The 71,938-nt window shown below is 36.1% G+C and overlaps 5 protein-coding genes across 7 annotated transcripts in view; 1 reads left to right on the forward strand and 4 right to left on the reverse strand.

The window, feature by feature from the left end:
* The window catches only part of LOC120430866 (choline transporter-like 2), a 32,998-nt gene extending 13,452 nt beyond the window's left edge, over positions 1-19,546 (reverse strand). The window contains exons 1-2 of the mRNA XM_039595991.2: positions 19,476-19,546; positions 19,344-19,406 (exon numbers count right to left, since the gene is read on the reverse strand). Coding sequence (XP_039451925.1) covers positions 19,344-19,377 — 34 coding nt within the window. The 5' untranslated portion in view covers positions 19,378-19,406; positions 19,476-19,546. The remainder of the gene's footprint in view (positions 1-19,343; positions 19,407-19,475) is intronic.
* A 17,472-nt stretch (positions 19,547-37,018) lies between these two features.
* Positions 37,019-41,966, reverse strand: LOC120430863 (delta-aminolevulinic acid dehydratase-like). Its single transcript, XM_039595988.2, has 4 exons — positions 41,633-41,966; positions 41,415-41,562; positions 37,830-38,282; positions 37,019-37,296 (listed from the first exon to the last, which is right to left on the reverse strand). The coding sequence occupies exons 1-4, from the start codon at positions 41,740-41,742 to the stop codon at positions 37,021-37,023; spliced, it is 987 nt and encodes a 328-aa protein (XP_039451922.1). The 5' UTR covers positions 41,743-41,966; the 3' UTR covers positions 37,019-37,020.
* A 1,210-nt stretch (positions 41,967-43,176) lies between these two features.
* On the reverse strand, positions 43,177-47,663 carry LOC120430867 (uncharacterized). Of its 3 annotated transcripts, none has more exons than XM_039595994.2 (5): positions 47,419-47,662; positions 46,371-46,569; positions 44,509-44,869; positions 44,378-44,421; positions 43,177-44,097 (listed from the first exon to the last, which is right to left on the reverse strand). In XM_039595994.2, the coding sequence occupies exons 2-5, from the start codon at positions 46,509-46,511 to the stop codon at positions 44,020-44,022; spliced, it is 624 nt and encodes a 207-aa protein (XP_039451928.1). In that variant the 5' UTR covers positions 46,512-46,569; positions 47,419-47,662; the 3' UTR covers positions 43,177-44,019. The 3 variants fall into 3 exon arrangements, with proteins under 3 accessions (XP_039451928.1, XP_039451929.1, XP_039451930.1); XM_039595996.2 differs by lacking the exon at positions 43,177-44,097 and adding an exon at positions 44,106-44,271 and having other exon boundaries at positions 47,419-47,663; XM_039595995.2 differs by lacking the exon at positions 44,378-44,421 and having other exon boundaries at positions 47,419-47,658.
* A 1,066-nt stretch (positions 47,664-48,729) lies between these two features.
* On the forward strand, positions 48,730-53,353 carry LOC120430865 (mediator of RNA polymerase II transcription subunit 18). The gene is made up of 3 exons (XM_039595989.2): positions 48,730-48,892; positions 48,961-49,051; positions 52,866-53,353. The coding sequence occupies exons 1-3, from the start codon at positions 48,762-48,764 to the stop codon at positions 53,286-53,288; spliced, it is 645 nt and encodes a 214-aa protein (XP_039451923.1). The 5' UTR covers positions 48,730-48,761; the 3' UTR covers positions 53,289-53,353.
* Positions 53,354-65,817: 12,464 nt separating this feature from the next.
* Positions 65,818-70,958, reverse strand: LOC120430862 (uncharacterized). Its single transcript, XM_039595987.2, has one exon. It carries the CDS (start codon positions 69,825-69,827, stop codon positions 68,193-68,195), a length of 1,635 nt encoding a protein of 544 aa, XP_039451921.1. The 5' UTR covers positions 69,828-70,958; the 3' UTR covers positions 65,818-68,192.
* Between the last annotated feature and the right edge of the window lie 980 nt (positions 70,959-71,938).

Here is a 71,938-nt window from a genome sequence, read left to right on the forward strand (position 1 = left end):
TTTTTTAAATAAATTGTACTGATTTTGAGTTATAGCTACTTTCAGCTTTCTCCGATTTTTTTAAGTTTTTTAAGTTAAAAAATAATTCTTCAAAAAATAGCACCTCTGAAAAAAATATCTCTGTAGGCGACATAAGCTTTGAAAAATATTTGCAACGGCCTAACTATGACTATGTTACCAAATTACCACTTTTTCGTCCATTTTCGTTACCATTGTGTTATTATTACCGTTGGCTCCAAATAAAACGTTTCAACCTTCTTGAGACTCAACCACATGTGAGAAAGCTCAGCGAAGGAAAAAGTGCAACGCTAGCGAAACTAAAAATTATTTTAAGCTCAACTTCTGGCCAGGTATGGCATTTTACGTGTACTCACGCGGCAAGTCGAAAAAAGTACGTGAGTCACACCACACCTTCATAAATCGTAGACACTTTGGCTATGCCTAGTTTGCATTCCGGGAAATCAACAACATATGCGGCAGATATGTGACATTGACGACTGAGGTGTGACCAAATTGAATTAGTTACTGATTTTATAGAAATGATAATTGGGAGTGGCGAGGTATAATTTATATTGATTAAATTTATGATATTAAAATTATAAACTCATCAAATTAAAGCAAATTCTAAAAAGGCTAACACAAAACAGAAAGCAACTATTAGTTGCGGTTTCCCGCAAAAGTGGCTTTCCCTTTACAACTTTGCGGTTGAGCTCCCCACCCGTTAGAGGGCATCTCCAATTTGAATTTGGTTCCTCATCATGATCGAGTGTCAAAAGCTGATGTCACCTTTGATTGTTTAATTTGCACTCAATTAAGCAACAGCTTTTTTTTTCTCTCTACAACCGGCTTGCTTTGGCTTTTTTGGCACTTCATAACAAAAATTTGGGAGGCCAAAAAAGAGTTGGTTCTGCTTTTGGTTGGTTGGTGAATTTGAATGGTGGAGGAAACTAGCTCTGAGTACGCAAAGTTTTTATTTTTCGGCTTATCAGATCACTATTAATAGCACGTACAAGTTCCATCTTTGTGAAGAATGATGTGTTGGGTTTGGAGAAAATTACTTCCGTTTGATAGTCATGATTAAGAATGTTCAGTAATTTTATTTTGACAAATTAATTCATTTAATATAATAGTTTTTTTTTTGTTAAAATATTTAATATTTAAAAATTTAGGACAAAAACAACCCATTAAAGACAGTGTAATAAAGCATAACAAATAAAAATAGTACACTTAAATTAACACCTCCTACTAATCACCATCTCATTCACAAACTTATCATTAAACACACTTTTTGCTCTTGAAAAAAACACCGCAATCGTTCCGACCGCTTTGTTCCGCCCAATTAGAAGTCAATTAAAGCCACAATTAAGCTGAATTGATCACCGACCGACCACCTTCGGGTTAAATGTATGTATGATGAGGAGAAACAAGGCACACGACCAATCCTTTCCCCGGCGCGTTGGACCGACTACTGGCAGCTTGTCGTTCTGAGACGATCGAGGGGGACGCAGATTTTCAAGTTGTATAACAACAACAACAACAACAAAAGAAAAAAGTAAACGCACCCACACTCGCGGTAGTGAGAAAAATATTATCGCAATGTGATGTAATTTTTCTTATTTTGCATGAAAAGAGAATCAAATTGATAATTTTGTTTTCATTTTATATTAGTTTTAAAAATATCAACAAAATTTTCAAAAAAATGAACAATAAAGAAATTTTAACTTTATACAGTATTAACAAAAGATAACAACAATAAAAAAAAACAGTTTTATCGAATTATCAACATTTAAAATTGAGAACCCCTTTAAAAAATCTTGCTTATAACATTGTCGTTTGTAAGTTTCGCTCTTTGTGTTTATTGACAAGTTGAGTTCCAACAACTCAGTCCACACAACTCGAAGGAGCAGAAATTAAATATATGGAAGTGTGAAGTGTGACACACTCGAAGAAGACGTGCGAAAAAAAAGAGTCGAGTTTAGCAGAGAAGCAAATGAAGAAGAGCAAATAAATACCACAAAAAGCTTTGCGTTATTGCACAGTTCTGCTTGCGCCAGAACTAGGTTGATTTGGTAGGGTAAGTGATGCTAGTTATGGCGTTGAGATAATCTTTCAAGAATGAACCGTTCAGTTGAAAATATTTATAGGAATAATTCCAAGTACGTGAAATACTTTTTTTTCAATTCAATTCGGTTTTATTGGTGAATAATCAAGATACAATTAGTTCTTTTGCAGTTCATAACAGAGTTTTGGAGTTCCTTTCAGCTGTGTGTTGCACCATAATCCATTTTGGAACAATTATTTCTATAACTATGGCACTGACAAGAGCAAGAAAAATTAAAAAAAAAACTTGCTAAAATTGCAAAGGAAAGGGGAAAGAAAGAGAAAAAGCTTATAACTACATCACAGTATTTAATCCTTTGTAGATGTGCTTGATCATCAGCTCCCCAAGGGCTAGAAATTGCTCCGCCTTGTTATGGCAGGTCCGAAACCTCGACATCATCTCCCCCGCGAGAGCAAAGAACTCTGGCAGGGTGAAGAGATCTTCCCCGGTGACTTCTTGCTGGGCCGCATTGCCGCTACCGGAAGCAACCACGCTGGCAAACGATCGCCCCCAGCCAGGGGGGAATGCTGAGTTGTCCGCGGGAACCGTACGCTGCCCAGCAGCCGGCACGGTTACGCTCGTACTTCGCTGAGGAGGGTGGGACGCTGCTGCTTTCTACTTCCTCTTTTCCTGCTCCTCGAGGTAATTTTTTCGTGCACTGCATCCACGGTAGTTGCTGGTATGGTTACCTCCACAGTTGGCGCACTTGATGCGCGCCTTTGTTTGCTCTGCCTTGTCCCCAAGGTCCGCCTTGCACGGCAGTGCACACGCCTCAGAGAGGTGTGTTTCACCGCACTTCACACAGCGGGGCGGGAGGTTGCAGTTCCGCGAGCCGTGGCCGAATTTCTGGCAACGGTGGCATTGTGCTGCGTCCGACGGGTTCTTTGAATAGAACCGCCAGTTTACCCAAAACCCGTCCAACGCCTTAGTTCGTCGCAGGTCTTGAATCTTGACGGTGCCGCGGTCGAAGTACAACAGGTACAGTGTGTGTGTACCTGTGACTGTTGTCTTCCGCGAGAGGACTTTTATGTCACGCGGCGTTATTCCAGCACCCGAGAGGTCCTTCTTGAGGTCGGAGATCGGGCGGTCTTGGTACCCCTGCAAGACGACCTTAACGGCTGTCTTCTGCACGGGGTCGAATGTGTAGAACTTGAAGTTTTTACCCTTCAATTTCTCCACAACCAGGTCGAAGTTCTTGTTGTCAAATGTGTAGACTTGCACTGACGACTTACCGATTTTCAGACAATATCCGAGGCCTTCCAGCAACTCGTCAATATCGTCCACCAACGTGTCCAAAACAAAAATTGGAGGTGGTCTACGTTCCTTTGGAGAATTGTTCGTTTTTGGCGTCGGCACTTTTTTCCGTGCACGGCGATCGTCGTCGTCGTCGTCGGTAGTGCTGCTACCGTCGGTGTTGTTGTTGTTGTTTTCTTCGTCGTCGCTCAGCATCTGGAACTCGTTCCTGATGGGAATGTTGGCGGATGTTGACGTGTTGGTCGTGGCACCGGAAGTACCGGAACGGGTTCGCACTGGTGATCTTGGAACATATCCGGGATGTAGCAACTTTTTGTCGATGCCTTCTGCGCTCACGCTCCCCTGCGCGATGGCGGTCGACACGGCGTTGGTTTGTTTACCTTTTTGCACACGGCCGGTAGACGAACTTCGCGGGTTTTTCGAGGCCGCACTCGAACTGCCACGGCCACGGCCGGCCTTTGGCATGCTGCAGGAGCAAACTCGCGGGTAATCACGGTAATTTACGGCGAAAAAAATCGAAAAAACGATGGATAACTGAGCACTTGACTGCTGCTTGCTCTCGTGCTTACACGGAGGTGAGTTACTTTTTTTTTAAGAAGTGACTTAGGCCGTTTTAAATATTTTTCAAAGTTTATTTCACCTCCTTCCTTCAAAGTAGGCTGAAAAAATCAGGAAGCAAAAACATATTTTTTCACGTAATTTCAAAAAAAAATCATGGAAATAGAAGTTTATTGAACTGAAATCATTAAAAATGCATTTCCCTATACGTTGAAAATCATATTAAGCATGTTTTGGCCCTATAATTTTTTTAGATTTTTTTTTGGTGAAATTTCGATGTACAGTACAACAAAAAGTCTTTTTTCGGGAAAAACAAATTTTCTTCGATTCTTTGATAATTTGATAACTTATGATTACAAAACAACTGGGCTGGTGAACTGCACTTTAGAACACTTTTTTAATTCAAATGCTAATACCATGGCTCGTAATATATATTTTTATATATTTTTTGCCGCCCCCTCGACTTTGTTCAGGTCGAAGGACATAAACTTTAAAAAATATTTGCAACGGCCTTACTGTCAATTTAAATTTGAATGTGATTTTTGTAGTACTCTCAGTCACACTATTTCTAACAATTTTTGTTTTAAGAACTGGCTATGAAAGTGTGGAAAAAAATCACAAACCAAATTATGGGTCTTTTGTTCGTTTTTGCCATTTTGACTTACTTTCTTTTTTCTAAACCCTCTTTTATGTACCGTAAAACGGGGTGACTTTGATAGCCGGGGTGAATTTGATAGGCTTGCGATTTTTCCGCAAATTGAAGAGTACAATTAAAATACGTACGGAATGGTTTGGAATCATACTGATCGTGGTAGAGAAGTGTTCAAAGTATCTCAAAAAGAACTCTTCATAAAATTTTGAAGAGTTTAAAAAGTTAATTAACGATAGTTAAGAAAATGTTGATGAAAGTCATTATTTTAAACTTCTCAAAGTGACACGATTTTCTCAATGAACATGATTTTTAATCGGAACACGAAATGAATTTTCGGATACTTTGGACAATTTTTCCAATAGGAGAAGGTTAATTAAGTTTGTAAATAATAAATGGTATGTGTTTTTGAAACACAATTTAAAAAAACTCCAAATTTATAGGCAATTTCAGTTGAATAAATTTCAATTAAAATGTGAAAACTTGTGATTCATGCTTCGAATTCAGTATAAAAGGCAATATAAATCGATAATTTTATAAACAAAACTAGTTTTAACAAAGTTCAGGCAAAATTCCGACCTTTTAACAATTTTACAAGAAAAAAAATATATGTATTTTGTAAAAAAGTTTATAAATTTAGTTAACTAAATATAAACATTGATTTTTTACTTAAAAACTATATCAGCTACTTTAGTGATGATACATTTAACGTACAAAGATAGTTTGAACATCTTAAATATGATTTTAACAAGAAAAACTATGACTATCAAAGTCACCCCGGAATTTAAACTAAGAATTTTTAACGTAACTATTTTTCTAAACACGATTGAAAAAACATTTTTTCCAAGATAGTGCATGGACTTTGTATGGCCTACCCCAGTACATGTTTAGAAAATAATAATCTTGAGAAAACCCTTACCTGTTGGAAAATATTTCAAAAACAAATTGAAATCCTAGGTACGATTTTTGGGTATTTTTTAAAGCTAATAATTGCAAAACCCAGTTGTTTTGCATATGAGTAATTCTCGCTGAAAGTGGACCACTATTTACACAAGGTGCTCAAAAATCAAAAGCATTGTACTTTTCCAATAGCCCCCACCAAGTTATGAACGAAACCATGTTTGGTTGGTTAAATTTGTCCTCCCCTCGGCGCCACGAAGCTTAAACATTTTTTTTAATTGGTAATTTTTTGACTTAGGCGCACCTACAAAATTGCTCATAACTTTGCAAAAGTTCAACGAACCCTTGATGTTTAGGGGTGTTTTGGAAAGGAAATGAGCAGAGCTTTTGAATGCACTTGTCAGAAAAATACCGTTCCATACATTTTTTAGCCACAAAACACCAATGTATTTTTAAAAGTCATTTTTGAAGGCCGGCGCCCCGCTTTATCTAAAAACTGACAAATCCATTCGAAAGCTGAGACGATTTCACATAAAGGACCAATAAATCTAAGGTGTATGTTCCTCCTATCTTTTTTAATCTAATTTTGATTCTGCGAGCGCAGCGCTCCGTTCGCATTTTGGGCACCCAAAATGTTGCAATTTGCTTTGTTTTGTCAAAAAATATATGTGCTCACTTTTTAAATGATCATTTATTGTCCAAGGATCAAAATGCTCTTTCGATAATTGACCAATATTTATGTTTTTGGGTTCTTCCAGCCAATTTAATGCCGAAAAATTGTTTTTTTACTTTTTTTTTGTAAAATGCTCACTTACAATTGGGTGGACTTTTTTTCAGTAGAACTAATGAATTTAGCATGTAGGAAATTTCACCACGAACATTTTTCTCTAAAAGAAAACGTAATTTCGATACTCCAGTGCCAAGATATTTAAGTTTTAGTGAGAAAAGAAAAGTGCCAATTTTACAAATTTCTCCGACAACTAGCACGGCCTATTATTTACATGCGGCATATGTTTTGAAGGCCAGAGTATGTTTTCTTATAGTTATTTTGGTCGCTGAATTCGGATCTGGAATCAAATTTCAGATTAACATTTAGATTTGGAGCCACGCCCAAAAGTTATTTGCGGTAATATGCTGTAATTTTAATCGCTAGTGATTTCGGTCATATTTCATCTTTCGCTTATCTTTAATTGATGTTTTACTCACGGATTTTTTTATGGAGATTGTTTTTTTTTTTCAACTTCTGATTGTTTTGAGAGGCCTCGTGGCGCGGTGGTTAGCGGCTTCGGCTGCCGATCCCTAAGTGGCTATGGGGAATACACGCAAATAATATTTGAGCGTGGCTAAAATATCACTGTTCACTGTTAATCTGAAATTTGATTCCAGATCCGAACTCAGCGACCAAAATAACTATAAGAAACCATACTCTGCCCTTCAAGTTGTCGGAGAAATTTGTAAAATTGGCACTTTTTTTTTCTCACTAAAACTTATATATCTTGGCACTGGAGTATCTAAATTACGTTTTCTTTTAGAGAAAAATGTTCGTGGTGAAATTTCCTACATGCTAAATTCATTAGTTCTACTGAAAAAAAGTCCACCCAATTGTAAGTGAGCATTTTACAAAAAAAAAGTAAAAAAAACAATTTTTCGGCATTAAATTGGCTGGAAGAACCCAAAAACATAAATATTGGTCAATTATCGAAAGTGCATTTTGATCCTTGGACAATAAATGATCATTTAAAAAGTGAGCACATATATTTTTTTGACAAAACAAAGCAAATTGCAACATTTTGGGTGCCCAAAATGCGAACGGAGCGCTGCGCTCGCAGAATCAAAATTAGATTAAAAAAGATAGGAGGAACATACACCTTAGATTTATTGGTCCTTTATGTGAAATCGTCTCAGCTTTCGAATGGATTTGTCAGTTTTTAGATAAAGCGGGGCGCCGGCCTTCAAAAATGACTTTAAAAAATACATTGGTGTTTTGTGGCTAAAAAATGTATGGAACGGTATTTTTCTGACAAGTGCATTCGAAAGCTCTGCTCATTTCCTTTCCAAAACACCCCTAAACATCAAGGGTTCGTTGAACTTTTGCAAAGTTATGAGCAATTTTGTAGGTGCGCCTAAGTCAAAAAATTACCAATTAAAAAAAATGTTTAAGCTTCGTGGCGCCGAGGTGAGGACAAATTTAACCAACCAAACATGGTTTCGTTCATAACTTGGTGGGGGCTATTGGAAAAGTACACTGCTTTTGATTTTTGAGCACCTTGTGTAAATAGTGGTCCACTTTCAGCGAGAATTACTCATATGAATATGAAAAAAAAAAACATTTAAGAATACTTTTTTCAATCAAATATTTGCAATGGCCTAAGTTAATATAACTTCAATTCATAGAAAAATGAATTTGTAAAGAAATGTGAAATGGTGAAATTAACTGTTGTTTACAAATTGCAACTTAATTTATTTCATTTTCATTCTTTTAAATTTCATTTGCATAAAATTAATATATGATTAAACTTTAGGTTTCTTAAATTATTTTTTTTTTAGAAAAAAATGTTGAACAAACTTGAACATTAAAATGCAAAAATGTAAATCCTGCTCTAAAAGACAAAATAACTTGATGAAAATCGTCAATTTGTGATGATAAGTAATAGAATTATAAAAAATAAGACCAATACGAATTTTTATTTTGAGTTTCTCAAAAAAATGTGAAGTTACTAATGCATTAAAAAGTGTGAATTTTCAATTTTTTATGGTAATCTGTAAAGCTTCTTGACAGCCTTAGCCTTGCTTATATTTTTTGAAAATATTGCAAGAAATTTAAATTGACCAGGGCCGAAGGGCACACAAATTAATAAGGATTAGCAATATTGCAATATTTAGCCTAAATTGAAATCTTTTCAAAATTTACAGTGTTAAGCTCTTTAGTATAAATCTTTATTCAGTTTTAGTCTTTTGAACTGTTAAAAAAAATAGAAGTTTTTTTTTTCAAAAACAAAAAAAAAACAAAAACATTTTTTATTGTTTCGAAATTTAGTGAAAAAGTTTAGAACAATAATGTGAACAATAACTATAACTCTTACATTATTTACTAACAATAACTCTTACATTATTTACTACATGCAAATTGGCTAATCATTGGCACATCGTACAGTCGTCAGTACACAAAACTTAAGGTATACGAAGCAATTTTGTGCCTAAATTTACCAAAATAATCAAAGTTGATTTATTCTTTAACTGTCTCGTTAAATTTGAACATATCCAAATTTATGTTATTAGGCCGAAATCAGCGTCAAGCACCCAATAATTGCAACAATTTGTCAACTCTGCTTCCACCGACTAATTCCCCTAGCAGTCTTTGTCACGCTGTCTTTGTTCAGCACACTTTTGCTCCGTTTCCCCAAACAAAGTATTTTTTACGAGGCAAGGTCACCACAACTCGCCAACTTCTCCTCACAAAAAAAAACGCAATTCAGAGACTAAACAAAGCAACCACAGAATGATTCCGCACGCCACGACTGATAACGATTTGTTGGTAAACAGAACGCAAAGCGGCGTTTCTTGGCGTTTGCTTGCACGGCCTGCCGTGACTTCCATGGCTTCCCAAGAACAAACAGAGGATGACTAACGGGGTGGCTTCTTGTAACCGGTTCAGCGCTGGTTTCGTTACGAAACAGGGTTCAATGGTTGCTTTGATTTGGAGTCATTCCCGGATTCCCCACCAACTTGCATCAACTTTGTCACAAACGGTTACGGTTCACTGATTGAGTACCGATATTGTTCGTTTCGTTATTATTCCGCCGAACAACGGACGCTAATTCTATTACACACGAACCGCACGCGGCAAGTCTCGACGTAGACTGACTGAGCGTTGCGGACTCCACAACCGATGCACCGAACATCATCAACAGCTGACGACTCTTTGTTGGCGTCGCTTGCACCTACAACCCAACCTAAACCTACAAGCAACAGCATGTGGATGTGGTTGGTGGAAGCGCCTTTGTCCAGCATCACCGCCGGGAACACAAGGGAGTGGCCACCGGCCAACCCGTCTTTGTTTGGAAGCTCTCAATGGCGAGCAAATTAAGCTGGATGGAAAATAAATTAGAACAAGTTTGACGGGTTGTGGCGTCATCTATGGATGAGCCCCGCCAACTTCAATCTACGGTGATAAAAAGAGCATTCGAGCTAGAATGGACAGTATTTCTCAGCGTCGTGTGTGATATTTAATTAAGTCGACAAGTTGAGCAACGCCAAGTACGGCGGAAGATGTAACGTTGATTAAGCGACTTGGTGAGTGTACTAAACGGGTCACCGCGACTTAGTAGGCTTTGTCGGTCAACTCTTCTTTTTTTCCTAGAACACGAGAAATAATTATCGCATTGCGAAATTATCATTCGTGCATGGCCTGCTACTGTGTAGCGGAGATCTTATGCAACTTTGCGATCGGCGATCGAGTGCAAATCAAGTGATGTTGGTGTTTTTTCGTCTCTCAGCATGCTGTAAGGAGAGCTGCTTCAGTGAGCAAAACGGAACTGGTGCGCAAATTGGAGCTGTGAACAGATTCTCACGGTGTTCAAATTGCGCCCGGTGTGCGAGTTCTTGACGACACGTGCAATGGGATTGAAAGATCATCATTTTTTTTTTACAGACAACTGAGGCGGAATGGAACTGAAGAGTAATTCTCTAATATATCGCATTTTTTCGAGATTTTGTAAATTAGTATTTTATGATTTGGATAAAACTTTGTTCGTGAAATGTCAAAAAAGCCATTTTGTACATTTTCCATAAAAGTCTTCATATAATTTAGCGGCCTGGTCATTCAAAATGTGTACGTAAATGTATGAAATTCTGTACTAAATCGATCAAAACATTCCTATTCAAGGGTGACTTTGGCAAAGTTGTAGGTTACCATTAAGACTTTTAGGAAAAAGGTACATGGAAAAAAAATCCAATTTTCTTTAATTTTTTTCAAAAGTTTGAATTCTTAAAATACTCGAATAAAATTTATATGTTTCAGGGTGCTTAAAAAGCATTTTTTTAGCAATAGTAAATGATTATGCTCTGGTTCCGGAGATATGATTTTCTGATAAAACAGATTTTTTTTCAAAATGTCGGAGAATTAAAATAAAAAAAAAAACATTTCGAGAAACCGAATCATATTTGCAATCGAAAAGTACTTTACAATTTTGATGATAGGTTTTCCGTTCTCAAGTTATAACCATAACCACTTTTGGGTATGCATTTTTGATTTCTTTTCGTTTGTTTTTGCATTTAAAAAATACTTCTTGAAAGAAAGTACCTCATCTGAGTCTTTAAAAATTGGCCAATCAGTTTCTGAAATACAGCCTCACAAAGAATTCTTATCGATGAAAATGAGTTCTTCTAAGTTTTATTATTTCATCCTTTCATTATTTCACAATATTTAAAAATTTGCAATGTATAGAAAAAGTTTTACTCAAATCAGAAAATACAGTTTTAAAAATCGCTGAACAATATGCAAAATTTCTTGAAGTTAAAAAATTTGTAAATAAATAATTTTTCTCAGTGCCCACATTTTTAAACTCACGATATCTTGGAAACTAAAGGATGGATTTTCAATGTTAACAAATAAATCATTTGTAAAATTTTCTGTTCTTTTCTATAAAATAATTTTGATTTATTAGAACCAAGAGTAACTTTTTGAGAGGGTTAAAAAACTCATATTGCAATTTTAAAAAAAATGGGTGATTTGTTTTTGTTTTGAAATTATTTTTGTAGAAAATAGGTAAAAATTTCACAAAAGTTTAATTTTTAACCATATTATTGATATACGGCAAATAAGGGTATACTGCCCACCATTGAAAAAAACGTCTAATATCCACTTTTGGCAAAAACGAGATATTAGTACTCGGTGGTAGAGGATGTTCCAACGCATTTTCTGGAACTTGAATTTCACTGAAATAGTGTTTAGACTTGGCTGCCGATGCGAAAAACCAAACGGCTTATATGCCCCTCTTATGGGAAATTGCCGTGACGGAGATTTTGTGACAAACACTAAAACGCGTTTTTCTCGGAATACTTGATTTGACATAATAGCCGAATTTTCAATTATAGGCAGTATATTAGATGACACTGAGAATAACTCATTTTCTCAAAATTTTACCTTCAAGAAGCTGAACTGCTGGAAATTTTTACAGCTTTTCGCGAATGCATTTCCTTTTTAAGAATTTGGAAATTGCAAAAAAAAACTGAACAGTTCAATAAAAACTTTAAAATTACTTTTATTTGAAAACTGTGTAACAAATTGCAATGTCTTTTCTGTTTTGTCTGTTTTGATTGCAAATTTTTAATTTTGTTTAATATTGACAATTTCGATTTGTTTTTGCAGAAAGAGTTCAATAAACAATTTTTTTTTTACTTTTTGGGTGTTTAAAAAAAAACCCTGACTCAAGGCGGTTTAAAAATTAAACACCACCTTCCCCCCCCCCTCTCTCTGACACCATTTTCAAAATCGGTCGGAAAAATCTGAAATAAAGACAATATTTTTACAAAAACTTCAAAATTTTGATTTTTTATTGAAATAGCTAAAAACAATTCTAAAAGCATGTTCTTGCGTTGATAATCATATTTAGCATGTCGTGTTTAGTTCGTTAATAAATAAATTTGGATTGTGTGAAATTCAAGTGTACAGTGAGGTAACCCGGGGGTGACTTTGATAGGATTTCGATTTATTTTGGGATTATTTTCCAACTGGTAAGGTTTGTCTCAATATTACCAATTTTAAAACATGTAGTGAGGTAGGCCACACAAGATTCATGCACTTTTTTTGTAATCAATCCTATTCTACTTGCGTTTAAAGTTCTTATTTTGAACTCCAGGGTGAAGTCATAGTTTTTCATGTTTAAATCAGATTTAAAGTGTTGCAATTTTATTTACGTCAAATGTATCATCGCTAAGGTTGCTGCTATAGTTTAAAGATAAGATTTGTATTTTTTTATTTGGCTCAAACTTTGTGGGGGCCTTCCCTATGACCATATAAGCTATTTTGTGTCATTGGTTCCCCCATACAAGTCTCCATACAATTTTGGCAGCTGTCCATACAAAAATGGTACGTACATATTCAAACAGCTGTAACTTTTGAGTGCATTTTCTGATCAATTTGGTGTCTTGGGCAAAGTTGTAGATATTGTTGAGGATTATTGAGAAAAAAATAGGTGTGTGTGTGTGTGCAACGAACCAAACGGGACCACGCGGTCACTTCTTACAAATGAGTTGTTTCCATGTATTTTTTAGATCTACACTCTATACATGCAAATAACTCGCATAGGCATTTGGAAGGTGTTAGCTCTGCCGAGCTTCGGTGACCCATTTCTACGCTGGCTAGCCGAGCGCGAGGTACTTCAGCTTTATCGACAAGCCCCGCCCTGAAGAACGTTTGCACCAATCGGGTTCAAACGTTATTTAGAACTTCCGAACCCTTGCCAAATGGACAAGGACCCAGCGCGTATATAGTTGATAGTAACAGTATTCCTAATTCCAATCATAGCTCACAAACCCGTGATGGCCTAGTGGTTAGCATTTTTGCTTACCAATCCAAAGGACGGGGGATCGAACCCCGACTCGAGTGAGTTTGATTTTTCGTTCATGTTCAGAGTTTCAAGATTTATAATTCCAATACTTTCTCGTTGGGAGCAGATGGGAATCGAACCCAGGACCATTCGCTTACAAAGCGAACACCGTAACCAGTCAGCCACGGCCGCTCCTATTATTGAGAAAAAAATAAGTACACGGAAAAAAAATTGCCGATTAATTAATTATTATTTTTTCACAGAAACTCAATATCCCAAAAATGTCGATGTCGATATCTCAGCAACTAATGGTCCGATTTTCAATGTTAAAACATGAAACATTCGTGAAATTTTCCGATCTTTCCGAAAAAAAAAATATTTTGAATTTTTTTGAATCAACACTAACATTTCAAAAGGGCGTAATATTCAATGTTTGGCCTTTTTAAATGCTAGTCTTTATTTATTTATTTTTTCAAAATATATTTTTCGAAAAGATCGGAAAATTTTACGAATGTTTCATGTTTTAACATTAAGATATCGACATTAGAAAATGGTAAGTTGTTTGGGTGAGGCTTAGAAAACTTCAATTTTCATGTATCTTTTTTTTTAAGCCACTGTATCTCAGCAACCCGAGGTCCAATCTTCAATGTATCTTTGACAATTTTACAGTAAATTTTCTGAACTTAAAAAAAATGATGTCAAATTTGTTATTGCATAAAATTTCGATTTTTTTCAAAAATCACTATTTTTTCAAAAAATCATAACTCGTTGGCAGATTTTTTGACCATGTTTCTCTATGGTTCAAAAGTTACGGATTAAAAAAATCTCGAAAATCAAAACATACGTATTTTGTGAAATTTAGTTTTTGTGAAAAAACTGTTAATAAAAAATCGCGATTTTTTTTCCGTGTACCTATTCTTTTCTCGATAGTCCTCAACAATACCTACAACTTTGCCGAAGACACCAAATTGATAAGAAAATTCGCTCAGAAGTTACAGCTGTTTGAATATTTACGTACCATTTTTGTATGGACAGCTGCCAAAATTGTATGGAGACTTGTATGGGTGAACCAATGACACAAAACAGCTTTTTTGGTCATAGGGAAGGTCCCTACAAAGTTTGAGCCAAATAAAAAAAAATACAAATAAATACGTGAATGTATGAAATTCTGTACTAAATCGACCAGAAAATTCCTTCTTAAGGGTGACTTTGGCAAAGTTGTAGGTTACCATTAAGACTTTTCGGAAAAAAAGGTACAAAGGAAAAGAAATCCAAGTTTTTTAACTGGTTCCGGAGATATGAATTTCTGATAACAAAAAAAAATGTTTTTAGAAAATGTCCAAAAAAAACGGATGATTTAGAAAAAAAAAAAACAATTCGAGAAACCGAATCAAATTTGCAATAGAAAAGTGCTTTACAATTTTGATAATAGGTTTTCCGTTCTCAAGTTATAACTACTTTTGGGTATGTATTTTCGATTTCTTATCGTTTTTTTGCATCTGAAAAATACTCTCTGAAAGAAAGAACCACCTCTGAGACTTTGAAAATTGACCAATCAGTTTCTAATATTAAGCCTCACAAAGAATCTAATTGACATGAACTTTGAAAAATATTTGCAACGGCCTATATAATATGCAAAAATTCAGAAAACTTCTCAGAATCTTGAAGTTTAAAAAATTGTGAATAAAAAAAATTTCTCAGTGTTATATTTTTAGCCCACTTTTTTGAACACACGATATCTCGGAAACTTACGGTTGGATTTTCAATGTTAATGCAATGAAAAATAATAATAATAACATAAAGTTGATTTATTAAAACCAAGAGTAACCTTTTGAAAGGGCTAAAAACACTCAAATTGGAATTTTTAAAAAGATGCTCGTTTTTTTTTGTTTTGAAATTATGTTTGTAGAAAATAGGTAAGAATTTCACAAAAGTTTAATTTTTAAACATATTTTTGATACATCACGGTGTGAAAAATGAGGGCATATTAGATGACACTGAGAATAACTCATTATCTCAAAATTTTACCTTTAAGAGGCTTTAACTTCAGGAAATTTTCACAGCTTTTCACAAATGCTTTTCCTTTTTAAGAGCTTGGAAATTGCAGAAAACTGAACTGTTTAAAAAACATAAACTTACTTTTATTTGAAAACAATGTAACAAATTGTTAAGTTATTAAAAAATGTGTAAAGTCTGTTTTGATTGCAAATTTTAAATTTTGTTTGACAATTTCGATTTTTTTTTTGCTGGAAGGTTTCAATAAACAATATTTTTTTTACTTTTTGGGTGTTTCAAAAAAAAAACCCTGACTCAAGGCAGTTTAAAAATTAAACACCAGCCTCCCCCCCCTCCCTTGTTGCCATTTTCAAAATCGGTCGGAAAAATCTGAGGTAAAGACAATATTTTTACAAAAACTTCAAATTTTTGATTTTTTATTGAAATAGCTGAAAACGATTCTAAAAGCATGTTCTTGCGTTGATAATCATATTAAGCATGTTGTGTTTAGGTCGTTTAAAAATAAATTTGGATTGTGTGAAATTAAAGTGTACAGTGAGGTAACCCGGGGGTGACTTGGATAGGATTTATTTTTTGATTATTTTCCAACTGGTAAGGTTTGTCTCAATATTACCAATTTTAAAACATGTAGTGAGGTAGGCCACACAAGATTCATGCACAATTTTTGTTTTCAATCCTATTCTACTTGCGTTTAGATTTCTTATTTTGAACTCCAGGGTGAAGTCAAAGTTTTTCATGTTTAAATCAGATTTAAAGTGTTGAAATTTTATTTACGTCAAATGTATCACCGCTAAGGTTGCTGCTATAGTTAAAAGATAAGATTTGTATTTTTTTATTTGGCTCAAACTTTGTGGGGGCCTTCCCTATGACCAAATAAGCTATTTTGTGTCATTGGTTCACCCATACAAGTCTCCATACAATTTTGGCAGCTGTCCATACAAAAATGGTACGTACATATTCAAACAGCTGTAACTTTTGAGTGCATTTTCTGATCAATTTGGTGTCTTGGGCAAAGTTGTAGGTATTGTCGAAGACTATTGAGAAAAAAATAGGTACACGGAAAAAAGATTTTTTAATCAACTTATCTTTCACAGAAACTCAATTTCCCAAAATAGGATTTTTTACCATACAGAAACATGGTCAAAAACTCTGCCGCCGAGTTATACATTTTTGAAAAAATAGTGATTTTTGGAAAAAATCGAAAATTTATGCAAAAACAAATTTGACGTAATTTTTTAATGTAAAATTGAATTTCCAATCGAAAAGTACTTTACAGATTTTTTGGTAAAGGGCTTTTTTTTTTCAAGATATAGCCACCGAAAGTTTGATTTTAGGTTAAATATGAGTTTTTCGATTTTTAAAAATAGTGACCATGAGTGACCATTTCTAAAAATATTGTTTTTTTAAAGTTAAGAAAATTTGCTATAAAATTGTCTAAGAGACATTGAAGATTGGACCTCGGGTTGCTGAGATAGAGCCGCTTTAAGGAAAAGAAACACGAAAATTGAAGTTTTCTAAGTCTCACCTAAACTACCCACCATTTTCTAATGTCGATATCTCAGCAACTAATGGTTCCATTTTCAATGTTAAAACATGAAACATTCATGAAATTTTCCGATCTTTTCGAAAAAAATATTCTGCAAAAAATTAAATCAAGACTAGCATTTTAAATGGGCGTAATATTCAATGTTTGGTCTTTTTAAAATGTTAGTCTTGATTTAAAAAATTCCAAAATATTTTTTTCGAAAAGATCGGAAAATTTCACGAATGTTTCATGTTTTAACATTGAAGATTGGACCATTAGTTGCTGAGATATCGACATTAGAAAATGGAGGGTTGTTTCGGTGAGACTTAGAAAACTTCAATTTTCGTGTTTCTTTCCCTTAAAGCGGCTGTATCTCAGCAACCCGAGGTCCAATCTTCAATGTCTCTTAGACAATTTCATAGAAAATTTCTGAACTCTTAAAAAAAATATTTTTAGAAATGGTCACTCATGGTCACTATTTTTAAAAATCAAAAAACTGCAAATATTTCGCTAAAATCAAACTTTCGGTGGCTATATCTTGAAAACAGAGCCCTTTATCAAAAAATCTGTAAAGTACTTTTCGATTGGAAATTCAATTTTACATTAAAAAATTACATCAAATTTGTTTTAGCATGAAATTTAGAATTTTTCCAAAAATCACTATTTTTTCAAAAATTCATAAGGCTTCATCCATAAAGTACGTCACGCTAAAATCAGCCAAAATTTACCCCCCCCTCCCCCCCCTTTGTCACGCTTTTCCTATACTTACAACACGCAATGTCACACTTGCTCAGACACCCCCCTCCCCCCCTAGAGCGTGACATACTTTATGGATGACGCCTAACTCGGCGACAAATTTTTTGACCATGTTTCTCTATAGCTCAAAAGTTGCGGGTTTTTGTCCCCTAAAACATATCAAAAAATCTCGAAAATCAAAAAATACGTATTTTGGGAAATTGAGTTTTTGTGAAAAAAAAAGTTGATTAAAAAATCTGCAAATTTTTTTTTCCGTGTACCTATTTTTTTCTCAATAGTCCTCAACAATACCTACAACTTTGCCGAAGACACCAAATTGATCAGAAAATTCACTCAAAAGTTACAGCTGTTTGAATATGTACGTACCATTTTTGTATGGACAGCTGCCAAAATTGTATGGAGACTTGTATGGGTGAACCAATGACACAAAATAGCTTATTTGGTCATAGAGAAGGCCCCCACAAAGTTTGAGCCAAATAAAAAAAATACAAATAAAATCCATTTCCGGTTTTGGTAGAGAATTGCTCATTTTGCGGAAAAATCTCCAACCTATTAATGTCAAAAACTCCGAAAAAATATCTGAAACGTCCTTACTCTTGAGTAAAAAATGTCAAGTTTAGTACCGTAAACCGGGGTGACTTTGATAGGATTTCAATTTGTTTTTGGAATATTTTCCAACAGGTAAGGTTTTTCTCAAGATTATTATTTTTAAAACATGTACTGGGGTAGGCCACACAAAGTCCATGCACTTTTTAAGAAAAAAAAAAGTTTTTTCAATAATGTTTAGAATAAAAGTTACGTTAAAAATTCTTAGTTTAAATTCCGGGGTGACTTTGATAGTTATAGTTTTTCTTGTTGGAATCATATTTAAGATGTTCAAACTTTATTTGTACGCTAAATGTACCATCACTAAAGTAGCTGATATAGTTTTTAAGAAAAAAAAATCAATGTTTATATTTAGTTAACTAAGTGTATAAGCTTTTTAGCAAAATACATATAAATTTTAGGTAAAATTGCTAAAAAGTCGGAATTTTGCCTGAAATTTGTTAAAACTGGTCTTGTTTATAAAATTATCGATTTATATTACATTTTATACTGAATTCAAAGCACGAATCACAAGTTTTCACATTTTACATGAAATTTGTTCAACTGAAATTGCCTATTAATTTGGAAATTTTTTTTAATTGTGTTTCAAAAACACATATTATTTATTATTTACAAACTGTTTAAACCTTCTCCTAGTGGAAAATTGTCCAACGAATCCGAAAATGCATTCCGTTTTTCGATTAAAAATGATGTTCATTGAAAAAATCATGACACTTTGAGAAGTTTAAAATAATGACTTTCATCAACATTTTCTTAACTATAGTTAACTAACTTTTTAAACTTGTCAAAATTTTATAAAAAGTTCTTCTTGAGGTACTTTGAACACTTCTCTACCACGGTCAGTATGTTTCTAAACCATTACTTACGTATTTTAATTGTACTCTTCTTTTGCGGAAAAAACGCAAACCTATTAAAGTCACCCCGGCTATCAAAGTCACCCCGTTTTACGGTACCATGTTTGACTGGAAATGACCTAATTTCAAAGCCATCTTTCAAAAAACTGACAAATTCTACAAAGAAGTGCACAAACACCATCAGATAACAGAGCATGTGGCTTAATTAGTGGCACTTGAATTGACGTTTATAAATCTCCTCTGCCTGTTGGTATATGACACCGTGAAGTGCAGTGATTCACTCAGTGCCAATAAACAGCCAAGAGAGTAGCTACGATATCTTTTTCAGCGCTGTTTTAAATCACAGAGAAATAGGTATAATTTGAAATGTCACAGTAGTTTTTGTTGGTTACCTCGTGAACTATTGATAAGAAACCACTTTACTTAGCTGAACTCTCAAATCAATACCGTATAGTTGCACTTGAACAAAGAAAATACGTTGGCACATGTGGTTCATCAATCATCACTTTGCTCGTTGGTTTGTTCTCTTTTACCTGGATAACTTAGAAACCATTTTTATTCAGTAAAAACTCACCATAACTTTCCCCATCATCATCATGTCTGGCCATAGTTTACACCTCCAGCTTGATTTGTGCACCTAAAATTAAGAGAAATAATCCTGTATTAGTTCAAAATTCAAACCTAAAGCAACAAATTTCAAAACAACCTCGACAAAGAACTTCCCCAAGACGACAGTCTAGCAACTTCAATTGCCTCTTCACCTGTGTGTCGCCCCGTCGAATGATAACGAGACACTGAGCTAAATGCCAACTTCAATAAGTGGCCCTGCCGGGAGGGAAGTGCAACCTGTACAAGAGTTGTCTGTTATCAGGATGAGGGCGGAAAACTAGCCAATATTGCACAGCGGAATGAGTCATTTTGTGGGTTTTGAATTGTTTTTATTTGGTTGAAATCTTAATTGGAGAAACATTTGAACTTTTTTATAGGATGTGATTGTTTAACACTTAGGTTACCATGCCATGACACTTCAAATATGTCAAAAGTTGCTGAAATAGCTTAAAATTTGAAAAGGTTACCATGAAAAGTGATCACCCAAATTCATGCTTGGTAATTCAGGTGTTAAATTTACTTAGTAGCATTCTTTCAGAAGATATCACTATATTGAAACTAGACTAGAAGCACCCGACAGAATGTGTTTGTAGATAGATAACGACTCTGTCGTACTGTTCGTGCTAGAATAGGGTTGGTTCACAGGATTGCTCTCTGGGGAAATAGTCGCCGCTACTGACTAATGACTAGTGGTCATAAAATTTAAAGTTGACGTGAATAATTAACATAATTTAAGGAATTTACGGATAGACAGTAAAAAAAAGTTCATTTATTAAGAGTATATTAGATTTTTATTAAAGTACACACAACTATGATTCATAACCTTCTATAAGGTAAACGAACGTCAAACATTTCTCACTATCTCAAACGTGAAATCCCCCCCGTTCGTAAGAAGACACTCGACAGCACAAAAATGTTTGTTTACCTTTTCTTTCTGATAAGCAACGCCAACAAGTTTGATGGGGGGACAGCAGGGAAAGACCACTTTTCCGCCTGACGCATTAAGTGTCATTCATAAACTACTCATTTATCATAAAAAAAATATTCTTATTTTGAGCTAAACCCAATTAATCGAAAAAAAAATACGTCATTCCCGGATGACCCCCACCACTCAAACGCTGCTCAATTTCAAGGGTCACCGCCAGAAGACCGCACCAAGAGTACCACGACTTATCTGTGCGGGGCCGTGTTACGGTAATTGGCGGTTGTTTTAGATTAGTTCACGGCGTTAAAAATAAATCAAAGTAGGCACGGCTGTCTGTTCGCGGGCCAGATGGATGTGCCGGTCGTCGAGTAGGAAGGAAGCGTTAAATATGCGTGTTTGCTGAGATCTGACTGTGGCGTCTGTTATTTTAAAATCGTGTTACGAATATGAAATATTATTATTTTGTCGATTTATGACGGGTGGTTGGACACAGACAATGAAGCATTTCAATGGTACTTTTGTATTTTTGTATTTTTGTATTTTTGTATTTTTGTATTTTTGTATTTTTGTATTTTTGTATTTTTGTATTTTTGTATTTTTGTATTTTTGTATTTTTGTATTTTTGTATTTTTGTATTTTTGTATTTTTGTATTTTTGTATTTTTGTATTTTTGTATTTTTGTATTTTTGTATTTTTGTATTTTTGTATTTTTGTATTTTTGTATTTTTGTATTTTTGTATTTTTGTATTTTTGTATTTTTGTATTTTTGATCAATTTTCAGATTAAAACTTTTTTACAGAGTATAATCATCATCACATATTAAATTATTTCATCAATCCTCAGTAATTCTGTGCCACATGCGTCCCATGTCACCGTAAATCAACTTCCTCGCCATTAGCGCAATGTATTGCGAGTTGCGTGTAAAACTGTTGCGCTGTTCATGACGTTGGCGCCCCATCATCGTCATCTGACTACACTAAGAAAAATCAGTTCCCAAAATCGTGAAAAAGTGTTTATGAAATTCAGAACCAAGAACAAAGTGTTCAAAAATCGTACAATGTACTTTGAACACATTGATCGTGGTTTCGAAATTCAAGAACGCTTGTTCACGGTATTGGTAGCAGATTTTCCTCCGTGTACGGAATTCGCTAGTCGCTAATGCTCATGAGAGAGGAAGCCAAAACTACGTGGCGGCAAATGTCAGAGGCGCGGAATGATTCAGTCAGTTTCTGCCAACATTTTGACGACCCGTACGCACTTACAAACATGTGGTTTTGGTTTTCGGAAGCAGCGTGTTTGTTTTATCTTTTAAAATTACGGAGGAAGTCATAGAACGCGACTAACTGGCACGCTAGAAACGGCGAACGTTCTTGAACTTGAAACGTGCCCCACAGGAAGGTTCGTTCTTTGAGGGGTAACCTTCGAAAATCTTGTACCAAACGCTCAATCGATCCAGCTGAGTTTTGACCACCCCGGAGTTCAAGTGCGCCTCGAATCGATTTTCCCACCCGTGCCGAAAATATAATGGGATGGTCGCAGCAAGCCGCGGTTACTTTGTTTCTACGGCGGTGGCGGTTTTTTTGACGGTTCCTCTGGGTCATGGCCAACTTTGGTGACAGTGGCATCATTTGTTGTGTTACAAGTGGCCAATGTAATTTGAGACCTTGAAGTGGGAACATTTGGCGGATTGTACATTTGGTTCTATTTGTTTGATTTAGACCAATCAATTTAGATCATCCGACGTTTTCAGAACATTAGTTCGCGGAATTCGCGAGACATTCGATATCTCTAATGACAAATGGTTGGGAAACTATCGGCGCTGTCTAAACAAACCGAGCTTGTCATTCAACTTACGCAATGTTGTTGCGAGGAAAATGTTTATTACGAAAATATCTCACAAAACGACGACTTATGTGTACAACACAACAAAGTCGGGTTAGACTTTCTTTGCATCCCATCTTCCTCAGAACATGCCGCAACGTAAGATTTTTTCGGTATTTAAAAATATCTACCTCTTCGCGCGTTTGCAGCGATTGGTTTGTGAAGAATGCTCGACTTGGTTGCACATAGGAGGCTTGAGACTACGAGTACACAATTAATACGAGTAATATTAAAAATAGGTTTCTCGATTGCTTGTCGCGAGGAAAAGTGTGATCAAGTTACCGCCGGTTGGCTTGTTGTGATTTGTCATTGATGGCTTTTATTTATACCGCACGCGGCAGCGGCTACTTTGTTGGATTTCGATGTGCCTTTTCAAAATTACGAGATGAACAAATGGGACACTTAGTTAGAGGTGTTGATCAATTTAAGCAGGACGGTTGTTTTTATCAGAAAAAAACGAAGTTGACTTTATAGCTGTCAGCCACCATTGCTAGTACCAACCACTAGTGTCTTCCTTTTTATCTACAAGGACTTCGCCGCCCTGGGCTCCTAAGTGTATGAAAGTATGGCACGGAGCGACGGCGCCGAATACCCATATTTACACAAAGAATTTTAGAGCGCCCGCCGCGGGATTCGAACCGGCGACCTCTGGCTTGTGAGTCCAGTGCGCGATCCGATTGATCCACACGGGCGGGAACAGAATATAGTTTTATTTCTTGAGAGATTTTTGTTTTAAATGTATGGATTCGGATTAATTTAATTTTTTTTCAGCAGATAAATTTATTTACATTATGGAGCAATTCTCCCCGAATTTCGGAAGTGGATTTCATTTGTATTTTTTAATTTGGCTCAAACTATTGGAGGAATTTCCTTTTACCAAATAAATAAGCCATATCGTGTCATTGGTTTACCCATACAAGCCTTCATACAAATTTGGCAGCTGTCCATACAAAAATGGTATGTAATTATTAGAAAATCTGTATCTTTTTGAGACATTTTCTGATCGATGTGGTGTCTTCGGCAAAGTTATAGGTATTGATCAGGACTATTCAGAAAAAAGGTAAACGGATTTTTTTCCGCAATATTCAATTGCCGAAGTCCTCATTTTTTTTTGAAATGTGTTGATGTGTTTAAGGGTGCACAGCAACGAAGGGTGTTGTTGTCTTATTATTCTAAAATTGTCAAACTTACGGACTCAATCCTGCAACAACGGGATTGTAAAATTAGTCAAACTTTGTTGTAAATTACTTTATGGACAGTACTTTAGGGGATGAATAAAAAAATATTTCGATAGTACCCGTAGTTTTGAAGATACTAAAATGTCTGTAACAAAAATCTGGGTGCAAAAGCTCTGGTTGATGTGCAACGTTAAGGAGACAAAAAACTCACAACTTTTGATCCTTATTTTCAATTTTTTGAAAAAAAAATGTGTAGAAAAAAATAGATCTTGCCTTGCAATCGAAAGTATTTTTCAGATTTTTTTTTTAAATATATCTCAAAATCTGCAACAGTGGATTTGCTGCAGAAAATGTCACATTTTATAACATTTTTTGCAGCAAGCCCGTAGATCATTTTTGCCCGCGTGTAAACATTTCAACGATCTGCAGTTCTCACCAACACATATAATGCTGGCCCGTCCACGAGCAACACTCCAAAGAGAAGAATATGTTGGTGCTCTTTCTCTCACATTTCATCAAGCGTCCATGGCGCGGTGGTAGCGTGTCGGATCAATAACCAAGAAGTTGGTGGTTCAATCCTCGTTCTGTTAAGGGCCTCCTATCCTTTTGTGCATTTTTTCTTGTTCTAGTTTTTTTTTCATTTTTTACGAGGTGGCTGTAAACTTTTTGCTCGATTTTCACATTTTCTGCTAAAGAACTATACCATTGTCATTTAAATTGTTGAAAAATGCGTAGAAGCATAGCCTAGGATATAAAAATAATTATTCCTTACTTATTTTTACAAGAAACTTAGGAAATATTAGAGAACATAGCCAAAGTTCACCTCAGAAAAAAATGAAAGTCGCATAAAACAAGTCAAACTTCCAACCTAAACATTTTCTAAAAGTTAAATAGTTCTTCTTTCCAAAGCTTTTTAAAGATCAAAAATTTGGTTCAGAAATTGAATTTTGGTGAATTTATAGATCAAAGCCTCAAAGCTAGAGCGTCCAATTTCCCGTCCCGGGAAAAAAAATCCCGGGAATTCCCGGGATTTCCCGAAAAAAAAATATTTCCCGTTTCCCGGAAAATTTCTAAATTTCTCGGGAATTCCCGAAATTCAAGCGGAAGTATACATTTTCTTACTTTTTTGGTATTTTTTTTAAAGTTACAAAAAAAAAGAAAGAACTAAATTTAATTTTATTACATTAAATTAACTCTTCTTATAGAACTTATCAGTTCGTCTGAAAATTTCATGTCAAGATTTATTTCAGATGATATTATTTTTTGAAGCTTTCACAACTAGGAATAGATCTTTATTTGTTGGGCAACAAAAATTACGATATTATGAAATGAAAATAAACTATTCAAATTTTTGTAAGCTTTTTAAACGAATTTTTGTTTATATCATTTGAAAATAAGGTAACTCTTCCCGCCAAGATCAAAATAGATTTTTTAACAAATTGGATGAAAATTGAATTGATATCATTAAATGTCTGTTGGAGGATTTTTGCTAGAAGAAAAAAAGTTTTCGAGAAATTACAGTCAAAAGTTAAAAAGGTATACAGCACTAGAGCTACCAAGGGTGTGATTACATAAAAATGGTATTTCAAATGAATATCAGATTTTAAAGGTAAATTCAATGCTTTTATTCATGAGATTAAACTAGTAAGATTTGTTCTGAATAAAATATTTGCCATGAAAAACATATTTTCTTCATTATTTTTTTTTCATTTCAATGTTTTTTTATCATATTCTCGCAAAATGGTCACAGAGACGTATTCAAAATCAATTTTATCGTTTTGGAGCATGGATTCATTTTACTCACTTTCCAAACACTTTCCAAACATTTTTAAAATGATTTAAAAATTTATACCTAGCTACTTCTTATCAATACAAAATAATAATCATTATTTTTTTTTATATTTTGAACAAATTGATAGACAGTTTATATGTTTCGCAAATTTATATATTTTCTTGAAGTTGTATATTTTTTAACAAGCAGCCAAGGCATTAATTGAAGTTAACACTTATATTTACCATTATAGTTGCTATTTTATACTATTTTGTTGCAAAATATTAGCCAAAACCAGGATCAGAACAATTTTCGATAAATTTCAAATTTTACGGGAATTCCCGGGATTTCCCGGGAAATTTGTTGAAAATTTCCCGTTTCCCGGGAATTTTGTAACCCCGGGAAATTGGACGCTCTACTCAAAGCCCATCTAGAGGCGGGGTTTCATTGTAAAGGGCTAACTAAAAATTTGGAGCTTTTAGATTTTTTAAAAATTTTGCTCGTGTGTGACCTTTTCTGAAAATATTGTTTTTCAAAGTTTCAGAATATCTTAATCAAAGTTTCAGAATATCGATATCTTAATATGTTGTCTTTGAAACATTGAAGATTGAACCTCTGGTTGCTGAGATATGCTGATAAAATAAAACAAACAGGAAAATTTAAGTTTTGAATGTCTTACCCTTTTCTAATGCCAATATCTCATACAACATTTCTTGACTTTTTTTTTATAAGGTCCTATAAACAAATGTAAACATTGAGTGTATTCCTTTCACACCTTATGTCAAAGTCCATCGGAGTAAGCGGGATACACTCAATGTTTACTTTTGTTTATAGGACCTTATCAAAAAAAAGTCAAGATTTGTTAAATTGTCTGATATTTTTTTTAAATATTTTGAAGATTTTGGAATCAAGACTTTTATATCAAAAGGGTGTTTTAATTTAAAAACGCAGTCACCAAATTTATGTTACAAAATGTAACATTGAAGAAAAGTACAAAAAAACAAGTTCAGTTGAAAACCCTTGAAATTTTATGTATTGAGCCATTATTTTTTAAACCATAAAAGAACCTTCTAAATAAACTGAAAAAACGTCTTTTCCATGATTTTGAATCCTATTGAAAAAAAAACCTGTTTTGAATTTTAATCGGTACCAAAGAAATAAATATCAGTTTATTCTTATGAAAATGCAGATTGGTTTAAATTTTATCGTTTTTCAACCTTTTAGAACTTACAAATAAAAAACTACCAACTAAACAACAAAATAAATTAAACTAAGGTAGATGTATCTTAAGTAAAGCAGGGAATTTTGGAATTTATTGTTGTGTTAAAAATTTCCGTACCGGGGGTAGTAAATGGATTCGTTAAAAAGTCATACCTATTTGACTTACTATAAAAGCATTCAAATGTTTTTACTTACTTACAAACAAATTCTTGTAAACTCACTTGGTAACCAACTAAATATAGCTGTGATAGAGTTTGAGCTGTTGTGGTAAGTTATTTGATAGTTTTATCGTGTTTTTCAAAGTTTTGATGATTAATTCATTCTATATTTTCAGAAAACAATGAAGTTGTTCGAAAAGAGTCGAATCCAGGCTGGATATCTTCCTCCGTAAAATCACGGACGTCGATTCCACCTGGACATCCCAGCTTTGAAGAGAACCGCAAACTCATTTCGTATTGAATGTCAATCATCAAGAGATTCCAATGAATTTGCAAGTTATAATTAAGTTTGTGTTAGACTACTTAAAGATATAATAACGAAAAAAATAAATTTTAAAATACAGATAAAAAACTGAATTAATAAATATTGTTTAAAAAATATGATCATTTTCACAACTCTTGGAGCCTCAAGGGTGCAAACCCCACGGCAAGCAGTGTAACTCACCGCACAGGTTGGGATCGAGTAGCAACTTGTTGAGCCAGTTCCAGCTTTTGCAAGCCCCGTCAGTATTCAACTGTGTTTGTATTGCAGATGTAAGCACGCCGTACGGTACCAAGCAAACTCACTTTCGATTCTCTCATTTGTATTCAAAATTAGCTTCGCTTCGGAAGCATAAAATGTGGAGCCACGATTTCCATTTAAATTCAATCAAGGTTGACTTAATGGTCATCTGATCTGCGATGCAAGTCGATAACCGACCAGGAAAAGTCGATTTATCACTCGTCGTCGCAGGTATATGCAAACTCATACTTTACCTTAACAGGTTGATGAATCACACTTGATTGTACATTCGACGATCGAACGCGACTGGACTTGGAATGGATTTGACCTTCAACGGGTGTGGGACGGACTGCTATTATGGTTGACACATTCAAGTTCGTCTTTTTATTGATCGCCGAGACAAATTGAATCGCTCTATGCTACTCATTTTCATGTGGATGAACCTCATTAGCCATCCATTACCACCTATTGTCACTTTGTTATTGAGAATGTCGTAAGATATGCTAATGACACCTGAAGACATTGAATTTCTTTGACCTTGTAGGGTTCAATCGACTTATTTTCAACTTGTTACACTGCGAAAAGTACAATTTTCCAACTTTCAACTGACAACAGTTACAATAAACCTTACAATACATTCACCATTCACCTAGCCCCACTTTATACCGTAGAATTGAAAACCGTTCCCCTGCAAGATAATAGAGAGACTTAATTAGCATTCGGGCCTCGTGCCGACGTGAAAAGGCGTTCACAAACTCACTGCTGAAACGGTTGGGAATTACCCACACGATGATCGTTTGCCCAAAACAGTTCACCTGAAAGTGAATCACGATTGGCGGAACTTTTGTAGGAAATGATTATTTTTGTTGTAGGTTTCGGGGTCAAGTTGGAACAATTATTTCAAGATTTCATTGATGAAAAAATAAAAAATAAACTGTTAAAAACGAAACTCAGTCCGCAAACTTAAAAGATAAACCCAGAATCAGTTTTGAAATGTTCCACATCCTGTTGAAAGGCAATAATTCAAATAATTACACTAAATTTGTTTGTCATTAGCAGTAGTGCAGTGACTTAATTATTTCGAAATGAGTACTAGAAGCTTCAGCAGAGCAGAGCGATAGGATCGCAAGTTCCTGTTTGCGTTTTAAAACGGAATAACACGTTCAAGATTAATGAACGTGATCAAATGGGAGCGTTTGAAGTGACATTTATTTCTCGCATGTCAGCTGCATCGGAACCATGTCATAACAAATAAATAAAATAGGATTTTGAAATGTATTTTTTCAAAAAGTTTTAATTTACAAAAAAAAAATATAAAGCCGACGGTTTAAGACCTGAGGCTGTATGTTATATTGAGTACAGTGAAAATTGCACAAATTTTATAGAGCAAATTCTCCCTTTCCAACATTTTAAAGCGCTTCTTTGACAGATATATATATCATCTCATGAAAACAATTTGAAAGTGCATATTTCTAATACACACATTAAAAATCATTCAGATCATCATTAACCAATTTGGCCAATTCTATCAAAAGTTATAAGATTTTCAAGAAAAAAATAGGGGTCAAATGACTACCCGAGCGTTTCAGTGTTGAATTCGTTTTGTGAAAAGCTGCAAAAAAATTATGTTTAACATAGATTTATTTTAAACTTTGGTGGTTTTTGGTCTACCTTTTGCGATCACTTTTTTATGGACTGCGATTTTGCATTTGCGACTTTGATTTTTGAATACAAAAATATTACCATTTTTGTACAGGCGATTTAATAGCAGCTGTCAAAAAAAAAAAAAAAAATTAACGAATCGTGCATCATCCTGGCTCTTATTTCTTAATGGTGTGGTTGTTTAGCCTTCGACCTTTTGTCGCACGTCCCATTTTTTGGACTACCCTATTTCGATTAAGATCACCTGAATTGACAAACAAAAAAATACGGATCTAATTAATTTGGCCAAGTACTTTTGATTTGGATCCTGTTTGTTTGACCTGGAATGGCTGAAAAGAAAAAATAAGTTTTTTTCCATAACGGGAAATTACATAAAATTGAGTGCGAACATTGTTGAGATGCACTTCCACCCCCTTTAAAATGTTTTCAAAAATCAGGAGGAAAAATAATATAAAAATTTCATTGATAAAACTTTTAAAAGTACTTGTAAATGTAATTGAAAACATATATTTTTCCAGACTAAATTAAATGGGAAATTTTCAAATGTAATATCAAAAAATATGTTTTTTTTTTTTTAAAAAGACGTAGAACTTTTGAGGAAATATTTTCCAAATGAGTTCTTGGATATTTTCGAAATTTTTAATAGCATCTGCATCAAGTATAGGCAATTTTCTGAGTCTTAATTTGTTTTTTTGTGATAGGGTATTTGTCCCTATTTTGGGCCTACTAAGCAGAGCGCACTTTTAATTTGATGTATTCTCAAAGACTGCTATTGGAAGCCTAGTTTGTTATAGGTACATGAATGAGTTGGATTTTTAATGCTTAAGCTCGTACATTATCAAAATTTTGATAAAAATACCTTATATCGCTGTAAAAGCACGAAAACTAAAACAATCCTAGCATACGTCCTTCTTTGTGCATATTTTCGGCCTACCTTCTGATTGGATGAAATCTCGAAGCGCGTGGCGAACTTTTTTGACGTAAGGTTCAGCCCCAGCTCGTACAGTACAGCCGCACAAATTCGGTCGACAAATATGCTAAATCATTGTGATGTTTTAAGCCACAAATAAACATTAGAATGATTGATTTCACTTGCATTACGTGCATAATTAGCTTGGACATGATTTACAGTAAACCGGGGTGACTTTGAAAGGATTTTAATTTGTTTTAAGAATATTTTCCAACAGATAAGGTTTTTCTCAAGATTATGATTTTTAAAAAATGTACTGGTGTAGGCCACACAAAGTCCATGCACTATTTCGGAAAAAAAGTTTTTTCAATTATGTTTAGAAAAATAGTTGCGTTAAAAAATCTTAGTTATTATTCCGGGGTGACTTTGATAGCCATAGTTTTTCTTGTTAAAATCATATTTAAGATGTTCAAAATTTATTTGTACGCTAAATGTACCATCACTAAAGTAGCTAATATAGTTTTTAAGAAAAAAATCAGTGTGTATATTTTGTTAACTATGTGTATAAGCTTTTTAGCAAAATACATATAAATTTTAGATAAAATTGTTAAAAAGTCGGAGTTTTGCCTGAAATTTGTTAAAACTAGTTTTGTTTATGAAATTATCGATTTATATTGCATTTTATACTGAATTTGAAGCACGAATCACAAATTTTCACATTTTACATGGAATTTGTTCAACTGAAATTGCCTATATATTTGAAGATGTTTTTTAATTGTGTTTCAAAAACACATATTATTTATTATTAACAAACTTTTTTAACCTTCTCCTAGTGGAAAATTGTCCAAAGAATCCGAAAATGCATTCCGTTTTCCGATTCAAAATCATGTTCATTGAGAAAACCATGACATTTTGAGAAGTTTAAAATAATGAATTTCATCAACATTTTCTTAACTATAGTTAACTAACTTTTTAAACTTGTCAAAATTTTATAAAAAGTTCTTCTTGAGGTACTTTGAACACTTCTCTACCACGGGCGATATGTTTCTAAACCATTCCTTACGTATTCTAATTATACTCTTCATTTTGCGAAAAACCTATCAAAGTCACCCCGGCTATCAAAGTCACCCCGTTTTACGGTATATCATTCTTTACGAGTTTTAAACATAATTAAACAATTGTTGCGTAGCCAAACAACAAGCTCGTAATATGCAAGAAAGACTTAAAATTCGAGAAGCGCACACACACTGGCACAGTTTGTAGAGTTGCCAAATGTACCGAAAATATATCCATTTCTCTCCGATATGGACGAAGCAACTTTAATAAGTTATTTTATTGATTTGGTGGCAGTTTAGTGATTGTTTTTGCAATGGGATTGTGCAACCCACCAATAAAAACACATGGACGGCTCTCATTCATGTGCTGAGCAATGAAACGGCTCTCATTCATGTGCTGAGCAATGAAATCCGTGACGCTGAGTGTCAGCAAGCAGTAAGCAAAAGTGGTGAATATTTTGGACCTAATGGGCACCTAGCGATTTGCCAAGAAAAATGTGGAGAGTTATATATTTTTTGCTTTATTTCTAATTTAGGAGGAGAAAGTGAATGATCCTTGCCCACCAAAATGCAGGTAATGACTGCATGTTTCATTCTCAAGTGGCAGATCCCTGCCTGATTTGGTTAAATGCTCAATTTTGTTGAATTAAGTTTGGTAGACCCAAAATACGTACTAGGCCCAAAATAGGGACAAATACCCTACTTCGACCTTAAAAAAAGCAGAAACACGCTCAAAATACGTTTTACGTGAAATGATGAACATATTTTTTTCTTTAATTTTACGTATTTTTTCGATCTTTGTGGAAAGTGGAGACAAAATAAAAAAATTAATGTTCATAAACTTTCATTTAGAACAAAATTTTAAAATAAAATTGCAGAACTCATACATCTGACTTCTACAGGGTTAATTTCAAAAGCAAAACAACCCGACTTCCCCACCTAGTTCCCACCACTCCTCATCCGTCATCACAGCACAGCAAGGTAGTAAAGTTTAATTGAAGATGGTTTGAAGAGGGAATGAAGAAGCCAGCTAGACGGTGGAGGCTATTGAGTCCGCGAGACGGGCAAGGCGGAACTGTGGCAAAACCGCGCCACGCCGAGATTGTTCCGTTCCGTGAAAGAAAATCTTTGTGCCAACTTACCGCTCTTCTTCTTGTATCTCCGGATGCTTGCCCAACTTCACTTCGGCAAAAACAGCTGACTTGTTGTTGTCTGGTTTGGCTTCGTCTGTGGGGACAACCACCTTCCTCTCTCACCGGAGGAGCTGCAGCTTCCGACTCCGATGTTGCTGTCTCTTTCTACGACCTCCTCCGTTACACCACCGCGGCGCGCGTCTTCGTCTAACGGTGGACGGACGGTTCCCCGACCTCTCTTTGTTCCCGATACCTTGTTTGATGACTACGCTGTGTGTTCGACAGACACCGACGTCCAAGAAGTACAAAGAAGTTGTGATCTACCGGACCATGCTTCTTGTTCTTGATCGAACCACGATGCTGAGCATCAGGTGGATGTTCTTCTGGACGCTGATTCAACAGACTACGCTGACTACTTCACAAAGATCGTAGCTTGATGGCTTTTATTAGATCTTTATCACTTCCCTCAAAATTAACGACCTCGAGGCTACCGCACTAGAAGTCGTCTATCAAAGCCAATTTATCTACACTTTCATAGAAGTAACCATACCATAGACACTACGCCAACAACAGCAACAACAACACGGATGCTGTGACCACTAATTGCTTCTTCTTGAGCTACGAGCGCACACTTACAGCAATTACAACTCTCACCGTCAAAACATACACCAAGTACGCGGAGAAACCACGACCTTTCCGAAGGCGAATCCGGCAAAGAAATTACGACCACCGCCGCCGACGCGTCAAAGGAGGCTGTGAGACACTACAAACAAAAATCTAGTAGTCGAGTCGTCGTAGCCAAGCGCTGTGAACCCGACCACGCGACACGAGCCGATGCAAGCGAATGAGCGAAGCACGGTTTGAAGTTTACGACGATGTTGCTCTCGCGGATCGGGAGTTCATAGACGCGCGGTCGGAACGAAGCGATTCGGGTTTTTGGTTTTTGTTTTCGGGGGCGATGGTAGGAGGAGTGGGAGGATGTGCATCACAGTGAGTCATGGAAGAGGAACATGTTTTGCAGGTTTGTTGGTTCGATAATTTGGTTATTTTGGGTATCGGTACTTGAAAAAATGTGAAGAATAGATAGTTTCGGAAGAAGAAAGTACTTTAAAGAACGCTTTTCTGATGCTAAAATTAAATAAGGCATTTAGAATCTACTGTCTTTTTAGCAAACATTTACCATGAAATAGATTTTCTAAGTGCAAAGTTTTAGGTCCCTGATCATAAGATATTCTTTTTCTAAATATTCTCAATTTTGATTAACTTTTTAACATAGAAAACTCATTTATTTGACATTCCAATAGTTCGAGATGGTTTCTGAATTACAGCCACTTAGAAGAAAATCTGATAAAAATTAATATGAAACAATATTTGTATATTTTTTTTCGCTTTGATTATGAAATTTTGATAATATCTTAATCACTTGGTTCATGGTTCATTTCGACCATCACCTTTTGATGAAAACATCATGTATGTAAATAAAGTAGTTTTATTATTACAGAAACAAATAAAAAATTATAAAATTAAAATTTCATGCAACGGAAAAATCAGGATCTTACCTACGATTACAGTTGACTTTCGGAATTGTTTTTTTGTAGTGTTGAACTTGAAAATTTTAATGACAATGACAATCCAAAAATTCAAAAAAATTAAAGCAATTATAGGGAAAAAGATTTGAAAACCAATACATTTTTCAACGCTTTTTTCATGTTACAGTACTCGATTATCCGAAGCCTCGATTATCCGAAATTTCGATTATTCGAAGATCGATTATCCGAAGGTTTGTATGGGACTTCAGAATCACGAACGATTTTTTTTTTGTGTTTATATCTTACTTTTAACATAAAATTCGAGCTCTGTGAATGGTTGATTATTTTTTGAATTAGAAAATGCATTTTTTTGCAATTCCGTCGTGAAACTATTTACTTTTCCTGTCATTCTTGAACGACGAAATAGCCTACTTTTCTGTACCAAAAATAACAGAATCGAATAGCAACACTTTTCAAAATAAATGCTGAAAAGTTCTACTTTTCAGCACTGAAATGGGTGCTGAAAAGTTGAACTTTTCAGCACTTGTTTTGAAAAGTAACACTTTTCAACATTTTTTTGATTTAAACGATTTATTAACAAAATACATGAAAATTCGACTTAAAATTTCACTCAAAGGGTGTTTTTCGAAATTGCAAAAAAAATTGTATGGAACTCGTTGCAAAACTTGATTTTTTCAGCACTCGTCGTATTTATCCAACTCGGTGAACCTCGTTGGATAAATGTACTCTGAAAAAATCCTCTTTTTGCAACTTGTTGCATAAACTACTATTTCAATATTTCATCACCATCATTTTGGCCGCCATCTTGAATTTAAAAATTCTTCATGACTTTATCGTAGTTTAGGGGTCATACATAAGTTCGATAATCAAAAATAAAACAAAAAAAATATTTTGATCCGATAATCCAAAGATTCGATTATCCGAAGTAAAATTTATCCAAATCAGATCAGTAATTGAAAAATAATTATTGAATAGGAAAACCAACACCAACCAACATATTTTAAAAAAGCAAAGAAAATTTCCTAAGGTTTCCTCTCTAAAACCTTGAAAATTGAATAATCAGATTAGGCTGGTACAATTTTTATTTAAAGTTTTTGGCCCGAAAAATCAGGGGGAATTTTTTTTTTCAAAAAAAAATTAAATGGAAATTTAAGTGCATTCAGCTGAAATCAATTTAAAATGTATTCCCCTGCGTTAAGAATCGTTTTTAATTTAAAAATGTTTTGATTTTTTGAAAATTTTCAAAGTTTACTATCGCGAAAAGTTTTTTTTTACGCTTAAATTTTTGATTTCGTCTAATCTGACGTTTTTTGAAAATTAATGATTGCAAAACAACTGAACTACATGCATTTTAAATCACTTTTTCCATTCTAATGTTGAAACTAAATGCATTTTAAATCACTTTTCCCATTCTAATGTTGAAACTAAATGCATTTTAAATCACTTTTTCCATTTTAAAGTTGAAACTATGGCTTGGTTCTTTTTTTCAAGAAACTTTTTAAAATGCATAAAAAACTAAAATTAAGCCCCAAAGGGGCTATAACTTGGAACGCTACAAAAAAATGTTGAGTACTTTTCAATTGCAAATTCATTTCGCAAATTCAAAAAAAAATATTTAAAAAAACAGTTTTTCGACATTTTCAAAAAACACTATTTTTTGGGAATTATTTAATTATAATAAAAAGTAAATAAAAAAATCGATTTTTCCTCTGGAACCTATTTTTTCCGAAAATTCTCAATCATATCCTACAGCTTTGCCGAAGACACCAAATCGATCAGAAAATTAGTCTAGACTCATAGAACTAGGCGTCATCCATAAAGTATGTCACGCAAAAATCGGCCAAAATTGATCCCCCACCCCCTCCCCCCTATGTCACACTTTATCACGCAATGTTGAACCCCCCCTCAAAAAGTACGACACATTTTGCCAGACCCCCTCCCCTGGTTTTCGATGGGATTTTTTATAGTTTTTATTTCTTTACTCTAATATTTTTAGTATTTTTGCCAATTTTCATATGAAAAAAAATTTAAGTTGTCTAATTATAACATTTTTTTTTCAATTATAACATTACGAATTAATACTATGCAATCATAAAAAAAAACTTAGCGTGACGTCACAGTCTCGCAAACCCCCCCTCCCCCTTCAAAAACCTCATAAATCTTAACATTTCCGTAACTACCTAAATTTCAAAAATTCAAAAAAAAACATCTGAATGGACTCAAAAAATGCAACAAAAAGATAGGTGAAGCATCCTAAATGGTTAAATCTTAAGGAAGATATTAGCATTTTTAGTGAAAATAGCACAAACTCAATCCGACCTGGAGTTTATAGAGTACATCTGGGACTACCATTTGGGGCTGAGTTTAGGTAAGGCAGTTAAACATATAAAATATACGCTTTTCTGAAAAAGTAAACTTGGATCCCATTAAAAAATTATAATAAAAAATTTAAAAGCGTTTGTAAAAGCTTAGGGGATTAACAAGAATTTATAAACTAAAAATAAAAAAAAACTAATTAAACAAGATTTATGTTTTGTAAAACATTGTAAAGGGGGCCAATATGAGTTTGTAAACAAAAATGTTTAAACTCTTTTCTTTACAAACTCATGTTGGCTCATTTACATTGTTTTGTTTAATTTGATCTTTTTAAATTGAGATTTTATATTTTGCAAATGCCGCATTCTCACTATCCAAAACAACACACGAACCATTGCCGCGAACGCAAAACTTCCGATTATGCTTTTTCGGTCGTCTTGCATAAACCATGAGCATTCGTGAGAGAGCAAAGCCTTCTCTCTCTCCCTTTCCGTTCAGCATCCTTCTCCCACCACCACCCATCACATCAAGCGGGTGGGCGCCACCACTTGAGAGGAAATTTACAACCAAAACAAAACAGAGCGGCTTCCCAACATTAGTACGCGAGAGAGGTAGAGAGCGTAATCATCCGCGGACAACAAAAAGCTTGCTATGATCTTGCTGCTATGAGCGGAGAGGAGGGCGACTTGGTTTGTTTGTTTTCGTTGCAATGTCAAATACCTTTGCAATGTTCTCTCGGTGTAGAACTCTTGAGTAAGAATTTGTATGATGATGGGGGAGGTGGGTGGTTTGAGGGATGAAGTTGCATTTCTACGCGAACTTGTTTATTTATGTTGCAGTCATAAACAGACAAACGGTCCCCTGGGGGTGCTGGGCTGGGTGATGTTTGGGGGTGGCTGTTTGGGTGGATTTATGCACGGTTGGCCACCCTTCGCTGAGAATGTTGCCACTTGGTTGCCACTATTGTTGTGGAAAGGGGGAGGTCGTCGCGATTTAATGGTGTGTTTTGTAGACGTTCAAAGGGAAATCGAGAATAATTTGATAGAATTTTCAGTCTGCAAGAGTCGAGGGAGTGTGTTGCATAATGCTCATTTGCATCAATTTAAAAAGAGTTTGAAATTTGTTTAAATATTTTTATTTTTCATTATTAAATCTAGACACAAAACAGATTTCGCATTTTTTGTTCTCGGAACAAACCAAAGTTCTTCTAAAGAGTTAATCACACACCCACACCGTTTCGATGTCTGAAATCAAACTCAAATTACACGAGCAAGTACAATAATCGCTCAACAACTTTGAAGCTCATCATCGCGGGCGAATCTACTCCCGCAGCCAGTCGAGCAGCGTGGGCGTAAAGTACGTGATGATGCAATCCGCACCGGCCCGGCGCATTCCCACCAGAACCTCCCACAACACCGTCCGCAGGTCGAACGCACCGATCTTGCCGGCGTTCAGCAGCATGGAGTACTCGCCGGACACCTGGTAGATGAACAGCGGAAGCTCCGGGTAGTCGTCCTTCACCTGCTTGACGATGTCCAGGTAGGCCATGCCGGGCTTCACCATCAGCATGTCGGCGCCTTCTTCGACGTCGCGTTTCTGAAATTGAGAAGAATTTTAAATCCTGATTAAATAATTCTTCTACATTTTGTATGAGTTAAATTTTGTAATGAAGAAAACTGACAAGACTAGTTCAGTTTTTGTTCATGTCAGTGCCTTCTTCAACATCTCTCAGTTTCCTAAAAGAAAAAGTTCCACAGAATCCATTACAAAGAACTTTTCTCCGATATTGCTTCTTGCGCAAGCATTTCCCACAGCGCAAATAATATCTCCCACCCTGAAAGCCCCAAGCATCCTAAAGAATTCAGAACTTTCCGAGGGAGTTGGAGCAAGCAAAACAAAGAACGATTCCGGCTTCAGTTTTTCGAGCTTGTTTTAGAGAGAAGAGCCATTGCCTTTTGACTCCTCGACGCCGCTAGATAGTCAGAACCACGTGGCGGAGCAGCAGTACATAATGAACTGTGTTTTGCCGAAATTTCAAGAACCAAAACAAAACGCCCACCAAAATATTGCTTCTGAGACTGCGCAACAAATGTTTCCAATTCCAGTGGGGCATTTCAAAAAGGTCTTACCGCAGCTCGTCGTGCAATCCCCTTCGATCCCGGTGGCAGCTGGTAGCACTTGCGGTCCCCAAAGGCCGGTGCCGATTTGGCCGCATCCCGGAACGGTCCGTAAAATCCGGACGCAAACTTGACCGAGTACGACAGCACCGAAACCCGATTCTCCAGCTTATTCTCCCGCAAAATCTTCTTGATCGCCCAAATCCGGTTGTCCATCATGTCCGACGGGGCCACAATCTGCGCCCCAGCCCGGGCATAGGCCAGCGAGATTTCCGCGATCCGCTGGATGCTGGGTTCGTTGTCGATGACGCCGTCCTCCGTGAGGACACCGCAGTGACCGTGGCTGGTGTACGGACAGAGGCACACGTCGCAGGCGATCAGCAGATCGGGGAACCATTTGCGGAGCAGCGGCAGCGCTTTGACCACGGGGTTGTCCTGCGAGTCGGCGCCGGTGCCGGTGGGGTCCTGGAATGGGAGAGGAAATTGGTATAATAAATTGATTTATTAGGGTATCACTTTTGAAGCAATCATATTATATTTATATAAGGCTGATTGAAAAAATTATTTAAAGTTTTTTTTCAATGTCGGGTTGAAAAATAAGCAAAAAATGTTTTTTTCTAAAATCTTCAAAATTCCAAAGGAATTTAAGTGCAATCACCTGAAATCAATTTAAAATGCATTCATGCATTGTTTAGAATCATTTTCAGAATGTTTGGAATTATTAAAAAATCTTTTGAATTTTTGAAAGTTTTCGATGATTAGTACCGCAAAAAGTTAAATTTTACAACTTTTTATAACTAATTATTGCAAAACAACTGAACTTGTGTAAAATGCATTTTAAAACATTTTCCATGAAAATGTTTAAAACATGGCTTGTTATTTCAATATTTATATTTGTTTGGACCTCGACCCCTGCCAGAGCCGGGGGACAAAAACTTTGCAAAATATTTGCATCGGCCTTAATGTAAATAAACTAAGGAGCAGGCCAAGGATGAACTTATTATTATTGTTTATGTTTAAAGTAATGGAAATATTAAAGGAATTTATAGAATGAGCAACATAAATATTAGAATGTAACAAAATGGGTAAATTGGTAGAAAAGTGTTCAAAGTACCTCAAGCTTTAACAAATTATGAAAAGTTTGAAAAGTTAGTTAAAAAGAAGTATGAAAGCAGAGATTAATAGGATTTTTTAAATTCTTAAATAGTCATGGTTTTCTCAATGAAAATGTGTTTGATTCGGAAAACGAACTATAAAATCGGATTTTTTAAACAATTTAAATTATTCACCAAATTAGGTTTCAAGTTTATGTGTTATTAAAATATAAATCAACAATATCTTCCGATTTATAGGCATTTCCGGTAGAATAATGTTCTATATAAATTTAGAAAATGTTTGAATCACAACTAGTTTTGGTGGAAAAAAATTTATATTTTCATGAATTTTGATCAAACTTAGTACTTTTTATTCACTTAACATAAAATTTATATGATTGTTATAATATTTTAATTAACTTAATGGAACAAACATTTAGTTATAATTTTCTAGTTATTAATTTGACATCATTAATTCAATTTGCTCATTTTTTGGCTGCAATTTGTCAGAAACACACTTTCAAAGTCATCCTGGTTTTTAAAGTAACAATTTTTAATGATACTTTTTTATATGAAAAATAAATCCTATCAATGTCACCCCAAATCGAATCTCAAATTTAAGCTTGCTTGGTAAAATTGAAATTTGTAACTGATAAAGTTTTTGATAAAGTGCACCGTTTTCGATATCCAAACATTTTAAGGATAAATTATGAATTCTATTTCTCTTTACCCTTAGTAATGGTCAATGCTGAGGGACAGAATCTTTTGATAAAATTTGTAGAAGGCTTATTTTTTCTTTGAAAAATCAGTTTAACGGATTATTCAATAAAAAGGTAAAACAAATTAAATTAAAATAAACATAATTGAAATATCTGAAAAGAGACGATATCATTCAACAACACATAATTTCCAAATATTTCGATTTATTTTTTGGTTTCTCTTTATTTAAAACTTTTATTCATTATAAACAAAAAAGCTTCAATAAATTAAATGATTGCCGAATACTTGTTATGGGAGATAGATAATTTATACATTAAAATAACCTTTAAAATAGTGAAAAGTCAAATTGCACATATTTTCTAACTAAAAAAAAAAGATTCAAAATCAGACACATTTTTCCGTTTATTTTTTAATTTTGAAAGTTGCATGCATTTTTGAAATATATTTCTTTATTTTGTGTTTTTGAACCACCTTAAGTAAAATGTAAACAAAACCACAAACAAATAATTAAAAAAAAAAGTTTTTTGGGCCTTCTAAAACAAAACTCCAGAAATTTAATTTAGAAAAAACAATCAAAATTTTTGTAGCGTAAAAACCACAACATCGTTTCTTTTTTTTTTGAATATGTGGTCTTACATTTACATTTGTTATTCGATTATCACCTAATGTTGGCCTAACAGCATTTTACGATCAGCTACTGTTGAGTAATACTCTAAAATTTCACAAATTTTGTCGTAATTTTTAACTTGTTTTTTTTTGATTAGTTGAAACTTCTCCATGCATTCCCTTTTTCAAACGAAGTAATTTTGCATTATTTGTTTTTTGATACTAGTCTTCAAAATATTTTCGATCTGGTCATACAATATGGGTACGTAAATTTTCGAAAATTTGTTCCACAAGAGGGTATTTTCTGATTCATTTGGTGTCTTGGGCAAAGTTTTAGGTTATGATAAGAACTTAAAAAAATAGTAGGCAGAATGAAAAAAACTCCTAATTTATTTTTACGCTGGAGATATATATTGAAAAAAAAAGGTTTTTTTTTAACATTTCCAAAACAAACTTGTATCAATTTTAAATGCAAAATAAAATTTGAAATTATAAATTACGCTTTTTTTTATAAAGTTTCCTATTTCAAGAAATCAGGAAATATATTTCCGAGATATTGCGAGTTGAAAAAAAAAAACAATTAGCCCACGCTGAGGAATTTCATCCAATTCAATAAAAACAAGATAAGTCGATTTACTGTCCAACATTTTTGGCTCAATTTTCACAGTTTTGATCGTCAAAATAACAATCGCCCTTTTTTGATGGTTTATTTGGTGAAATTGGTTTCAGATGACCAGTGAACATAGCTTTAATAATAGATTTGAAAAATATTTTTGCAATTCGTTTTTATGCAAGTTTTAAGTGAAAAATGGTCCGGCCGGCCCGGATAAAAACAAAATAAACTATGAAAAATGTGCAATTGTTATTTTGACGATCAAAAATGTGAAAATTGAGCCAAAAAGGTTTCGCATGCCTGTCGTAGACAATTATCAATTACTCAGCTTCTAAAAGGCGTTTTCAACTGAAAATGAGTAATAAATAGCTTAGCATGAGCTTGAGCACGCAAGTTACTCCTAAAAGTTTTTAAAATAAGTTGTTTTAATAGTTAAAATCAGCAAAGTTAATAGAAGTAGGACCGAATCCGAAGCTTACCAAACATATGATAACTTCCTCTAAATAGACTTTTGACGTAAACTTTGATTACTATCTAGAAAAATAAGAAATTCAAACAACATACCTTCGGCAACTTTTCCACAACTCCAAACAGCAAAATCGACGCCAGTCCCTTCTCGACCAGCGGCGTCAAGTGCTTCTTCAGTGGGTTGATCCCGTACCGGGCCACTCCGGGCATGCTGGTAATCTCCTGAATCGCATCGTCATCTTCCCTGCAAGTGATAAGTACCATTGCAAATAGTTGAGTGAACTGATTTTATCAAGCCACTACGTGACACTCACACAAGAAAGATCGGATACATCAAATTGTGGGCCGCAATGTCCACGTCCTGGCACTGGAGCTTGCGCAACGTCGGATGGAAGATGCTGCTGTGGAGCTTCGTCAGGGACATCTTGGGGGAATGACTTGAATTGAACTGACTTCAAATTTTGGTTGAGTTTATCAGTCTTGTATTTCGCGATACGGAACGCGACTGATGCAACGTGAAACTTCTATCAACGCGCTGACTTTCACCCTGAAGACCCTATCGCAGAGTGATTGTGTAACGAATGGTGTGTGAAGTCCGGTTTCAGGAATGTGATGGTAATGGTTTATTTTTTTACGGTTGTTGTGACTTAAGTGTTGGTAAGTACGGCACGATACTCCTGGAATCGAAGATGTTTTGTAAATAGAACGATTGCAGATTGGTATTTGAATTCATACTTACTTAAACTGACACAAAATTCTTACAATTTTACATTACAGAATTGTAATTTTACGCTCTAGTTGAAAACATTGCAGTTAAAGAGAATGTAAATAAAGTTTGATACTTAAGACCCGGCTTATTTATTTGGAATTGACAGAAGATATTGATGTTTTGATGGTTGAAACAATTCACTTGCATGCAAAGTTGCATGCAAGTTGAATACAACTTTAAAATTAAAAATTTATAAAATTCATCTAAGAAGTATTTAGCGTGTTACTTTTTTTGAGCACACATTTAAAACTATTTTCAAGCATTCAACAGAAAAAAAACATACTTATTTTATAAAATGAAAACATTGAAAATTCGTAAAAATCAGAATATAAAAAATACGCCGTTCTACCACAGAAAACAGATGTATATCATTGAACAAACAGCATTGAAAAACGTGTGTAAAAATTCAAACCAAAATACGTTGAAAAGAGCTATGGTGTGCACCATCCGCCTAGATAGCGCCACTTCCAAAATCATGATGGCCTACAGTAGCAGAACGTTGGACCATCTAATCACTGCATAAAACATTCCGTACGAACGACATCAGACTAATGTCTGACTGCCCTTCATCAGAGGGTTGTAATTTTACGCGCCAAAGAAGGTAAACAAAACGAAATCGGACATAACATGTGTAAAGGGACTATTTTAAGTTGTCGCTTGAAAAATAATTTTTGAATGAATTTTCTGTTATGGTTTCGTTAATGTTAATGCATTTTTGCATTATTTTTAGTCAACTGGAATTAAACAGAAGTGAATTTTATATTTAAACGAGATTAACATTTATTTTCTTTCGAAATTATTGAGCCTTTTTAATTGTTAAGTCAAGTATTCTCAGCCGCGACGGTGGCGCCGCCAAGCGTATCCTGCACACTCTAATTTCTTTGATGCAAGATTGTATGCAACGCATTTTTATTAGTTTACACGGTTTACACACAAGTTAGAACCAATCTGTTCTCTGTGGTTCTACGCAAGAACGTTTGAAACGTTGTTAAGTTTTATCAAATAATAAACTCAAATTAGAGTTGTTTGTTGCTGTTGAGTATTCTAGAGGTCTGATTAATGGATTGTCTGAATTATGAATATCAAATATTTTTTTCTAACAGTGATACTTTATTATATCTCTAAGTTTACAATATCTTTTATAAGAACTCTAACTAAATAATTTTGGCAGCGGTAGCATTCGATACCAAAGCAATGCAATGATTTTATGTTGCAATAACTTAGAATTAAAAATAGTTTACACAAAGAATGAATTCTTAAAATAACACAAAAACTGGAATAAAATTTAGCAAAAATAAAGGTGGTGTTTAAAATTAAATCTTACCCGAATAGCCAGCACCACATTTAACCTGGGGGGAGAAAACTAATCGACAAATTACAACCAACTGACTAAATATGATTGGCTTCGCGACGTTTGCTTTTTTGTTTAATATTTTTTGTGTTTTCTTCTCGACTATAAAGGTACACTCGATATTGGCTGCAAACAACAAATCATCGGCTTAGTACGACTTTAGTAGTATGCTTCTTTTTGTTTGTAATATTTTGTTTGCTCCTCTAATTTATATACAGATCACAGAGTTATGCTACATATTTGTCTTTTTGTTTAGTTATAATTTTTTGTTGTATTCTTGTTTGGCCTGCGTAGAAGAAAATTGCAATTCAGCCCTTGCTACACTACACTATCTACCCTGCCCTAAATGGCTTAGAAATGGCTTAGAATTTTGGTGGTGCGCTTAATTTGGAAACCCTTACAGCTGCTTCCTCTTCTTTTCCCCCTTTCTCTTCTCTTCTCATTAGAGCTTAAACGAACGCTAAAATACAGCAATTTCCAGACTTGAGACACTGAGATTACGTAATATCTTGAAACGTTAAAAGGGTGCATATAAATCGCTGACACACTGAGCAAAAGTCAGTGGCACACTGCTACGGTGGTTACTCGGGTTGACGGTCCGGCGTCATCGCCGCCGAATTCCTGACTGGGAGCGGACGCTGAAGGTTGGTCGGACGAATCTGTGAAAGGTGTGACGGTTGTGGCAAACAAATAAAAAAATAAACAGTGGAAATTTTAAATCAAATGAAATCACGCAGTAGGCGTTGCGGACGAAAACAAAATGGTGGGAATGACAGTTGATCTGGGTTTCAGGAGCAGAGGGTTTGATAGTTGCTTCGGGGTGGCTTGGATCGCTAGAAAAAGGTGGGAATAAAGATGGTGAGGAAAAAACACAAAGAGGGTTAACAGAATTAATGGTGAAACTCAATGATGGGAAACTCAAAAGCGATCGTCACATACAGAGGAGGGACAGGGTGCGGAATGACTCATTGCACAGGATTCGGCTAGAAAAAACAAACAAATACACATACAAGACACGAGGGTTAGTGTTACAAGCGCGCGTTACACTCCACAAACAGTTCCCGACTAACCTGTCTGGAGGCAGCGGGCCGTGCAAATCACGTTCGTCTGTCGCGCCTGGACGTTCTCCATGTTGACCTTCATGGACATGTGGCCAAAAAGGAAGTAGCCGATGGCCATTCCACCAACAACCGCTACAAACAGGTACCCGTTGTAGATCATGACGGTCAGCATGAGGGCGTACCCGAGCATGTTGTGGAACAGGAAGACGGTGGCTTCGGCGAGAAAGGCACAAACGCGGCGCGACAGGGGCCGCAGTCCGCTCGGGGGGAGTTCCAGCGAGAGCAGGGTGGCGGACTCACTCGGCGGCGGACAGGAACCGGACCGTTTGCGCTCGCGGGCCGCGCGGGCGCGCACCTTGGCGCCGTGGACCTGAAAAAAGGTAAATTCGTAAATAAGCGTTTGAAAAACCCTCAATAACTTTAAACAGATTAAACTTCCAGGTCAGTTTGCAAGGAATCTCAAACTCAATTTAATTTCAGTAAATCACCCCCTAAAACTAGATTTAAGTATCTGTCCAGTTCACAAACTAATAACGGTTCTTTAAAACTGCTTGACTTCATTTCTCCGAATCAAAATTGCGGTAAACTTTGCGTGGTAGGCCTGGCCTGGAAATAAAAAGCGTACGAAAATGACAAAAAATTACAAATATGTCAAAAAGACAAAAATGACAAAAATGACAAAAATGACAAAAATGACAAAAATGACAAAAATGACAAAAATGACAAAAATGACAAAAATGACAAAAATGACAAAAATGACAAAAATGACAAAAATGACAAAAATGACAAAAATGACAAAAATGACAAAAATGACAAAAATGACAAAAATGACAAAAATGACAAAAATGACAAAAATGACAAAAATGACAAAAATGACAAAAATGACAAAAATGACAAAAATGACAAAAATGACAAAAATGACAAAAATGACAAAAATGACAAAAATGACAAAAATGACAAAAATGACAAAAATGACAAAAATGACAAAAATGACAAAAATGACAAAAATGACAAAAATGACAAAAATGACAAAAATGACAAAAATGACAAAAATGACAAAAATGACAAAAATGACAAATATGACAAATATGACAAAAATGACAAAAATGACAAAAATGACAAAAATGACAAAAATGACAAAAATGACAAAAATGACAAAAATGACAAAAATGACAAAAATGACAAAAATGACAAAAATGACAAAAATGACAAAAATGACAAAAATGACAAAAATGACAAAAATGACAAAAATGACAAATATGACAAATATGACAAAAATGACAAAAATGACAAAAATGACAAAAATGACAAAAATGACAAAAATGACAAAAATGACAAAAATGACAAAAATGACAAAAATGACAAAAATGACAAAAATGACAAAAATGACAAAAATGACAAAAATGACAAAAATGACAAAAATGACAAAAATTACAAAAATGACAAATATTACAAAAATGACAAAAATGACAAAAATTACAAAAATGACAAAAATGAAGGTGCTTAGGACCTTTTTTAAAAAAATAGTAACACTTAAAAAAATAAGTCATCTTTTAATTCGGCTTTTCAAACAAAAAAATGTTCCGATTCACCTCAGATGACGGTAACTGAGAATCCATTATATTTGAAACAATGTTGCTGATGCCAACGTATTCTTCTCACCACTGACAGACATTAAAGACTGATAATGCTCTCATTTTTTATTTAACGCAAAATTTTGATTGAAGTAAACGGAAAGCTCCGTCATTCCGGTATCAACTCATTTGTATCTTTTGACTCTTATCAGCCCAGAGGCAGGTGCGCGTGGCGTCCAGTTCGATTTTATTTTTAACTTTTCTTTTTAGCAAAGGGCTTAACAGATTTCAACTCACCTTCATGCCCTCGTACAGGATCGACAGCACGGTCAGCGTGACGCAGAGCGCCACCATCGCGCCGGTCGTGTTCACCGTCAGCCCCTTGAAGAACACATCGCCGACGTCCGCGCCCCACCAGAACGACATGTGCATGTGCATTTTTCTGACGGACTAAAGTTTATCAACTCAGGTGTGTGCAGTGGAGGTGTCGAATCAGCTGTAACAGAGAAAAAAAGGAGAAACGCTAAATGAGAGCATGTTTACAGAAACAGTAATTTATGACAAAGTAAACATTGAGGGTAAACAAGCAAAGCAAGCCATGTCAAAACGCGGAACGCTGGACCGAACCGAGAGGAAAATTGATAAGTTCCAGGCCTGCTGCGGTTGCACCGCGCGATGACAAGTGGTCCGCAGACGGCGACGTGATTTGTGTACAAACCACAAACCGAGAGAAGAGGGCCAATTGTTTGGTTTTGCTGTGCGTGTACCATATGGTCCGGTCACCGAGATAAGAAAGCAAGCGCGATAAACGAGTCAAGATAATGAGGCTGATTGGAGCACTTTCAGTCAATGAACCACGAGAGTTCGAATCAACCAAGTAGGCGTCGACTGAACCAAAAAGCTCGAATTGCGCGAAAGTTGCACCGAAATGCATCAAGGTAGGCCATGCGAACGACCTTGAAGGTTGAGACAAAGCAAGGGGATGGTGAACGACTCCAATTTCACGCTTGGACACGCGACAAAGCTTGTGCTGACACAGAAACCTACAGCGATCCAAGCGTCTAAGCGAACGGTAGAAGAAAACAGAAGAAGGTAAGCAATAGCTGCAGCAGCAGGCTCTGAACTAATCGAGTTTAAGCGCAGTTTATGTAATATCTCGCAAACAGGCTCTCCAACCCCATGTCGATAGTTTACAAACAAATCTTGCACAATTAAGGCGCCTACTAGATGTTAGGGAATCCACCCAAATAGCGCACATTCACCGAAAAAAGCCTGCTTCGACGTTCACCACCGTCAAAGAAATCGATCCAAGAATGAAACGTAGCGAAGCAAAAATCAATCTTACCTAGTGGAAAATGACTCTCGAAGACGCGTTATTGTCATCTGCTCACTCACGAGCACGGATCGTGACTGGATAAATTACGACTCCCCGTTTTAATCCCAGTACGTAAATGCACATAAGCCGTTCCTTAAACTACACACTGCCCATTTGCAGAATGTTTTTTTTTATGTACAAATGTACTCGCGAAAATAAAACGCGAAATCGCGCGGCCTGACCGTCCACCACGACGTTTCAACGTCAACACACACGGGTTCTCCTCTGGTTCTACAATGAACGACCAGCGAGTACATAAAGGGGGTTTTTAAACGAGGGGTCCATGGGCGAGGGGACAGACGAAGAACAAGATTGCCTTGAGTTTTGACAGAGTGCGCTTTGAAAGTTGTTTCGTAGGTTTTTGTTTACGTTCGCCAGTGGTGCAGTGTGATATAAGGGAAATGTTTCACGACGAATGTGGTGCAACTTGTAAACAAGTTTGCTGGTTTGAGTTGACAGTTGACTGATAACTCTAAATGACAGAATGATAGATATTTGACAGATTGACAGCAAAGAAAATATTATACTTACCGTGTTTGAAAGATTGACAAAATTCTGTTGAGTTACAATCTCAACAATCCAGTAAAAACAAAACAATAATCATGACATTAATCGCACCCAACATGGCCGCCAACAATACTCACCACCCAACTTATTACAAAACCGGGGGGATGGCAACCCTATTCCGACCAAAGCAAACTGACAACAGTCGACATTAGCACGGTTGTCAAATGAGAGCCCACAACAAAAGCACTAGCTGTCAAATGGTAGCCCATAACAAATCATTGTTTGGGTTTTTTATTTTCAAATTTCCCGCAATTCAATCGATAAATACCTGAAAAAACACGTGAATTGTGTTGCTGATGGCAAATTCTATCATATCCTTGGAGATTCCATCCCAATATTGGCTGAAAATTCATATCGAAAAAAGTGATTTTTCTGTTTACCTTTTTTTGCTTTTTTTCTTTTGGTCGATCAAACAGTGCGCCCGTACACTGTGAATCGGCATTACACATTTTTCAGTTTGGTTTTACACATTTGCATAGGACTTTTGAGTTTAACCAGGATAACACACTTCGTGTTACCAAAGTAATATGAATAATACTGATTCTGAGTGTTTGTTATCTGAACTTCAAGATGGCGGCTTCTTCGCTACCCCCTGTACAAAACTCACCTCACCACCCTCCGAAAGCCGGCTACAGCGACGAGCTGTCAAACTCCGTTTTGTTGTTGTTTACCTCACTCTCTTCGCAAGCGAAGACAAGACGCCTGATTCGATCGTTTCATTCCGTAATTCCGGATTTCAACCCGCGATGGCCACCTCCACGTTGACGCCGGCGGTGGACCTGCTACACCAGGCGCTCCAGTCGAACATCATCCCGAACCAGGAATTTCTGCTGCAGGGTTCGATTTTGGACTCGGCCGCCGAGCATTTGCTGCACCGGTAAGTTTCGGCTGGCAGTAGGTAAAAGTAATGTTTTGAATAATAATCTCAATGTTTTTAAATTTTAGGTTGCGTGGACTTTGCGACAATGTGGACACCGGACCGGAAACGTTCTCAGACTATGAGATGTGTCTTAGTTTGAAGGTTCCGAATGAAAAGGTAAGTAAATGAATCTTCTAATCAAGCACTTTGAATAGATTTTCACAGTATTACAATTTTTGGTGCAAAATACTGATTTATCGTATGTTTTTAATACAGTCAAATTTTTATAATTTACTGTATCAAACAACGCGAATATCATATAGACTTTCACTGTATTCTAGTTTTTAGTGTAAAATAATTAGGCCGTTGCAAATATTTTTTGAAGTTTATGTCCCTCGACTCTGACCAAAGTCGAGGGGGGGGGGGGCAAAAAAATAAAAAAGTATACAAATTGAAATTACGAGCAATGCACAGTGGGCGAAATGGAACCCAAAATCGGACTTAATTGAACGCGGCTGGTTCCCTGGTATGAAAAAGAGTGTTTCTTATGTAAAAAAATCCGGGGAATCGATTGGTGATGGTTTCATCCACCGCACGAAACGGCAAAGGGTCCATTTTGCACCAATCCCTCATTTTTTTACGTTTTTTCTTGAAAATCGGTCTGTATTTAGATCGGAGGCTTTATGCGGCCATCAAAAATGCACTTAACTTATGTGAAAATGTCCCAGGAATCAAGTAAAAATAACCACTTGCACCGCAAAAATCACCAAGGGTCCATTTGACCCCAATTTCGCTATGATAGCATTTTTGGCCATTTTCAAATGTTAGGTCAGATTTTACAAATCTTAAAATATTTTTATCGTAAAGATCAGACAATTTTACATAAGAATGACGATTTGCACTTGATAGTTTAACACATTTATATTGATAAAAATAAAAATTATGTAAAAGGTAGTTTATTCTGCGTTTGGGAAAATTGGCCCAAAACTGATTCTTCAATCTTTTTATTTTGTTTAATTTCTATATCAACATAAATGAGTCAAACAAGCAAGTGCAAATCGTCATTCTTATGTGAAACAAGCCTTACCCGACAAACTTCGTTCTGCCTTTTTTTTCGTTTATTGACGTTTTTTTCTTGTTGCTTATTCAGCCTCCTGTGATCAAAATTTGATTTTACGTAACTTTCCCCATACAATTTTCCGATGCTCCGGAATCGGTTCCAGAGTGGCCAAAGTGCCAATTCGTTTGCGTATAAACCTTCCTTGGGCTTACACGAACCTATCGCAACAAAGATCACCTCGATCTGACGCTCCGTATTGAACTGATTCGCGTTCGAACAAAACCATCGAAATTTTTTATATATATATAGATTGTCTGATCTTTACGATAAAAATATTTTCAGATTTTTAAAATCTGACCTAACATTTGAAAATGGCCAAAAATGCTATCATAGCGGAATTGGGGTTAAATGAACCCAAGATGATTTTTGCGGTGCAAGTGGTTATTTTTCCTGGGACATTTTCACATAAGTTAAGTGCATTTTTGATGGCCGCATAAAGTCTCCGCTCTAAATACAGACCGATTTTCAAGAAAAAATGTAAAAAAATGGGGAATTGGGGCAAAATGGACCCTTTGCCGTTTCGTGCGGTGGATGAAACCATCACCAATCGATTCCCCGGATTTTTTTTACATAAGAAACACTATTTTTCATACCAGGGAACCAGCCGCGTTCAATTAAGTCCGATTTTGGGTTCCATTTCGCCCACTGTGCAATGGTTTCAATATTTTAATGAAAAAAGTGTTTAAAAATGCATTATACACCTGTCCAGTTATTTTGCCATCATTTATTTCCAAAATATCCAAATATTGACGAACATTTTATTTTTTGCGAAAAATAGTTTTTTTTGCGGTGCTGTATATTGGAATTTTATAAAAATTCAAAACATTTTCAAACAAGCCCAAACATGCTAAATATTACTATCAATGCAGAAAAATGCATTTAAGAATGTTATCAGTTGATTCGACTTCTATTTTCATTAAAATTTCGAAGTTTTTTGGAAAAAAAATTTTTTGTCCCCTGATTTTTCAGACCAATTTTGAAGGGGGGGTGGGGCGACATAAACTTTGAAAAATATTTGCAACGGCCTTAAATTTTCAAAAAAAACGTATTTTGTGAAAAAGCTATATGAAATTTTTCCCCGTCTTATGCTTCTCTGGGATTTGAGAAAATTGAATATTTTCTAAAAATATACGATTTTTTTGAATTTTAGAACTTAACACGTATAGTTTATCTGAAGAATCCGATGAAAATATTTTTAGAAATAGGCCCTTTGGTCCAAAATCCATCAAAACGGCATTTGAAGTTTTCATGAGACTTTTCAAATGCTTGCCTAATCAAAACTTTGCCTAATCTCCATTTATTTGCGTCTAACAGAGTTAAAATCGGTTGAAACGGCGCTATGTTATGACTTTTTAAAATATGTGTTTTTATGAAAATCGACGAAAATGGTGATTTTTTGGACCACCTCAACATGACGTTGGTCACCCTAATGGCCAAACAAAAACGGGTCTAATTATTGATAATCATATTAAGCATGTTTCAGAAGCATATTTCAGAAGACTCAACGTTTTTGAAACAAAAATATAGGAATTTTTGGATTTGTTGAAAATTATTAAAATAACAAACTTATAGAGAAAATTTACCAAAAAGTTATTTAACTTGGTAGCGTTTCAATCGTAATATTTTCCAAAAATTGTTATTTTCAAAATTCTATAAATATACCCATTTTAATCAGTCTAAGCCGTTCGACCAATTCTCATCACTTTTGCAGATTTCCGCTATTAAACCAACATTTTCAGATACATCAATAATGGAGAGTTGCTTGCTCACTTTGATTTGAGATACTCGTTACTTTATCAATTTAACTTGATTGAGTCCCAATCCCTTTTTTCATTATTTTAGGTTCGACAATAAAATACGCTCTCAAAATTTAATTTGATAATTGTTTTTGGCTAGACGATTTGATTTTTTTTAAAAGTGCAATTCAACCAGAACAGCTATCTTCTGATCGTAAATAGGCCTCAAAACATTACTTAAATATTTGAGAGTATTTAAGGATTTTTGTAATTTTCATTTTTCTTCCAATTAAAAACCTGATCCTGATTTTCGGTTAAAGATCAGAAATCACTCACTCATCGCCGAACGAATCTTTGCCAACTGCAGCTCGCAACCAGTCGCGAGCGAACACGACACTAAGGCTGCCAGCGACTTGCTCAATCGCTTCTCCCAGCGACACAAATACTTCGTGAATTTATTTGCCTACTCCGTCTGTCGACCCGAGTCACACACGAATACGCTCAGAGAGGAGAGACTCTAACAACATGCCAGCTCGGTGCTCTTTTGGCCTGCAGTATCACAGTTTGCCGGTAATTTGTATTTCGCATGTTGGAAAATGATGATGCAACGAGAGAGTTTTTGGTAGCGATTGGTGTGGAAGTGACAAACAGTAGGAAACGGTCAGAACAGTTTTTTGTCGCTTTCGCTTTGTGGCCGCGAGTTAATGAGTCTTTTGGTCTTTTTTTTGTATCAGTTTTTCAATTGACAGAAAAATGATAATTACAAAAAATTGACAAAAAAAGTTGCTTTTTCCCAAACAAATTCCCAAACATAATTAAATGCTTTGCGGAAAGCCGTGTTCACTACACAGTTACAAAAAAACATGGTAATATTACCTCTGGGAAGGGGTATACTCCTGCTAGAAAAAAAACTTACCTCTAAAAATGTGTAATTTTACCACTTTTCTAGTGTCAAGTCACCTTTTCAGTCTAAATTGAGGTAAAATTACATCACAATAGAGGTAATATTCAACCTTACAAATTTACACTTTTTTTTTACTGTGTAGAAGGTTGTTAAGATGTCTGATTGTGACCAGTAAATAGATATTCTGCTTATCTAGCCCTCATTATTAACTGAATACAATTTCATTTCCAGGCCCCCGTGATGACCCTCCGCGTCCGCAAAGCCCAAGACGTGGACGCTCCCTACCAGCTGCGTTACATCGGCCAACCAGAGCTGGGTGACCGCACCCGTCCCACCCTGGTCCGCAGCAGCCTGGACATTGCCTGTTCGCCGCACGTGGTCGACTTCCTCACCGAGATGGGCTTCCGGGTGGACTTTGAGTACATCACCAAGGGCTACATGTTCCGGAAGGGCCGCATGAAGGTCACCGTGTCCAAGATCTTCAAGGTCAACAGCGCGGAGCCAATTTCGCAGAGTTATCTGGTGGAACTGTCGGTGCTCGCTCCGACCGGACAGGACGCGATCGCCGAGGACATGAGGATCTTTGCGGAACAGCTCAAACCGCTCGTGCAGTTGGAGAAGATCGACTACAAACGGTTTGCCCAAATGCCCTAAGCAATCGCGAGACACAATAAATTAAGCAAATATACTGAAAATAATTAAAAATTGCCTAATCGGAAGCTACGGTTCGTTCGCTCTTTTTTTCTGGCAAAAGATGAAAGAAAAAAATTCCTTCTCCTCTTCCTACTCCTCTTCTGATGACGTTCGGTGCGGGTTTGAAGATGAAAATTTACGAGGAATGTGAGTCATGCCGAGAGCATGTTTTTGCGCGAAATTTTACGCTCACTTTGTGTGTGCGCACATAAATCGGGGAGGTGCTTTTGTTTTGCGCGCGCGTGTTTGGTGACTATTTTGCTATTTTATGCTGACGATAGTGTGGCCGGTAAGTGTCCAATTAAATTTCCCAGTCATTTTTTTCTGTAACACCAGTAATTTGTAAATTTTAGCTTTTTGTTAAATATATTATAGAGTTAACATAATTGTTCTAAGTTTCAATATTTATTTCTCATTAATTTAGTTTAATCAGATAAAAATACATCTTAAATACAGTTCTTTTTATCAGGAGAGCTTAGAGTATTCTGAATATTTATTAATTTTTCAATTACCTTATTTTTAAAATATTAAGAAAAAGTGTATTTCAACTGAAATCTAGGTTTGAACTATATGCAAGGGAATGGTTGAATGAAGGGAAGGCAGTTGTTGCCAATCATAATTTAAATACTGTAAAATTGATGTATAATTATTTTGTTTCACTTAATTAGAGGTGGGCAAAAAAAGAGCGAGCCGCTCAAAGAGCCGGTTCACTGAAAAGAGCGAACAAACCGTGGCTCAGAAAAAAAGAACCGCGGTTCTTTTTTAACTTCGGTCTTTTGAAAGAACCGTTTCAAGATGGCATGATTTATGTTACAAATATAATTTATTGAATTTCCAAACAAAATTAAGTATTAAATTTGTTTTTGAGAATTGAAAATGCAATTTCAAATATTTCAATGCTTATAAAAATTAATCCCAAAAGAAAATGACTTTCTAAACAAAATGAAAATAAAATCGTTGTACAACTGATTGTACATTAAATATTACCAAAAATCGCGTTTATAGACTTTATCGATTAAATCAGAATGTAAAAAAGATTTCACAGAATATTTTCTCCAAATAATACATCAGCATTAGTTCAATTCTTGCAGAAATAAACGCAATTTTAAAATTAAAAACAATTTTTCCAGCATCCTAGATTTAAGTTTGGATGCCATTCAATTACTCAAATGTTTAGGTTCGAGTAGAAATCTTGACAAAGAGACCACCAAGACCTATGGTTTTTAAAGGCATCTTGTCGTTTTCAGTTTTAATTTGATTTATCAAGTAATTTATAAAAGTCCAATGAAAAATAACTTATAAAATCACACGAATATTAAAAAAAAAATCACCCAAACTTTGAAAAAGAGCGAAAGAGCCGTTCAAAAGAGCGGCTCTTTTTAATGAGCGAACGAAAATGAGCGGCTCCTAAAAAGAGCGGTTTTGCCCACCTCTACACTTAATAGTGAATCACCAGCTATTGAAGGGAAATTGTGTTTAAAGTGGACTTTAATTTGGAAAAAATTGTAGTGAAAGCTTCCTCGAAATGGAAGATCGTGCAAAAATGTTTGGTTTCGTAAATGATTTGTTACCTAACAAAGAAAAATGATTAAGTTACAATATTGGAAATTTGACGTCAGCTGGATGCGACAAATGTGGTGGAATTGATTCTAATTCACACAGAATAAAAGAGTGCCCAAGAGCAAAGAAAGAAATATAAAATGAATGTAGTTGATTTAGAGGATATTGTTCAATTAGATCTCGATGAGAAAAGCGAATCAGAAAAGGCAGCTTTATGGCTTGCAGTAAAAACAATCAGTTACAATTTGAGAGTATCAGCACCGTCATTATTTGTTTTGAAAAAGGAAATAAGAGAGCATAGGTGGAATGAGCGAAAAAACATAAGGATTATTTTTGGAAATAGTTTGAACATTTGTTAAGAGCAGGTTATGGTAGTTTGTAACACGAACAATGGGTAAATAAACTATTTTTAAAAACTGAAAAAAAATACTATTTCCAATCGAATGGAGGATACAGTCAAAACTCATTTTACGCGACCTCCTATTGTGCGAATTCTTTTTAAGCGTTTTTTTACGAGAATATTTCAAAATAAAATGAACTCAATTTACGAGAAAATTTCAAAATAACGTGAACCGATTTTATGTAAATTTGTCAACCTGCGTCCAATTTTTCGTCCCGAAAAAAAATTTCCGGGATTTCCCATAAACAAATATTTTCCGTTTCCAGGAAAAAGTATTAAATTTCCCGAGAATTCCCAAAATTCATTTTTTTGACAACAACGTTTTGAAAATGATTTGAAAAAAAAAATGAAATAAAGGAACATAATTTGATTTAATTCAATTCAAGTTATTGTTCTCATTATACTTTAGAATTTTTGATTCCAATATGGCGGCCAAAATGGCGAAAAAAATGGTATCATTAAATATCTCAAAAAGGATTGTGTAAAAAGAATCAATTCTACTCGATTAAGTGTTATTTTTTGAAATTACAATTTTACCTTATGATTTATGGAGTTTATGGATCTTCATCGGGCCTTTCGTGGGCGTTAGAGGGTAAAATATGAATTTATCGTTTAATTTCAGACAACCTTTTGTGCTTTGAAATATTTTTTATCCGGGCTGAAAACAATTAATTATTGTCTTTACCAAAAGGGAAACCGTAAAAAAACATTCATTTAATAACTACGTTGTAATATATGAAATTTGTCCAAACTTGCGCGATTATTTTTAAACTTTGAATTGTGATTTCATAAAAAAAAATTGTTGCAAGATAAAATCTAAAACTGGAGAAGTCTGATTTTCAAGGTAAATTCATCGTTTCACTGTTTAAAAGTATGTAGTAAAACCATAATTTTTACGTGATTTTTTTTATTTTAAATGTTTGTGTCAATTTTAAAGTTATTTCACTAAAACTGGTCTCCTAGGCATATTGAAAAGCAATTTAATGGTTGTGGATCATTAGTTTATAATGCTCACTCACTTAAAAAAAAAAAGATTTCTTTTGTCATAATTTTGCCTGTAAAAGCCTAAATTATCGAAAAAAAATCAAGCATTTGGGTGTTTTCAGATCATTAACACCTAAACTATCAAGCTCGAGATAAAGGGGGAATTTCCATACAAATTCCCCCTTTTTCTCGAGCTTGATAGTTTAGGTGTTAATAAAACCTCCTCGAACAGCGAAAATGTCACTATTGTTACAAATAACCATACAAACAAATTGGGAAAAAAAATTTCTGCTGCAAAAAATAGGTTTTTATACATATTTTTAATTTTATTTAATAATCTAGCTTAGAGCTAAATACTTTATATTTTTATTAAAAAAAAATTCCAATTTTTATTGAATAAAAAGTTAGAAGTAAATGTTTTTTTTAAGTTGTATAAATAATTAGATTTTTTTTCCGAAATTTGATTTTAACTATGGTAATTCTATCGGGTTATTTATCGGCTCAGCAGTCAATGCAAATTCACAATCTTGTTTCATAAAACAAATATTTTATAAGTAATTATAAATATAATCTGGAAAGATGAAAAGGCATTTTAGAAAGACCGATGCCAGTATTGTATATACAAACATTTAAAAAAAAGTTCATTTCAATACAAATTTTGCTTTTGTGATTAAAATTTCAATCAAGAATTGAGTTTTTTAGAGTAAACTTTTTTTTCTGTATAGTTCTGAGTCAATTAAATTGCATTTGGAAACATTCAAATAATATTATCGATTCAACAACAATAAAATAAAATAAATAAAACAAAACTACGCTTGTTTTTTCAAGACGTGTAAAATACAGTTACATGGACGCTTAATGGATTCTTAAATTATTTTTCAAGATGTTTTTTTTTTCTGCTCTCTCTAGTTTGGTCCTGCCATAATCGCGCAATAGCGCACACTTCTGAGGCACTTTCGCGTCTAATTAGAAATGGTGTAAAAAATGCTTCTTCCTCTCCTCGCCGTCGTCAACCTTTAAGGTTGATCACTTCTTCCTCCCCCAAGTTTCTCTGCTGGGGATCGCGAGCGCTTTCGTTTGAAGAATGTCGCAGGAATTTCTGAGGATTTTTTTTGCTGCTGTTAGCTCGAAGAAATTGGGTCTTTCTTCCTCGTAAACAAATGAATGTGCAAAGAAAGGACATTGAGTGGGTTGTTTTTTTTGTTGCGATATTTGTGTGTGAAACGAAGGAATTTTATCTACTGTTCGGTAGTAAATTGATCTATAAATAAGGTGCACAATCGGAACGTGGTGAACACGGTGATCTGATTGGTTTAAATTTCTATTTTGATATTTGCACATTTTTGAAATATTTTTTAGCTAGCATCTTTCTTTTGGCTTTTTTTTATTTTAGAATCTCACATTTCTGAACCAAATTAAATTTAAAAATGACCTCGCAAACAAGCTTACTGCAAGAAGCCCTTTCGTAGAAGCCATCTCTTAATTATTGGGCAAAATTTGGCAACGCCTCGGCATCAACCAAGAAGCCACGTGCGCCAAAATTCTCGAAAAAATGCTTTAAAACCTCATTACGTCAACCTTCACCGTAGGTCACCACAAAGTCAATTAGAGTCCTTGCAGAAGGTAGAAAATTCTTTCGTCAATTTTTCCTCTGCCTCCTCTCCAAAAACCACATAATTCAATTAATGAGTTCCATGGTGCTTCCAGGTTCGACTTCCTTTAAAATTTTATTTTTCACCCCACTCCAAAAAAAGGAACACCCAAACGGGTTACACTTCAGTAATTACTCTTGACATTGGTCATGTGGTCACCACCGAATGGCCACTGCTGTCGCCGAGGTCGTCTTGAGTTACACTCAGCCTTAGGAGACACTTCTTGGCCAACGTTGCAGAAAGGCCGGACTTAAAATTTTAAATGTCACGCGGAATAGGTAAGTGGGTTATGCAGAAGTGAACAAGGTATCAAATTTCGGGTGCCTTGTCCAACTCCTGTGGGACCTGTGGCTTAGCCTTCCGGAAACGAACTTGTCTCTTATTTGCCTTTAAATTGAATTACTGCCAATTTGAGAATCGAACCTTGTTTGCATAAGTTTTTACCCTTTTTAAGTTATTTGAATTGCGCCTAAATTATCTAGAATCGGACGCGCGCACGATGAGTGATTAGTTTGTTTTATATGATTCTCGTTTTTTCTGCATGTGAGCTAACGCGTTCAATCGCGAAAGGTATGGGGCTTCTTTTCCGTGCAAACTGATAAGATAAACCGGCAAGTGTCGTCCAGGTATTGATGTGTGGTGTTGAAGCGCATTACGCACGACAAATACTTGCCTACTATAAAAGTAAAAAGTAAGAGTAAGGTTAAAAGAAAGTGTTCAATGAAGCTTGATGTCAACTATGCCAATATGGTGAAATTTATTGAATTTTAAATTAATTCCTATTTGGGCCGTTGCAAATAACTTTTCAAGTTTATGTCCCTCGACTCTGGCCAAAGTCGAGGGGGGGGGGGGGGTGAAAATATATACCTATATATTTTTAAATTGAAATTGCGAGCCATGGTTTTAACATTTTAAAGAAAACAGTGTTTTAAATTGCATTATACATCCATCCAGTTGTTTTGCCATCATTAGTTTCCAAAATATCTGAATATTGACAAAAAAATTTTTTTGAGGAAAATATTTTTTTTAAACAAGCTCTAACATGCTAAAAATGATTATCAATGCAGAAAAATGCATTTTAGATTGTTTTCAGTTACGATGATGATAAGGCCAGTACTAGAAGTGATTACACACTACACAGAAAAAAGTAGAATTCCCGAAGGTTCAAATTTGGTTGGTTAAATATTACCTTTTCTTTGAGCAATTTCACCTAAAAAATGTTTAAAAATGTGAACCTAATTAAAATTTACCAGTTCCTGATGCAATATTACACATTTTTTGGACACAAAATCTGTCACCATTTTCTGATAAATATTACTGGGCTTAGTGATTTTTCACGCTCGAAAATTGCAAATTTCACGGGGACCCTGATTTCAATACACTAAATTTCACGGAAATGTCGCGGATCGTGAAAATTTTTAAAATAACCATGAAAATCTTAGGCCGATGCAAATATTTAAAAAAGTTTTTGTCCCTCGGCCCTGGCCGAGGTCAAAGGGGGGGCAAAAAAATAAAAAAATATAAAAATTTTAATAACAAGCCATAGTCTTTACATTTAAATGAAAAAAGTGTTTTAAAATGCATTTTACACTAGTTCAGTTGTTTTGCAATCATTAGTTTTCAAAAAATCTAAGATCTGACAAAAACACAAATTGTATCGAAAAAAAAAAGATTTTGCATCGAAAATTTTCAAAAAGTCTTAAGATTTTTTAATAAACTCAAACATGCTAAAAATGATTTTAAACGCAGGAGAATGGATTTTAATTCGATTTCAGTTGGTTGCACTTGAAATTTCATTGAAATTTTGAAGTTTATTGTAAAAATATTTTTTTTGCCCCCTGATTTTTCGGGCCAATTTTGAAGGGGGGGGGGGGGTGACAAAAACTTTTAAAAATATTTGTACCATCCTTATGTAAAAATTACAAAAGCTATTTTTTCATGCTTCAATATGTATCATTTTTCAATAAGCTAATAAAAATTCTTCACTAAATTTGAACGTGACATACAAAAAACTTTTTTTAATTTCAAAAAAAAAATCCATTGCTTCATGGATGGGCTCTAAACATATTTTGAAACGAAATTTAGGGCGTATTCTCACATGTCGAAATACTTTTTCAAATATTCGACTAATATAGCTAAATAGTTTTAGCTTATTTGCTTCTATTTTATCTTTTTTACATTTTATAGAATTACATATCAAAGCATGATTTAACAATGTTGTAAAGCCAAGATGATCAAAATATTTTTTGTAAAGTAATGCAAGTAGAAAACATATTTTTTGAGGATTTTTTTCTCACTTTTCAAAACTAAAATAAAAATCAAAAAACCAAAAATATTGTAATCTGTAACGAAATCTTCAAACTGATATTCAAAATCAAAACAACACAAACAAAAAAGTGGATTTTTTTAACTTCCTGGACTCAGCAAAAATCAGAATTGTTCTTTAGAGATCAAAAATACTATTCATTTAATCTTTTAAATAAATTCTTGAAATAAATCAATTCATTTTAAAAAACCTGTGCGATCTTTCAAAAACCAATCACAAAATACTTGTTTAGTCAATTTTAACATGTTTTGGTTAAAAAAAGCCAACATTTGTACATTCTTGTAATAACTTGATGATTACGAGAATATATTTTTTACTTTGATTGATTTTTGTTAACATCATTGAAGTATTCTTAGTATTCACTTCTCAGTAAAAGTTGCAACAATTTTATGTTAATGTATGTTTTGCTACCAATTCTTCGAATGGCTTTTCAATTGAAAACTATGAAAATTTACATAAAAAGTCTTGGTGGATGAACTATTTATTACCTATGTTGTTATTTCTAAGCAATGATTTGAGAAATTCGTAAATTTCACGGGATTTCACGGAAATGTTCAAATTTCACGAATTTCACGCTGTCCGCGAAATCGTGAAAATTCACTAACTCTAAATATTACCATAATTTTTTTCTGTGTATGGAAAACCCCAAAAAGTTGATAGGTCAAGTTGTTTCTTACAATCTGTAAAAGTTTCCTAAGACCAGCTGGAACTGCCTTAAATTATAATATTTGGTTAGGAAATTAGGTTATTCCATAATTAATATAAAGAGTTGTATGGACGATGTCTGAGATTTGTTCTTGAAAATATTGTGCATTTTATCCATTTTTATCACCAGAAATTGCATTGTTTGATAGAACATACCATGGGGATAAATAGGACATGACTTGTGGGGTGATTCGGACATACCTAAAAGACTGTCAGGCAAAAAAAGCAGTCAGAATTTTCACAAAAACTTAATTCTCTTCATTTTGCTATATTGAATCTAATATCCGAAAAGTTGAAAATAGGATTATAGCACGTTTAGTAAAATATTTTTTTCCCATGACCCATGAAAAGCATCGGGACCGCATTTACAAAGCGGATTCAGTGGCTATTTCTTAACATAATATTAACATGTTAAGGTAAATGTTAACATTCCATGGGTCGCCTTCACTAAGGTGTCGTGATAAGGTCCAGTTTGTGATGATACCTTCCCTTTAATAAGCAATCAAATTCAGACAAGAAACGATCACTCTAAAATCCCACAATAAGTTGTTTATTATAGTTCTCTCCACATTGTGATTCATTTTGGTAATGATATTCATATCCCATGCCAAGATAAAAAAAACCTTGATAAATATCTTAAACAGGCAAAACATTGTTTATATTTAGTCAAGATAAACGATTTTTTTTACTGTGTATGTTAAAATCTTACTGTAATTCATAATTATAATTCAAAACATGATTTTTCTTTTTCAATTTAAAACACCACTTTTCATGTCATTTCCACATTATCCAACCATTATCTCCCTGACGTCCATTGTAGACAGAGCTTCGCCATCAGCCATTAGTCCTCTGAAATAATCCTGCGGCCAGGCGGAATGCACCCCAAGCAGGCTACGAAGCTGAAAAATGTCCCCACTTTGATGTACCAACGAATTTTCCGCCACCTACTCGATCAACATGTGATTGTAGAATACGTTGTTGGGATGATGGCATCCTCTATTAAAAAAACTTGGCCTGCTCCTGCTACTAGCACGAATGGTTGTTGACCTGGTACTTGTTTTGCTTGTTTGTGATGTACTTTTTCACCGATTTCTTTTTTGTATTTATGATTGTTGCTTTTGTCACATGAGCACGAGTTTCCTCTTGATTGCGATGATGAAACGGATTATTTTGCGAATTCCAATATCGTGCACTAATCGTCACAAATAAATTGCAAACTTTTTTTTTTTAAATTTTGGTTGACCCTTGAGCAGCACGATAGAAAAAATCAAAGTTCAAACCAGTTTCGCAATCGCCAGCCGAAATTGTCAACCTGTTTGCCGATGTGACGAAGATCGATTTGATTAGGCGTTATGCACAAAAGCGTGTGACCCCCGAATTTTTCTTTCCCTCCATCAACCAAAGTATTTACGATAAGAGCGAGAGGTTGGGTCTCCGTGATTTTGATAGATTACAGTGTTGTGTCGCACGTTGTTCGCCTGGTATCAGGGAGTTGAAGCTATGCTAGAGATATTACTGCCATGCATGTCGGAATGGTTTGGCTTTGGGGCCTGGTACCAGTTTGTCTGGCAGTGCGAAGGGAACGCCAGAGCCTGAAGTTGTAAAATCATAATCAGTGGAAAAGGCAGATAAGTTTAAACAAGCCGAGTTTTATTGGAGGTAATAATTTTTGGATTTAAACATTTGTAGGACTCGTGATTTTTGTCACGATTTCGCAGAAGCCGCTAAATCAGTGAAATTTGAAAAAAAATACAAATTCTCCTCAGTAATTTCAATTCCGTCCAGAATTGATTATCTGATGTTTCGATTATCCGAAGTTCGAATATCCGAAGGACTTCGGAATTCAGGCCTTCGGATAATCGAATCAACAAAACATGTTTTTCGTTTTTTATTTACTTACTTTTTACATTGAAAACCGATTTCTGCGACCTCATTTTGATCAAATATTCAATTAAGCGAGTCTGAACTGTATTCCATTTATATTTTCAAATGCAATTCAAGAGTTTTAATTTGAAACTAAATTTGCGCTAATTTTGAAATATTTCATCAATTTTATTTTGGTTATGTGCTGAAATTTGTTCAAAATCTTTTCACTTACAGTCATCAGGGGCGAATCGGAACACATGGGGCGAATTGGGACAGCAGTTTTAGCAAAGATATTGATCCGTTTTTTCAACTTCGTTTTGGTTACAGTTTTTTAGATCCAGATCAACAAGTTCATTTTTTTCATTTTTTTCCATTTTTAGTTCAAATACTACTGTCCCTATTCAGACTGTAATCCCGTTTCGTCCCAGTTGATTTGATCATTTAATTTGGATGAGTTGTGATTGACAAGCCAATTACGATTTAATGCCGTGAAAAACCACTAGTCCTAAACATTTTATAAGGTAATAAACTAAGATTTTCAGGAAAATTTTACCTCAAAAAATGATCAAGAGTTTAAAAAAATATTTTCTCTTATGAGAAAAACTTTACTTCAAAGGAGACAAAACAAATTTGGTATTGGCCTTATTTTATCAAATGTCAGTAAAAATACTTTCGTTTAAACAACACTGTGAACGCTGATATTTTTTTAATAAATATGTTTTCCATAAGAATAAACAAACAGGGAAAATATGTAAAAAAATAAAAATCCTAAAGTCAATAAAACAGGGCTAGATAAATCATATGATACCTGTCAATACGACATTAATTGCAAACTATTGCTCGTCCAAAATATGTTTTATCTTTCTTTTTTTTTAATTAGAAAACTTTGTTTTTATCTTCCGCGATCATTTTGGTTAGGATTGATTCAGGTTTAATTTAGCAAAAATCAAGCAATTTAGTAAAACTGCAAGCTAGAGGTGGGCAAAACCGCTCTTTTTTAGGAGCCGCTCATTTTCGTTTGCTCATTAAAAAGAACCGCTCTTTTGAACGGCTCTTTCGCTCTTTTTCAAAATATTGATGAGAATGATATTTTGTAAGCATGGTTCGATTTTAAAGCTATTTAACATTGGATTAATATAAATAATTTGGAAAAAAAATAACTAAAAACGAGAAGATACCCTTGAAAACCATAGGTCTTAGCAGTCTCATTGTCAACATGTCTACTAAAACCTAAACGTTCGAATAATTGAATGGCATCCAAAATTTAATTTGGAGAAATTGCTATTATTTTAAAATTGCGTTTATCTCTGCCAAAATCGAACTAATGCTGATATTTTATTTAAAGAAAAAATTCTGTTATTTCTTTTCTACATTTTGATTTAAACTATAAAGTCTATGAGTTTATTCGGGCAAGAGGATTTACGTTATTTCCAAAATCTCTAAGCTATTTTGTAGATTTTTGGTATTGATTTACAAGATAGGCTATTTGAAATGCTGAAATTTGTATTCAGGTTATACTTTAATCTACGATAAGTAAAATGAAAAGTTTCGTCACTTTGTTTAGAATATCAATTCCTTTTGGAATTTCAAAAAAGAAAAAAAAAAAGGAATCGATGAGCTTGAAAACCATTCACTTGTTTTCAAATATTGTCTTCAATGCTATTGAGAGTCTTCAATTACATATTGATGAGAAAGTTGTTATCGACCTCCGATGGAATATGACGATTCAGCTCTGAAAATGTCGGGAAATAGCCTCTCTTTAACCTGCCGATTTTTATCCTAAATACCGTCATCCGAAGTGACATTGGGTCTGGGGGGGTGAGATTGAATCATACAAAAATGTCGAAATTTGTTTGACCCAATTGCACCCCCCAGACCCAATGTCACCCCTGATAACGGTTCTCGAAAAAGAACACCAAGGAACAATGTTGGGATACTTTTTATTAGTATTGAAATATTTGAAATTATATTTTCAATACTCAAAAACAAATTTAACATTACAATTTGTTGAAAATTCAATCAAACGGAACGGTTCTTTCAAAAGACCGGAGTTTAAAAAAGAACCGCGGTTCTTTTTTTGTGAGCCGTGGTTCGTTCGCTCTTTTTAATGAACCGGCTCTTAAAGCGTCTCGCTCTTTTTTTGCCCACCTCTACTGCAAGCGAATAATTATGGCATCATCTCCATTAAAAACACAGCCAAACTCCCAATTTCAATTACTGACATCCGAAATAAGTAAAAAGTATTATTTTTTTGTTGTTTTTACATAAAAACAAATAAACAAACATATTTTTGACTTCCTCTCTATTTTAATCTCATCAAAAAAAAAAAAAAAAAAAAATATTAGGGTAGAAATATGATACCTTTACATGACTACAAAAAATGGCAAATTATCCAGAACTAATTGATTCTAACTAATTTTTAAGTAAAATTGATGTTTAATTCGATTTTTTTTCCAAATGTTTATCCAAAGATCAGATATAAACATGTAATAACTTGCTTTATTAAATATTTTCATCATATCATAAATACTATAATTTATCTTAGTAGTAACATAAATGGAGTTTTGAGCAGTTTTGGTTAAATGTTGCGCTTATTTTTTAAAATAATTTGTTACATAACTGATTAAAATACATCTTTTTACTTAAAGTTCGAAACATAAAATTCAAAATCTTTGTATAGCACTTTTTTTTTGAACAGCCAAACTGCTAAATCCTTTTGTTTTTTACACTCAGAAACCTTTTAATTTTGCGAATTACAAATCTCATACTTACAATAACAATTTGTAACTTTAAAAGTGTATAGAGACTTGAGACAAATTACCATTATCAATCGAAGCCACAGTTTTTTAAGCAGTTCAAATTCATTTGATTTTACTTACCTTTAGCATAGTTAAAAATAATCACCAAAAGCCAAGTGGACAACTGAGGTGGACAAACCGTGCGGACTTTTCAAACCAATTTGTCATCATATTAAAAGCAATAAAAACACCAGTTGGCTTCGTTTTATAATCATTTATGATAATGTTTTACAACTATCATAATGTAGATATATTTCGCATCTTTATTTAGGGGCTCAAATAAAAACTTTCTTTCACGTGTATAATATAATAGAAAATACAATATGATTTTTCCGTACTTTTTGCTTGCAATTGTTCTCCTCCTAAACTACTCTGCACTACCACTCTTCAACAAGGAGGCTTACAATATTAGTTCCAATTGATATCTCTGATTTACTCTCTCTCTCTCAAATATGGCTGCTTGGGAAAATTTCGTTCCAATTGTATTATTTACACAAAAACAAATAAAATCAATTATTTAACTGCCTTCAAAAACTCACTCTCTCTCTACCTTACTCTGCGCGCCTACTACAAACCTAACGATAGCGATACTCATAGATATTTAATAATGATAATAATAATATAATATAATAATAATTAGTACAAGTAACCTTACGCGAAATTTAAAGTCTGTGTGTGTCTACTTGGATGCGCACTAGTCAACTAGATAAGTTATGACAATTATGAGGGGGGAGAGGCGAAAATATGACAATTTGTTTTGCTTGCTTGCTCGAACAAAGAAATCTTTCGTTCACGAATCAAACAAATCTATTTACACAATTAAACGAATTTGATGATTGCTCGTATACTTTTTTGTTAAATTAGTCTCACGCGCTAGTTATAAGCTGAAATGTGTGTTTTTTGTTTGTATGTGAATTTGTGTGGAAGAGAGAACAATCGGCTTCGCCGATGTTCACCGTTTTGATTTGTTTGTTTTGTTTTCATTATTGCTGATGATGTGTGTTTTGTGTTTAACTCTACTTTGTTAGCTTACTTAACCTTCATTGCTACTGTTCTAAAGATATTATTAGCTGTTTTGCTTGTTGTATTGGCACTTGATTTACTTTGTTGTTTTCTTCCCTTTTTTCGCATTAATGTTACAAATGTTTTACTCGCAATTAGGCACTTGATATTCACAAATCAGTTAGTATTTGCAGGATTGATATAACCGTTACTATTTTGATCAGTTGATATACTTTGTAACAAACACAAACACGCCCGCCTTGCTTCGCTTCGAAAAGGTTCCCGAATGTTGGCCGCGTTTGGGCGCTCAAAATAACGCTGAAATCATCGCGGATTGGATTGGCGCAATTTAAGTTCGCGAAATACGCGACGGTTGATCACATTTTTTTGTTGTTGCTCCGAGTGTCGTCTTCGCTCGCAGCAGCAAAAAAATAAAAGTGACGACAACGCAGGTGAGCAATTAGTGGGGCCACCTTTACGTTTTTCCTAGTTTTGCGCCCGCGATTGTTCAATCGCCTAATTTTAGGTTGATGCAACGACGCTGACGCAAGGCGCGGCCATTTTGTTTTGCGCGGCGTCACACTCAACGCCTACTCGGCCGGTCGCCATTTTGAAAGTCGCAGCCTGCTGTTTCGCGTCGTGACCAACAACAACAAGAACTGCGAAGGAATTATGGGAATTTCCGACGGCTTATTGCTGGGCTCGCAATTTAGGAAAGGTGTCTCGGTTTTATGACCCCCTACGACGAGGTCCGAATCCGACTTGCTTTTTCTACTTCGGGATTCCAGCCCCCGATTTTGCACTTGGCTAAACTTATATGGCACCTGTGTGTGAGACGACGGCAAGGATCTACCTGCGATCCCGACTCGAATCTTTTTTTTTCGGAGGGCGGAGCCCTGGCCGGAGGCATTCGACACCTGTGAGAGCCGTCGAGACGGACCGCCCGAAGAGGATTAGCAGCTCGGCTTAACACCGGCCGAGAGCACCGAGAGCTAATAAAAAGGCAATTGTTATGCTAATTAGAGGGGACACCGACCGGGTTCGACCGGGCCCAAACTCCGGAAATTAGCATATTTATTGCTTTGCAAGTGATTTGGCGGGAGAAAATTCCGAAAAACAAGTAACTTTAGGAGACCTGCTCCGCAAGCGGCGCGGGCAACTTTCGGGAACCTTTTCGAGAACAACGAGTGGGCGTGTTGTGTTCCACGTTCTGTTTTGTACAAATCTCTACACTTATGTTTGTTCCTAGCAGCTACTAATCCTGACAAACTTACACGATACGCATATGTATAGGTTATAAATATCACATTTCAGTTGTTTCTTAACAAGTCCCTGTGGACACCGGCGGATCGGGCGGAACCCCCGCGGGTGAAAAGAAAACGAAGAACTCGACCATTAGATGGTCGAGAAACTGACACCGACCGCGCCAGATAAAAAGAATTTAAACACGAAAACATCACAGGACTAAATCGTATATCTCTCTGTCTATACTCTATACTCGAAATTGTTAAAAACAAACGGAAATCCTAAACTCTGTCTGCACTCTCTTCTGATTAGAGGCGTATGTATGGCTTACCCGACCACGACTTGAGGTAGCGGTGGCGGTGGAGGTTGGCTGTTGCTTGCTCCGAGGTGGTCCTCTTGCGCGAGCCACTTCTCGACGTACTTGCGCTGGATGTTGAACTTGGAGGCGACGGCCCGGAAGTCTCCGCGGCAGCTGACGTCGTGGTAGTAGCTGTCGATGGCCTGCTGCTTCAGCTCGAGGCTGTAGCTGTAGCCGGCGGTGTCCTCGTTGCCATCGTGGCTGTACACGGACGAGATCGAGGTAGAACTGTCGTAACCGGACACGGGTGACGCCTGCGGGGGTGCCCAGCTGCTGGACGGCGGGGAAGGGGACAGGGTCGAGAAGGGGGTTCGCGGAATCGGTGTCACCGGGTACGGTGGACTGGGTGGGTATCCGTACGGAGTTCCGGAGCCGTACTCGCTACCGTACAGGCTCTCGTAGTAGCGCTGCTGGGCATGAAAGTTCCAGATGATTGGCGGGTAGTCATGCCTCCCGACTTCCTTTGGGAGCGGCGAATCGATCTGGGAGTCCTTGTCCTCCTTGTCTTCCTCCTTCTCGTCCAGCAGGTACGGCTTGAACAACTTGACCGACTTGGGCGCACTAGCTCCGTCGGACGAGTCCTCACTGGACTTGCGCTTCCGACAGGACAGATCAACGGCGGCGTTTTCCTGAGCCTGCTCCTGAACTGGTGGCGTGGCAGATCGCGGCCGCGACGAGTACACCGAGGAGGCCGTCGAGCAGGGCGACAGGGCTTGCTGCTCCACTTTGCCACCGCGGAACTGCTGCGGCAGCGAAAGATCGATCGGGCAATCGATCGCGTATCGGGCGTAGTGGTAGTATTGGTCGAGCAGGTGGAGCCGGTCTGGATATTCGCCACCGGAGACAGGTGAAAAAGTTGGCCGCGGCACTTGCTGGCTCGCTGCCAGCGCCACCGCCGCCGCGGACTTGCCGTTAAGTACCGATAGACTTGCTGACGACGACGAAGTTTCGTGTGGATGTGAGAACGATGGCGGCGCTGCCGCTCCCGTTGGCACTGTGTGAGTGTGAGGAACGGGCGATATTATACAAGCACCGCTGGCGCTGCTCTCTTTGCCGTTGTTGTTGTTGTTGTTGGAGCTGGCGTTCGGAGCGACGCGGTGTCTGGTTGAGTCCATAGGCACTTTTAGTTCAATGGAATTCAGATTCTGATGGTGCATGTGGTGGTGATGGTGATGGAGCTGCGGATGAAGCTGGAACTGTGGCGGATGATGATTGCCACTATTGCTTAGTAGATTGATTTTCATTGCAGATCCGCTACCGCTGCCCGCTCCACCCCCTCCGTTGGCACTGTTGGCCGCCGCCGACCGCAGGTTGTTCTCCACCTGCAGCCACTTCTGGATCTGTCTCCGGTGGATGCCGTACTTGCGGGCCGTGGCCCTCTGGTTGCCCTTGCAGTCGCTGTCATTCCGGTACGAGTCCAGCACCTGCAGCTTGAACTGTGGCGTGAAGATCCTTCGCGAGCCCATCTTTCCGGCGGCCCCTCCCGAGGCGCTGCTGCCACCTCCGGGACGTGGCTTGCCGCTGCTGCTGCATCCAATTTCACTTTTTATCATCGCGTGAAGTCCGTGCGCCATTATTGAAATATTTTCGTAATTTCTACACATTCAACCACACCACTCACTCCCCTTTGATTGCTAGCGCGGCGCTACTGTCACTTTTTGCAAGTTTCACTTCGCGGCGCCTCCTTCGATTAACACTTTGCTGCTTCGTTTGGCGTTTTCTGTCTTGTGAGAGGGGGGTACTAACAACACACTGTTTTTTTTTTGTTCTACCGGAAACCGAAACAGAAAAAAACCAAAATCCAAACACAAAATCTATCCGACCGCGGACGTCTGCACATTAATGTTTTCCATTTAAACTCATTTCTGCTGCGACTTGTGCTGTGCTGTGGCGGCGCTGCGGTGTCTCTCCGTGTTTCTCTAGCAGTGAATGAACAACACACTTTGTGAAGAACCAAACACCAACCAGCTCTCGTTTTTGGGCACTTGGACGGAGCTCCAACCGAAACCGAACCGAACGCGCGAGAGAGGATGGATGATATGACTAAACGTTGCCAGCATACACGGTCGAGTGGTGTGGTATTATTTTTTCATAAATATCTCTGCCTACTTCGATTCGGCTCGCACACCAATACAGAGGAGCGGGCGGCCGAGCACGCACACCAGCGCGCCTACTTGTGTGTGCGAAGCAGGCGATGACTCGTCTCGTACGGTCACATGACGGCGGTGGCGGCGGTGTGTGTGGACGGCGCGGGCAGGTGTCGAGGAGCAGCAGCAGCAGGACAGGTTGCGAGAGAGACATTCTTGCAAGCGGGACGGAGCGATGTGGTGCGGGCTCGCTCGCGCTGCTGGCGCGGCATCGCAGCGAACCCGTCGACGACGCGACGTCTGTCGGTTCTCGCTTCACAACGCCTACAGGTCTAACATCCGTTTTGAAAAACGAATTTAGAAGCTACGTTGCCAGAGTGTCTCGCAACTTCGGAGGGGGGCCGAAAAATTGACGATCGAGGCGGTACCCTACCCCCCGTGTGCGCGCACTCCCTCGGGATACTCGACGTCCTGCCTGAAGGGGGACTTATCTAGATGGTCACACCCAGCGCGATCCCCGTTTTGGGGATCACATTTTGAGCCGTCGTCGTCCGATCCGAGGCGATAATTTATTTTTAATTATGTAGTTCAAAACACACGTCGCACTCTCTAAAAATATTTGTTCGCCGCGCACCAACACCACCGCGATCCAAGTAGCCAACCCGAGCGCACGCATACACCTACAACCAGCCTGCTTCGGCGGCGAGCGCGAGAGCGAACGAGAGAGAGCGAACGTGAATGCACAAGTCGGCGGCGTTGACTTCGACCAGGCCAGCCAGCCAGCCGCCTTCGATGCCGACATGCTCACAGCGGCAACGTCGCAATATATAAAACCGACCAGACAAATTGTCGCCACGACTTGGGTTCGCTGCCAGACAAAGCGTCGCTGGAGCACACCAACAGTATATAGAAGGAAAAAAAACCTCTGAATCTTGTATATGTACTGACGGAATGACGAAAAGGCCAACACATCGCCGTGGCGGGTTAGCCACGCTTCCCGCCACTCCCTCTACCCACACACTTCTCCAGAAACCCAAAAGCTACCCTTATGTACCCTCCCAAAAGTCCCGATCCCGATTCCCGACGGCACGATCCGTCCCAGGCTCGATCCCGATTCCCGTCGGGTGATAATTGTTTCAGCCAACATGGCGGCGACGATCATCGTCGCGCAACGCAACGGAAATCGCTTCGACGACTGCTGTTGCGAAAAAAAAACAAACTCACTTCTTACAAGAAACACTTGCCGCCGATTGACATGAAAGAAGCCGCCGTCAGTCACCAAAAACCACACCGCAAAAACGCAAATCAACGACAACAGCAAGTTGAAGGAAAAGAAAACTCAACTCAACTCACATGTCAAACGCGCGGGGTGGAAAGTAATCGGCTTGGGTTCGATGCGCGATGACGACAATCGCGGCGCAATTTAAAGCAACTAACGCGGCGATGCGATGACAGGTTGAGTTATTGGAGTCGTCGTCTAGAAGTCTGTGGTTATTATCATAGTTGGCGCCGCGAGACTAGCACTCTGTAAAATCCCCATTCGTGTGATCGTCATACAAATGAGGGTAAATCGCTAGATCGTCGCGGACGTCAACTGTGATGTGAGGGAGGGGTGAATCATGGTGGGG

This window comes from Culex pipiens, chromosome 2, assembly GCF_016801865.2.
Source record: "Culex pipiens pallens isolate TS chromosome 2, TS_CPP_V2, whole genome shotgun sequence".
Lineage (NCBI taxonomy): Eukaryota > Metazoa > Arthropoda > Insecta > Diptera > Culicidae > Culex > Culex pipiens.

Bases quoted from the DNA above. Each gene is read 5' to 3' on its own strand.
- LOC120430865 (XM_039595989.2), top strand. From the start codon at position 48,762: ATGGCCACCTCCACGTTGACGCCGGCGGTGGACCTGCTACACCAGGCG. The intron at 48,893-48,960 runs GTAAGTTTCGGC...TTTAAATTTTAG, and splicing joins GCCGAGCATTTGCTGCACCG to GTTGCGTGGACTTTGCGACA. The intron at 49,052-52,865 runs GTAAGTAAATGA...TTTCATTTCCAG, and splicing joins TGAAGGTTCCGAATGAAAAG to GCCCCCGTGATGACCCTCCG.
- LOC120430863 (XM_039595988.2), bottom strand. From the start codon at position 41,742: ATGTCCCTGACGAAGCTCCACAGCAGCATCTTCCATCCGACGTTGCGC. The intron at 41,563-41,632 runs GTGAGTGTCACG...TATCACTTGCAG, and splicing joins ATGTATCCGATCTTTCTTGT to GGAAGATGACGATGCGATTC. The intron at 38,283-41,414 runs GTATGTTGTTTG...CTCCCATTCCAG, and splicing joins TTGTGGAAAAGTTGCCGAAG to GACCCCACCGGCACCGGCGC.
- LOC120430867 (XM_039595994.2), bottom strand. From the start codon at position 46,511: ATGCACATGCACATGTCGTTCTGGTGGGGCGCGGACGTCGGCGATGTG. The intron at 44,870-46,370 runs GTGAGTTGAAAT...ACCTTTTTTCAG, and splicing joins TCCTGTACGAGGGCATGAAG to GTCCACGGCGCCAAGGTGCG. The intron at 44,422-44,508 runs GTTAGTCGGGAA...TGTTTTTTCTAG, and splicing joins GGCCCGCTGCCTCCAGACAG to CCGAATCCTGTGCAATGAGT.
- LOC120430862 (XM_039595987.2), bottom strand. From the start codon at position 69,827: ATGTGTAGAAATTACGAAAATATTTCAATAATGGCGCACGGACTTCAC.